The 72,089-nt window shown below is 40.4% G+C and overlaps 4 protein-coding genes across 4 annotated transcripts in view; 3 read left to right on the top strand and 1 right to left on the bottom strand.

The window, feature by feature from the left end:
• Positions 1-7,090, bottom strand: part of LOC103304566 (adhesion G protein-coupled receptor E2-like) — an 89,440-nt gene extending 82,350 nt beyond the window's left edge. Inside the window, exon 1 of the mRNA XM_054718331.1 lies at positions 6,910-7,090. Coding sequence (XP_054574306.1) covers positions 6,910-7,090 — 181 coding nt within the window. The remainder of the gene's footprint in view (positions 1-6,909) is intronic.
• Positions 7,091-22,333: 15,243 nt separating this feature from the next.
• Positions 22,334-23,263, top strand: LOC129149285 (olfactory receptor 7A5-like). The gene has a single exon (XM_054716866.1). It carries the CDS (start codon positions 22,340-22,342, stop codon positions 23,261-23,263), a length of 924 nt encoding a protein of 307 aa, XP_054572841.1. The 5' UTR covers positions 22,334-22,339.
• A 22,032-nt stretch (positions 23,264-45,295) lies between these two features.
• On the top strand, positions 45,296-46,219 carry LOC129149284 (olfactory receptor 7A10-like). The gene has a single exon (XM_054716864.1). The coding sequence runs from the start codon at positions 45,296-45,298 to the stop codon at positions 46,217-46,219; it is 924 nt and encodes a 307-aa protein (XP_054572839.1).
• A 12,087-nt stretch (positions 46,220-58,306) lies between these two features.
• On the top strand, positions 58,307-59,230 carry LOC129149283 (olfactory receptor 7A5-like). The gene has a single exon (XM_054716863.1). The coding sequence runs from the start codon at positions 58,307-58,309 to the stop codon at positions 59,228-59,230; it is 924 nt and encodes a 307-aa protein (XP_054572838.1).
• Positions 59,231-72,089: the final 12,859 nt, after the last annotated feature.

Here is a 72,089-nt window from a genome sequence, read left to right as displayed (position 1 = left end):
TCCTGCCAGCCTGTTTGCCCCTAGCTGCCCTCCCCTGCAGGCCTGGTCACCCCCAACTGCTCTCCCCTGCAGGCCTGGGTCTGTCCCAACTGTCCTTCCCTGCAGGCCCAGTTGCACCCAACTTCCCTCCTCTGCTGGCCTGGTCACCCCTAACTGCCCTCCCTGCAGGCTTGATCACCCCCAACTGCCCTCCCTTGCAGGCCTGGTCCCTCCCAACTGCCCTCCCCTGCTAGCCATCTTGTGGTGGCCATCTTGTGTCCACATGGGGGAAGCCATCTTGTGTGTTGGCGTGTTGGTCAATTTGCATATTACTCTTATTAGATAGGATAGAGGCCTGGTACATGGGTAGGGGCCAACTGGTTTGCCCTGAAAGGTATCCCGGATCAGGGTTGGGGTTCCCTTGGGGTGTGGGGAGGCTTGGGAGAGGGGCCTGTGGTGTTTTTCAGGCCGGCCATGCCCCCCAGTGACCCAAGTGGAGGCCCTGGTATCTGGGATTTATTTATCTTCTATAATTGAAACTTTGCAGCCTTGAGCAGAGCCAAGCCTCCTCCTTTCTCCATGGCCACAGCCATTTTTGTTGGGATTTATTTATCTTCTATAATTGAAACTTTGTAGCCTTGAGTGGAGGCCTGGGCCGGCCAGGAGGTGTGGAAAGCTTGGCTTCCTCCATTGCCGGGAAATCCAAGCCTCCTACTCGCTCACAGCCATCTTAGTTGGGTTAATTTGTATACTTGCTCCTGATTGGCTGGTGGGCATGGCTTGTGGGTAATAGCGGAGTAATGGTCAATTTGCATATTACTATTTTATTAGATAGGATAATTTGACCTTGAATGCCAGCTAAGGTTTTGGTCTTGCCCCATCCCCAGTAGTCCATCCTGTTCAGCAAGACAAATGTTGACACCAAGACTTCCTAGGAATGAGCCTTCCTAGTACCGTGGGTACTCCGTTATCCAACCAGAAGGTTGGTCATCAATGCATCCTCTGGAATGATTTTGACCAAAAGGGGGATGTGTGGACAAAAGGGACCATATGGTAACCTGACTAGTTCAGGGAAGGCCTGCATGGCAGTTGTGCAAACTCAAAGACCTAAAATAACCACAAAAGATGTTCTAAAAATTAAATATTTAACTACAAACAGGTTATGGTGGGTAGTCTTGTCCTAGGCCAGTATTTTCCCTGACAAAGATCAACTTAGATCTTTACTGAGCCCATTTGTCTATTTGCCTCTAAGATAACATATCTGTGAAATGTCTGGGTAACTTGTAAGTCCTTTTTTTTTTTCAGACCCCTCAGGGCACAACAAATGGCACCAGGACATTTTCTCATTGTTATTGTTATCAAGTTAATTGTCAACTGTTAATTATGTTAAACTATCCTGTATCCATCTATGTAAAAGATGCATATGTGCATCATTTCACTTTTTACCCTATCCTAGAGGTTTCTCCACTTTATCACACCTCCTTAATCTATCACTGATGAATTTCATGTAACCCACTTATGTATTTTCCTTTTGATGGTAAATTTACAAAAACAAGGTATGAACTCCTCATTCTCCAGAGCATTATCTCAATTCATTGAGGTTCTGCTTCCTGGTATATGTAGACAGTTTGGCTCAAATAAACTCACAAAATTCTTTACAGGTCTGAATGCTTTTTACATTAGTACCATCCTATTGTTATCAGTGGAAGTGGAGTTCTTGGGGTGCTTCAAGGAAAAGATTTGCTGAAGCCGCAGGGGAAGATGGGGTTTCATGGAAAGCTTTATTGATGATGTAAGCTTAAGCGGGTTCCCCCTTCAAGGTCCCATCTCTGTCCATCTCGTCATGGAAGAAGTCCAATCTTGTCTTCAGCAGGGCCAGAATTAAGGTCATTGCCCAGAACATCTGTTCCCTATTAAAATCCAGTCCAGTCCAGCTGTGCGGCTGCTTAAGGTCACATGGCTATGGAGGCGAGCACTGGAACGCAGGGGTGAGTGCGGGTCACAGACCAAAAGGGAGCACAAGAAGAGAGAGAGGACTCTGGGGATTTGAACCTTCTAACATTTTGTGTGTTTCCATCCCCTGGCCCAGGGGTGAGAACCTTTTACTTATCAAGGACCATTTGGATATTTATAACATCATTCACAGGCCATACAAAATTATCAACTTAAAAATTAGCCTGCTATATTTGGTCAAACATTTAATGTCCTCACTCCTAATGCCTTGGCAGGGCCAGACCAAATGATTTTGAGGGCCAGATGTCCCCACCCCTGCTAGCCAATCCATTGTTCCCCAGGATAGACTGACAGGCGACCACCTTCCCTGCTTCACCTGACTTCACTGTGCAGGTGCCTCTCTCCCCCTTTGTTCTATCCCTTCCCCAGTGGAGTGACCTGCAGGGAATGGACAGTGGTTCCCTGAGGAGCGGGGAACTGTAGCTTTCTGGTCAACTGCCCAGATGATCACCCCCAGCAGTGGCTGTTAGGATGACTGTCCTCTCTGCAATGACCTCTGCTGTGTGAAAGACAAGGGGACCTCAATGTCCTGTGCCACGAGCCCATGCCCAGATCCCTTCCAAGCCCCAGTTCGTGTCTCCAGATGGAAGGGGGCATAACAGGAAGCCCCTGGAGGGAGGCACAGCTATTGTGAGGCCAGACAGCTGTCCCCAAGCAGGAAGCCCCAGAGAATGAGGAAAGAGGTTGGGGGGCTGCTAGCCAGCCCTGACCCCAGACCCAGGGTCAGGTAGGACAATGAATCCTTTGTCTCCTCCTGCGGGCTGGACACCTGGGTTCTCCCCAGGCCAAGCTTTCAGAGTTCACTTGACCAGATACTTCTGGTCAGACCCTGCCCAGTTCCAGCTGCATCCTCCTGAGCCCTGACTCCCACCCAGCACAGCCCAGCCCAAGGATTCGAGAGGCAACATTGAGTGGGCCATACTTATAGTTCCCTGGCACTGCTGAGGGACCTCCTAAATATAGGGTGTCCCCAAAAGTGTATATACACACTTTGAATAATTATAAAGACAGTGTTCATTAAAATACATTTCATTTTCAAAATTGAGCAGTCAGCTGTTAAATTGTGTACACATTATTTTGGGACACCCTGTATAGGAAGCCCAGCTATTTGGGACCTTGGCCTGAGGCAGAGTGTGGGTGGGGGCACCACATGTGTGCCTCCTGGCCTGGGTCCCCAAGATTTGCCCAGGCTTCCGAGTTTCTGGGATTGAGACTTGAGGAATCTCAGGGTGGAGGGTGAGGAATGTGTCTGCTTGAATGTGGACATAAATGGAGATCTGGTGGTGGAGCCCAAAGTGATGAGAAGAGAAGCAAGAGGCTGTGATGCCTTAGAGGGGGACACGTTTCTGTATCCTTCACCCCAAACTCCTACTGTGGTAGGAAAATGGGGGTTGAGCTGTCACCCCTGAATGTTCTCTGCTTCTAGGAAATGAAGGTCTCAGGAACCTTCAGGGACACCACCAACCACAAACGCCAGGTCCTAGCAACCCACTTCTCCTTCCCCATCAACGCTGAGCTCACTGGAGGCTGGGCTGGGTGTGGGGTGGGGTTATAGGCAGCTACAGGACATCTGGGCAGTAGGTGCCTTGCCTTCCCCCCCACCTCCAGGTGGAGCATTGAGAACTCCTAAGGGGGCAGCTGGACCTCAGAGTGTCCCCAGCTTCATCCCCTCCCAGTGATCAATAAGAAAGTAAGAGCCAACTGAAGGGTGAGATATTTAAAAGGGCCAACACCAATGATCTTTTAATATCTTTTTAAAAATAAATTTTTATAGATTTCAGAGAGGAAGGGAGAGGGAGAGAGAAAAATCATCAATTGGCTGCCTTCTGCATGCCCCACACTGGGGACCAAGCTAGCTACCTGGGCATGTGCCCAGACCAGGAATCAAACCATGACCTCCTGGTTCATAGTTGATGCTCAGTCTCTGAGTTACACTGCCTGGGCATACTAATGGTCTTTAAGGCAGCCCAGGAACACGATGACCATTATGACTTTAATGGAACCTTAATGCTCCCTCCAGCACTGGAGAGAGTGGATTGGAATATTACACAACTGTGAAAAAGAACCATAGAGATATGCAATGAGATGGCTGGGTCTTAACAACATACTCCTTTCTTGATTCTAATCACTGAGTGACATACAAACATCTTAATTTGCTTGATGAATTTTGTAGGAGAATCTTATTTTTTTCAGCTTTACTGAGGTACAATTGACAAATAAATTAAAATATATTCAAAAGGTATGACCTAATAATTTGGTAGAATCTTGAACAAAAAGGAAGTCCCCATAGCCCCATACAAAAGACACCTTTGTCATAAAGCTCAGACACAGAGAAAATGAACACAGTTTTGGCATACAGATGTGCAAGAAAACAAACAACCAAAAAATAAATGAGAGAATAAGGAACAGAATTTGAGGTGGTGGAGAGAGAGAGCAAGGTCATGTCCCAGTTCTTGGTGGGGGGCTAATGGGGAGGGGTCCTTATAAGATTAAAAATAAATAAATAAAGTAAACTAAAGTTGGTCATGGGAATTTTTTTAAAAATATATTTTATTGATTTTTTACAGAGAGGAAGGGAGAGAGATAGAGAGTTAGAAACATCGATGAGAAACATCAATCAGCTGCCTCCTGCACACCCCCTACTGGGGATATGCCCGCAACCAAGGTACGTGCCCCTGACCGGAATCGAACCCAGGACCCCTCAGTCCGCAGGCCGACGCTCTATCCACTGAGACAAACCGGTTTCGGAGGTCATGGGAATTTTTTTTAAAAAAATATTTTTTCTTTTTAAAAATATTTTTATTGATTTCAGAGAGGAAGGGAGAGGGAGAGATAGAAACATTAACGATGCGAGAGAAACATTGATCGGCTACCTCTTGCATGCCTCACACTGTGGATCGAGCCTGCAACCTGGGCATGTGCCCTTGATTGAAATTGGACCCAGGACCCTTCAGTCCATAGGATGACACTCTTTCCACTGAGCCAAACCATCTAGGACTGGTAATGGGAAAATGCTTCTATGAACCTGAGACCCTGTAAGACTTTTTCTTGGAACTTTTATAAAATGTTTTAAGTCTCTAAAGAGAAGTCATTAGAGGAAGAACAGAAAAGAGAGATGGAAAGAGGTGCCCAGGCTGGGGGTTGCCCAAGTGGGGAAGAGGATTGGCTGGGAGGGGGGGCGCGGGGGGAAGGAGGTGCACAGTGGAGGACCTGACAGTGGCCAACAGGAAGCTGTGCAGTACAGAGCTGATAACACTCAGTGCTGTTTCTTTATCAAAGCTCTCAGCCTCTTCCCCATTCTGCAAGGGCTCCTGGGAGTGGCGGGCTGGGGGCTCACAGTGCCCAGTGACAAAGAGCTCCTGCCTCCCAGGATCTCTGCAAGGGGGTCCCAGAATGTGGGCCAGGGTGGGGAAGGAAGGGGGTTAGCCTGAGTGCCCAGGTCAACCTCTCTCCATGCCTCAATTTCTCCAGCTGGACGCCCCCCCCCCCACACACACACACACACTCCATCACAGGTTTCTGGGGTCTTGGGCAATAGTGCTGATGGTCATGACCAGTCTCAGACAGAAATGATGTATTCTGAGAGCCAGGAGCTTCAGTAAGAGTAAACCCATTCCCAGAACTCTATCAGATTGGGGTCTCTCTTCACCAGTTGTATATAACATTTTGGCACTTCCTTAAAAAGTTAAACAGAGTTCCCCCTTGACCTATTAACTCAACTCTTAGGTAAGTACCTAAAATAACTGAGAGCAAGGACTCCAACAAATACGTGTACATCCATGTTCATTGCAACGAGATTCCTAATCGCCAAAAGATGGAAACAAACCAGGGTCCATTGACATATGAATGGATGAACAAAATGCAATCCATCCACACAAAGCAATAGTATTCAGTCACAAAAAGGAATGAAGTTCTGATAAGAGGTGGTGGTCACCCAACATGTAAATGTGATGCCACTGGATTGTTCACTTTTAAATGGTAAATTTCACGTCATTGTGACTCTCACCCCAATTTTTAAAAGTCCTGAGTGGGTGATGGCACTGTCCCCCACCCCCACCCTGGGCATCTCTGCTGTCACAGCCTCTCCTTTGTGACTCACAGGTTACCCTTAGTTCATCTTTCCACTGTCTGAGCTGAAGTAGCCGTTACCCTCCTCCTTTTACAGATCTGACAGTCACATATTCACTCAACAAATGCTGCATCCCAGGCCCGGTTCTAGGCACTGGGGGTGCATGTTTGAAGAAGACGGAGCAGAACCTCTACCCCACAGGGCTGACATCCCCACGTGGGAGATCATGAACGTGATACATGAGAATATTGTGGAGAATGTCAGGAATAGGAACACTAAGCAGGTTAATGAAGGGGGAGGGGTGCTTGTGGGGGCGGAGTTGCCAAACTAAATAGGATGGTGGCAAAGGCCTCCTGGAGAAAGTGACATTTGAGGAAAGACCTGAAGGAAGTGAGGAGGCAAGAGCTGTGAAGATATCTGGGGAAGAATGTTCCAGGCAGAGGGAAAAGCCCATGCAAAGACACTTAGGCAGGGCAGTGCCTGGTGTGGAAGATCAATAAGGCCTCTGTAGTTGAAGCTGAGTGTGTATGTATGAGAAATCAAAGATAAGGCTGGAGAGATAATGGGGTGATATTATATGCAACAAACAATAAAGTTAGAGTTGAATTAAAAACTATTTAGCACTCAGATAGACTGGAGTTGTCAGCCCTGTGTGGGTTCTTTATTGTACCCCTCATTTCTGATAGCATCTGTTCAGTAATGGAGCATTGAGACCCTCCATGGCAGCTAGCACAGACCTTTCCACAGACCTTTCCACACCTGACATGAAGTAGGAAGGACCATGAGCCATTTTACAGGTGGGGAAACAGATTAGAGTTGGGTGGGATTATGCAGAATTACATGCATACAGGCAGAGCTGTCTACTACACTGGGGTAGGAATGTAGACTCTGGGTGACTTCCTGCATCCAGACCCCATCATCACTCATCTGGACCAGTGCAATAACCTCCCTGTCCCCCACTTCCACCTTCATGTTCCACAGTAGCTGGAAGGCGCCTGTGAGCACCAAAGTCATGGACCATTCCTCCATGGCTCCCACCTCACTCAGAGCAAAAGCCCAAATTCTCTAACATTGCCCCGAACACTCTGCCCTGTCCTCTCCTTGCCCTCATTATCTTCTGCTGTCCTCACATACTCTGTTCCAGCCACATAGGCCTTCTCACTGTTCCTCAACATTTCAGACATGTTCCCACCTCAGAGCCTTTGCATGGACTGTTCCCACCCTTCCTCTCCCAGACATCCACACATTGCTTGCCTTACCTCTTTCTGGTCTTTGTTAAAATGTCACCTCTTGAGGGTTCCAAGATGGCTGCAGAGTAGCTCTATTAGCTTGCTCTAAGCACTGGTCCAGACTTGTGGCTAAACTAAAGAGCATTCAGCTTGAAACACCAGTTGAAGTGTAGCCTATCTGAAATATTGTTAATGGGGAGCAAGGAGAGGGTACAGGAGAAGACTCAGAGAGGGTAAGCGAAGTTGTGCAGCTCCATTGCTGGGAAGTCAGAAGGAAGGTGTAGCAGCACAGTCCACACCCCCGGGAGCATGGGGTCTCTGTCCCATGCAGGGATCCCCAATTAGAGCAACAGAAAAGGAAAAGGGAGCCCATGTAACATCGGACTGCGGGAAACATGCTGATTTGGTCCACCTGGGAGAATCAGACTAGACTATCGCAGGCAAAAAGCAATTGCTTTGTTACAACACTAGCTTGGGATGTTTGCCCCTATCTGTGTCTATAGGAGGGGCCACGTGAGAGAACTCAGGGCTGATGGAGAGGTCTGACTAGTATACCCAGCAGTGAATCTGAGCTAACTTTTATTCTCTAGAAGAACTTTTGGCAGTGAGCAGGATGGGGATTGGACTGTGTGATTCAGGAAAAGATCAGTCCTGCCCAACTCAAGCACAGGGAAGGCACTTCTTCCCCCATCTGCAAGATAGCTAATACTGCCCTGCCCTGCTGGGACCTGAGGCAAGGAGCAATAGCCCTGGACTTGAAATATGTGCTCATGTGGCTGATCAGGTGGCACAGGGAACTCAGACATTTGGCCTGTTCAGAGCTTACGCGGAAGCCACTCCCAGTGGGGATAGTCTGAAATATTGGAGTTACAAGCAGGGCTGAATTTTTAATTTTTTTAGCCCCTCATAATAGGGTGATGGTGAGGGGTTGCCAGAAAGCCAGGCATAGCTGAGGAATTGGAAGGAGAGAAAGTGCCCACCATCCTCTATTTAAATCTGTTTAAACCTTCCTGGCTAAGACCCAGATACCCCGGCAGAACTCAGTTCCATGGGGGAAGGGAGAGAAGCTCAGAATAGAAACATTCAAATTGCAAGACCTGGGGCAAACCTAGCTTCTGGGCTACAGGACCCAACCCTCTGGACTACTTGGGTTTTTGCCCTACTATGGTCTAGTCAGGTCAGCCAAGACTAGGCAAGGCAATAACTCACATGGGCTTGCAGTAGAAAACTTCCCAGGAGTCCTAGGTCCAACACACCAATGGGCCAGATCCAACAACATCACATCAAAATCCAGTGAGCTCAACAAATAGCAGATACAAAGCACTTGCATAACAGTTGGCATGATGTGGTTGGGTTTAAGCCTCATAGTCAGCAAGACTGAGGGCTGAGCCCACCCACAAATAGGACAACAGCAATCAAGACCCAAATGCGATCAAGACCCACACAACCAACACAAGAAGCATTCCTAGAGTAACCTGCTCAGAAGATAAAGGAGACTAAAAAACTGGGTTCCACAAGGAGGACACCCCACCAAGACTGGAAGGCATAGCACTTTTATGCAATACACAAAAACAAACACAAAGAAACAGGAAAATTGGAAAACAAAGAAACAGGCTCCAAATGGAAGAGCAGGAAGAATCCCCAGAAAAAGAGCTAAATGAAATAGAGGCAAGCAAATTATCAGAAACATAGTAGAAAATAATGGTTTTTAGAGTGCTCAACAGAATGGAGGAGGACATAGAAACCATGAAAAACAACCAGTTGGAAATGAAGAATGACATAGCTGAAATAAAGAATGACATAGCTGAAATAAAGAATACACTGGAAGGAATTAACAGTAGGTTAGAAAAAGCAGAGAATTGAACCAGAGAATTAGAAAACAAGGTATAAAATATAAGTCAATCAGCACATCAAAAAGAAAAATACTTTTTAAAAATAAATCTTTATTGTTCAGATTATTACAGGCGTTGCTCTTTACCCCCTCCCCTAGAGCTCCCCTCCACCTGATTCCCCACCCCACGCCATGCCCTTACTCCCCACCACTGTCTTCATCCATAGGTGTAAGATTTTTGTCCAATCTCTTCCTGCACCCCTCATACCCCCTTCCCCCTGAGAATTCTCAGTCCACTCCCTTTCTATGTCCCTGATTCTATTATATTCATCAGTCCATTCTGTTCATCAGAATTTTTATTCACTTGATTTTTAGATTCACTTGTTGGTAGGTATGCATTTGTTGTCATTTTGTTGTTCATAATTTTTATCTTTACCTTCTTCTTCTTCTTCCTCTTCTTAAAGAATACCCTTCAGCATTTCACATAATCCTGGTTTGGTGGTGATGAACTCCTTTAGCTTTTTCTTGTCTGTGAAGCTCTTTATCTGACCTTCAATTCTGAATGATAGCTTTGCTGGGTAGAGTAATCTTGGTTGTAGGTTCTTGCTGTTCATCACTTTGAATATTTCTTGCCAATCCCTTCTGGCATGCATAGTTTCTGTTGAGAAATCAGCTGACAGTCATATCGGTACTCCCTTGTAGGTAACTAACTGTTTTTCTCTTGCTGCTTTCAAGATTCTCTCTTTGTCTTTTGCTCTTGGCATTTTAATTATGATGTGTCTTGGTGTGGTCCTCTTTGGATTCCTCTTATTTGGGGTTCTGTGTGCTTCCTGGACTTGTAAGTCTATTTCTTTCACCAGGTAGGGAAAGTTTTCTGTCATTTTTTCTAATAGGTTTTCAATATTTTGCTGTCTCTCTTCTTCTGACACCCCAATAATTCGGATGTTGGTATGCTTAAAGTTGTCCCAGTGGCTCATTACACTATCTTCATATTTTTGGATTCTTTTTTCTTTTTGTTTTTCTCATTGGGTGTTTTTTGTTTCCTCATATTTCAGATCTTTGGTTTGATTCTTGGGATCCTTTGATCTACAGTTGAATTTCTGTATATTCTTTATTTCAGACAGTGTATGCTTAATTTATCACTGGTCCTTTTCCATTTTTTTTTTGGCATTCTCATTAAGGTCCTTGAAAGTCTCACTAAGCTCCTCGGAGGTCTCATCAAATTTCTCGGCGGTTTTTAGAAGATTCTTGAATAACCTTATAAATGTGGTTTTGAACTCTATGTCCAGTATTTTGCTTTCCTCCATTTCTTTCATTCGTGACATGTTTCTTTGTCTCCACATTTTGCTGCTTCCCTGTTTTGATGGAGTGGTTTTCTGTGGTAGGTGACCTATAGGGCACAGTGGTTCAGCCTCCCCTATCACCTGAGGTGGACACTCTTGGTGCACTCCTTTGTGGGCTGAGTGCAAAGTCTTGTTGTAGTTAAGCCTTGATTGCTGTTGGTACACTGGGAGGAATTGACCTCCAGGCCAATTGGCTGTGAGGATCTGCTGTGTCTATAATGGAAGAACTGCTGTGCTGGAGACACGCTTATGGGGCAGGACTTGTTTCAGTGGGGCTTTGGTGCTCACTGAGGCTACCTCTTGAATGTGTCACTTATGGATGTGAGAAGTTGAAATCTGGTGTCGTCTCACACTGACCACTAGGTACACTGGCTTCTGGATCTTCAATAGGGTGCAGGTCAGCTACTGTCTGAAGCCACCCAGCGAAAAGTACAGTTTTTTCCTCTTTGCTTGGAGTTTGGAGGTTTTGGAGCTGTCTGACCAGAGCTTCAGTTTGTTAGGTTAAGCTGCTATAGGGCAGGCCATTTATATGCAAAAGCTGCTGCGTGGAGCTTGGGTGGGTTTGTAGATTGTGCAGGGTGGAGTCTTAGGGAGTCCCTAGGCTAGGGTGTGGCAAATAGTGATGGCTGCCAATCAACTATCTCTGCAACTCTGTGTTTCCAATCCCCGTTCCCCACACCCCAGCGCAATAAACAATTATTTTTGCACACACCTCTGCAAGAAAGCCAACCTCACTTTCTGACCCGATGGCAGACAGTCCAGCTTCTCCCCATAGGAGTTTGGGTCCCCAGGGTCTCCCCAGAAACTGAAGTTCAGAGTAATCGAGAGCTTGTCTCCCTTCGGGATGAAAAAAACAGTGCACTCAGTCACCAGCTGCCAGCCCGATTTGCATGCCTCCGTACCTCAGCTTTAAACACTTGTGCATGTCTCAATGCTCTTTTATCTTTCCTTCTAGTTGTAGAACTTTCACTCAGCCAGCTTTCTCGTGGTTCTGGGTGATAGACGTTTTGTCTTTTAGTTGTAGTTTTGAAATTGTTGTGTGAGGAAGCAGTTTAGGTGTTTACCTGTGCTTCCATCTTGGTTTCCCCCTCAAGAAAAATACTTTAAAAGCATGAGAACAGGTGAAGAGATCTTTGGGACAATATGAAACATAACAACATCTGCATCATAGGGTTGGTAGAAGCAGAAGAAAATGAGCAAGGGATCAAGAACCTGCTTGAAGAAATAATGACAGAAAACTTATATAACCCTGTGAAGATAAAAGTCACAAAGTTGAGGAAACACAGAGTTCCAATGAAGATGAACCCAAAGTGAATTGCACCAAGACACATCATAATTAAATGGCAAACATTAAAGACAAAGAAAGATTCTTAAGTGCAGCAAGAGAGAGACAGTTACCTACAAGGGAGTTCCCATAAGACTGTTAGCTTATTTATCAACAGAAACACTCTAGGCCAGAAGGGAATGGCATGAAGTATTCAAAGGAATGAAAAAGAAGAAATGCTAAACAAGACTCCTCTATCCAGTAAGACTATCATTTAAAATTGAAGGTGAAATAAAGAGCTTCCCAAACCAAAACCACCACCATCACCAAACCAACAAAGAAACAAACAAACAAGGAAAAAAACACACTAAAGGAGTTTATTAACACAAACCAGCATTATAAGAAATCTTAAAGAGACTGCTGTAAGAAGATGAAGTGAGAGAACATAGGTGTAAAGAATAAAAGTGGCAATAAATAAGTACCTAGAAATAGTAACCTTAAATGTAAATAGGTTAAATAATTCAATCAAAAAACATAGGGTAGCTGAATGGTTAAGAAAATATAAAGCATATATATGCTGTCTACAAGAGACCCAATACAGAACAAAAGACTCACAGGATGAAAGTGAAGAGATGGAAAAATATATTCCATGCAAAATAAAAGCAAGGGAAACAATACTTATATCTGAGAAGCTATACTTCAAAACAAAGGCCATAATAAGAGACAAAGAATGATACTACATAATAATAAAGAGATCAATCCAAGAAGCGGATGTAACCCTGGTAAACATATATGCAACCAATATTGGAGCACCTAAATATATAATAACACTTGCAGGACTTAGGGAGAGATAGACAGCAATGCAATCATAGTAGTGGACTTTAACACCCCACTGACTACACTGGATAGATCTTCCAGACAAAAAATTAAAAAGGAAACAGTGACCTTAATGACACACTAGATCAGATGGATTTAATTGATATTAAAGAACATTTCATCCAAAAGCTGCAGAATATACATTATTCTCAAGTGCACATGAAACATTCTTCTCCCTTAAAATTTCTAATTTTGTTTGTGTTTTCTAACTTCTTTTCTTGATTATATTTATTAGATATAAGTATGGTTTGGATTTATAAATTCTGTTTTTCTGCTTTCAAATCTATTAATTCCTGTCTTTGTTATAAACGTAATCTGCTTTCCTGAAGTTTTTTTTTGTTGTTGTTCTTTTAATGAATTCAATTTAATTTCATGCTTTACTTTTTTAACTAAAATTTTTAACAATATATATTTTTCTAAATTAAATTCTCTATTGTTTAAAGTATTACATAAGTACTAGAGGCCTGGTGCATGAAATTCGTGCATGGGGGGGGTCCCCCTCAGCCCAGCCTGCACCCTCTCCAATCTGGGACCCCTCGGGGGATGTTCAACTGCTGTCCCAGGGATTGGGCCTAAACTGGCAGTTGTACATCCCTCTCACAATCCAGGACTGCTGGCTCCTAACTGCTCACCTACCTGCTGGCCTGGTTGCCCCTTACTGCCCCCCCCACCAGCCTGGTTGCCCCCAACTGCCCTCCTCTGCTGGCCTGCTCACCCCCAACTGCCCCCCCGCCCCTGCCAGCCTGATCGCCCCTTACTGGCCCCCCCACTGCCCTAGTCACTACCAACTTCCCCCCTCTGCCAGCCTGGTCACCCCTCACTGCCCCCCACTGCTGGCCCGGTTGCCCCTCACTGCCCCCCCCCCCACCCCTGCCAGCTTGGTCGCCCCACGCAGCCTGCTGTTCAGTCATTTGGTCATCTCTCACTGCCCCCCCTGCCGGCCTGGTCACACCATGCAGCCCACTGTTCAGTCATTTGGTCGTCCCTTACTAACCCCCCTGCCGGTCTTGTCACTCCATGCAGCCTGCTGTTCGATTGTTACTGTGAGGGGGTCCTGACCAATTTTCATATTACCCTTTTATTAGTATAGATTATTAGTATAGATTCTTTCCTCCCCATCGACCTCTCCCCAGTTGCCCCCCATCCCAGCACATGCCCTCATCCCCCTATTGTCTGTGTCCAGTGGTTATGCTCATATACATGCGAAGAAGTCCTTTGGAGGGTCTCTTAACCCCTCACCCCTTGCTTTCCCTCATAGGTTTGACAGTCTGTTTATTGCTTCTATGACTCTGGTTCTATTTTTGTTCATCAGTTTATGTTGCTCACTATGGGCCCAGTGCACAAATTCTTGCATCTTTAAAGGAACTGTGGGCCGTGAGGCTGTGTTGAGCACAGGGGTGGGTCTTGGCCCATCTTCCACACCCGCTCCTGGCCCCAGGTCCCCTGTATGCCAGCAGCCCCACTCCTGCCACTGCCGCTCCCACACACTGATGGTGCTAGCCCTGCTTGCACCCGCTGACGGAGTGGAGCGATTGGGGCTGGTGCCAGCAGTGAGTGCGAGTGGGGCCAGCACCATCAGCCGGGATGAGTGGTGGCTGCCAGACCTGATTGACCCTCAGGAGCAGGGGAGGTGGAGAAGCCCTCAGGGGCAAGTGGGGCTGGTAGCAGGTGTGAGTGCCGGGCAGGACTGTGGCACAAGGGAGCAAAGAATTTTCAGTAACCACCAGAGGCTCAACTGATGACAGCGACCAGTGCCCCACCTTGTTCTGGTGCCCCTGCTCACCTACACTTCCCACTGAGGCAGATGCCCGCCATGTTCCATGCTCTGCTGCCTGCTGCCGACGCCTGCCATATTCCCTGCACCCACTAATGATCAGTGCATGTCATAGCAACCAGTTGTTTGGTTGTTCTGCTGTTTGGTCTATTTGCATATTAGCCTTTTATATAGAGAGATTATATTCCACTAATGAGTGAGATCATGTGATATTTATCTTCTCTGACTGACTTATTTTGTTAAGGATATGTTTCAACTGAGTACAACATTGATCACACCCTGAGTTTTGACATAGAGCTGTCATTGTTATCATTTTTTTTTCTAAATATATTTGTAATGATTTCAGAGGAAGGGAGAGGGACAGAGAGACAGAAACGTCAATGATGAGAGAAAATCATTGGTGGGCTGCCTCCAGCATGCCCCTTCCTGGGGATCAAGTTGGAGGCCGAGGTATGTGCCCTGACCAGGAATCAAACCAATCGAACCATGACCTCCAGGTTCATGGGTTAACACACACCGGCTGGGCTCATTGTAATCTTTAAAATAGTAGTTTGAATAGTTCTCTTTTGACCAAGTTGTAATTGAGGAGATTGCTTTAAAAATTCCCCCAAAATTTTTCTTTAGTTGAATTTTATGGCCTTGTAGTTAGATAATATATTTTAACTTTTTTCTTCTGATGTTTTGAAATGTGTGACTAAGAAGTTAACTGACTTTTGTCAATGTTCCATGAGACCTTAAAGAGGAGATGTATTATTTGTTATAGGCTACAAAGTTCAGTATTTATCAGTTAATTAAAAACAGTTTATAATTCAGGAAAAAAAGAATTACTGTGGATAATAATCAACAGAAGATAACTACTGTCCTCACTTATATTTCTCTTAATTATTGTATCAGTAGGCTATTGCTGTGTGACAAGCCATCCTACAAGCAAATTACTTAATACTAGAGGCCCTGTGCATGAAATTCATGCACAGGGGTGGGGGGTCCCCTCAGCCTGGCCTGCACCCTCTCAGAATCCAGGACCACTGGCTCCTAACTGCTTGCCTGCCTGCCTGCCTGCTCACCCCTAACCACTCTGCCTGCCTGGCTGATCATCCCTAACCACTCTCCTGTCTGCCTGACCACCACTAACCACTCTGCATGCCTGCCTGATTGTCCCTAATCACTCTGCCTGCCTGCCTGCCTGCCTGATCACCCCTAACTGTTCTCCTGTCTGCCTGATCATCCCTAACCACCTCTACCTGTCTGCCTGATCACTCCTAACCACTTGCCTGCCTGTCTGATCACCCCTAACCACTCTGCCTGCCTGATCGCCCCTAACCACCTTTGCCTGCCGGCCTGATTGCCTCTAACCTCCTCTGCCTGCCAGCCGTATTGCCCTTAACTGCTCTCCCCTGCTGGCCTGATTGCCCCTGCCTCGGCCCCCATCACCGTGGCTTTGTCCGGAAGGACATTTGGAAGGATGTCCGGAAGACGTCCAGTCTAATTAGCATATTACCCTTTTATCAGTGTAGATATTTTATCTTGAAAGTAAACTTAAGAGAAACTTAAAGAAGATAGAGGAGACAAACTGCAATTCACTTGCATTTGTTTGCATGTGGCTTTCCAATTTTCCCAGCATCATTTATTGAAGAGACTATCTTTACTTCAAAGTGCATTTGGCTAATGTGTCAAGAAGCCCTTTATAAAACACTCAAAATTTATAACAAAGGAACTTAGTTCTTCCCCTGTAGAAAAGAAAAATACCAATTTTCTGTAGATATCAGGGCCTGTATCCCTAACACAAGACAATATTTGGAGATTCTAGTTTTCTATTCTATACTACATCCTCAGCCTTAAATTTGGAAAAATTTTAAATCAGGGTTGGTATAAGATGCTGGTATGTTAGTCCTCTGAAACCCAACAAATGTTATACGGAAGAACTAGTAAAAACTGGACTCACTTGAATCCTAAGCTGGTCTTTTGGGAACACAGAATCTCCAGGACAATATTTCCTCTGTCCAGACCCACAGGGAAATCAGGTGATTAGAAGTTGCAGTAACAAGACAGAAATGCACCTAATGAGCAGACATTGGGAGCTATAAATATATCCTCATCTCCAGTCTCTCAGCGTGTGTGACTTTAGGCTGCATGGGACCTGTTGTTGCTTTTGGAATCCTAAGTTTGTCTAGGAGACCTGTGCTTTCCTCCTTCCTGCTGTCTTGTCTGGGCAGAGAGCTTCAGTCTCCATCATCACCCATCCATGAGGTTGGACTTTCCCATGAAGACCTTCCCCTCAGAGTTCCCAATCAGGTGAGTCCAGAGGTGCAGTAGGTACTACAGGAAAGGGTCAGAGAGAGTCAAAGCCAAGCACATGTACCTGAGGTCTCTTGACAGGCACCAGCCTATGGTTGCTTGTTTGCCTGATTAACTAATTAATGATTGATTTTTGATGCTAAAAGGAGAAGTGAACAGTGAACTAATTGCTGGTAATTAACTGATGGAAGACCAATTAGAGGTGATAATCTGAGGCATAAAGTGATTCAAGTAAAAGTAGAATGTACAGTGAGTTTTGCAACTAAAGGGAGTAGGAAAATAGAGCAGTAGGTATGGAAGGATATCCAGTTAAGTGAGGGCAGTAATTTATTTTTATTATGGCATCTATTCAACTATGTTTCCATTGATGAGAAAGAACCAGGACCAATATATTTCTTGAAGAAATTACCTTACAACAGTAGTCCATGCGACACACATTTCACAGGATCTTCTTTCACTCTGGTAATCAATTCACATGAAAAAGAATATATTTTATAATTAACAAGAGGTATGTTAAATAGTTTAACTTTTCAATTACTTCATCACCTGTGATCTGAATATATTTGTGGGTTAGTAATTCATTTGTTTTCTCTCTTGTAAGTCGTATGTAAAGTCCTGATGTTAGTGTAGTGGGGTCAGAGTGTCTTTATTCCTGTTTTGGATTGCATTCTTCTAAATAAGGAATTGGGGGTTTCTTTCACCCACTTTGTTGTTCCTGATTGAGTACATTCATGTGTGTATATGTGGGCAATTGTGTTTATTAATAGTGTGGGCTCAAATCTGTCATCAGTCATATTGTATTCTCTCCATTGCTTATAAATTTTTACTGTTATTTTTTTTATTGTCTAAAGTTTTACATGTGTCTTCTTTTTCCCCGATTGACCTGACAATTTTACTTTTCTTAATGAAAATATTTAGCTCTTACTTTTATACTTTTTACTTTTGCATCCTTTATTTCAACAAAAAGGAAAGTGAATGTTTTTCTGTGTATGTAGTGCTAATAAAAAACCCTACACACATTGCCAACTTGTTCCACATCTCCATTTTCTCCTTTTTGTTCTTTTGGCCTTTTGTTGTTAGCTCTATTTACAAACATGCATCATCTTCTACCATCCTCTGGAAGGCATTCTCTTTTGTATTTACTAAAGATTAACTTCACCTTTATTAGCATATTTGAATCCAATATCTTTAAATAAGAAGAAACTATAACTTAGATACTGCTTTCCTCCAAATTTAAATCCATTCTAGCCTGGCCAGCATTGACAGCGGTTGAACCAGGAGGTCATGGTGTGATTCCTGGTTAGGGCCTGGGTTACAGGCTTGATCCCCATTGTTGGGTGTGCAGGGGGGCAGGCAGTCAATGACTATCTCTCATCATTGATGTTTCTATCTCTCTCTCTCTCTTCTTTCATCTCTGAAATCAATAAAATATATTTTTTATATTTTTCCCAAAAATATATTTTTTAAAAAGCCATTATATAGTATTCTTTTATTTCAAATTTATTGGAAATTTAATTTGGAATTAGTGGCCATGTAGATGTTATTATGTTATTATTATTAACTTCCTTTATCTAGATTAATTTGATTCTCACTTAATTTTGTTTCATACAGCTCTTTTGTAACTACTATACTTAACCTAATTTCATTCCTTTGATAATTTGTATTTCACAAATTCTTAGTTTTAAAAAAACTTCTCTTCTGAGTTCTGCATACATATACACTCATATGCACTTGTACAAATGCATAAGTATCATCCTGTGCCCATCAGAAATCCTCTTTATGTGTTGTACACTCTTTTTTCCTATGTGCACACTCTTCCTTTTTACTCAACAATACGTTATAACCTTTCCTCCAGTCAACTAATGTGATGCCAATTCATTATTACTACATGCACATAATATTTTATTTAATGGCTGTTATTCACACTTGAAAACCTTCCATAAACAGTACTTTCTCTCTTTTTATTTTTTTCTTTTATTTATTTTTATTTTTTTAATTACTCTATTAATTAAGTTATCACATATTTGTCCTCAACCCCCTCCCCATTCCCATCCCAAACCCCTCCACACCGATGCCCCCATCCCCCCGTTGTCCGTGATCACTGCTTAGGCTCATACCCAGCTTCCCTGTTGTATGACACCAAATCAAACCATTAAACAGTACTTTCTCAATGCATTGCTACTATAACAATTATACAAAAATATTCTGAGGTTGTTACATTAAAATTCTGGTTCTCCACCAGTGGCAGCATTGTGCCCCTAAGGGACAGTCAGCAATGTTCAGAGACATTTGTCTGTCACATGGAAAGTGTAGGTAGAGTCCAAGGATGCATAGGAGAGACCACACCACAGACAATGATCTAGCCCAGAATATCAATAGTGCAGAGACTAAGAAACCACGACTTAAAGAATGTATGTACTTGCAATATTTATAGCTGTCTTCAAATTGGTTTCCTAATGTTGTAACACTTTACAGTTCTACCAGAAAAAAAAAATAGAGTTCCCCTTTGTTACCCGTTTACTGGTACAAGTTCCAATCCCAGTCAATGTGACACTTTTTTAAGTTTTCCCCAGGCTGAGAGATGTGAAATGTTTTTAATTTTTTTCTGAACTTTTTCTGAGTTTGATTAAAGATTTGTATATTTGATGGTCTTGTTAATTTGAATATTATTTTATATGCCTATTATTTTTTCATGATCAGTCTTTTAAATGATTTCTAAACATTATTATGGTAGGGGAGGTAGAGGAGATAAACTTGGAGATAAACAATGATGAGAAGAGACTTGATTAGGGATGATGAACACATATACATATGATATATTATAGAAATGTACACCTGAATACTATGCAATTTTGTTAACCAGTGATACCCCAATAAATTCTATGGAATTTAAAATAAAAAATTAAAATAAATATAAAATATTATTTCTCAGTTGACTTTGGGGGATATTTTGGCCATACTTTTTATTTAGTTAAATATGTCTGTCTCATTGCTTCTAAGTCTGCTGACTTAATTACAATGGTTTCACCTTCCCACATGTATTAATATGCAGTTTTCTATCATTTCAACTGAACTGGTTACACTTAACATTGAGTAGGCAATCCCTCTGATTTTTTATGATGTGTCTGAGGTAGGAGAATAATGTCATTTTCTTCTAGGTTGATATTTTTCCAGTTTTTATTCAACAATTCAATGTTTCCAAATACTGAAATGCAACCTTAACATGTGTTCAATGTACTTATAAATTGGACCTAATTCCTGATTCACTCAACAAATAACAATGGAGCATCTGCTGTTTGTCACAATTTCTAGAAACATTATAGATTATCTTCTATACCTATGCCACTGCCAATTTGACTGCTAATTTGTGTTTGAAACCCTAAATTATTGCTATTCATTACATCTTGTTTTGGTTAGTTTTTGATGTTCCACTCAATTTTCTTTAATACAGTTACTTGAAATCCACTCTGTTTAACCAGGATTCATTCTCTCTGTCTTGCCTTTGATTTTATAACTTCACTTTTACTTAAAGGTTTGCCTATATAAGTGCACATATATTCACAAAGATTTATGAAAATACAAAGGTGAACAAAACAGGTGAAGCACTGCTTGTCTGGATCTGGCACTGTGATGGTGAAGACAGAGTACAATGAAATAAATGTTTGCATGACAATGTGATCAGGCTTAAATCATGAGGAAAGTTACTCAGTGTAGAATGATGGATCGTCATGTCATGTACAGGACTAACTGTTCATGCCCTGGGAGGCCTTTGCATGTTGGATAAAGACCACAACCAGAATTAGACTATGCCCATTGATTTGTAAAAAGATGAGTTCAAAACCCAAAGTCCAAGAAAAACAGAAATGCCTCATAAGAAAAGTGAGAAAGGGCTTCTCTCATCTATCATCAACCATATAAAAATGTACTGGTCAAATACATACAGAAGAGGCATAGGAAAAACCAGTCTTCTACTGCTTGTCATTAAAAATATCCAACCTGTGATGCTTTTATATATTTCCTTTTGGGAGTTATTGGTTAATTTTTTGGTCAGTTTTCACTTGGAGTAGTTACATCATATATATATATATATATATTATATATATATAAAAGCATATATATATATATATATATATATATATATATATATCTATATATATATTATATTTTATTTATAAGTTTTTATTTAGTTGTTTATTGTTTAAAGTATTACATAGGTCTCCTGTTTCCCCCATTGACCTCTCCCTGGTCATTCCCACCCCCCAGCACATGCCCTCACTCCCTACTCTCTGTGTCCATAGTATCTGCCTTTGTATTTTAGTCAAATTAATATTTCTCCTTATTAATTTTGCTTGGCTTTAAAGGGTGTGCAATTAGGGTTGAAAATGTTCCAGAATCCAAAGAAAATTTTTCTTACTCATTGCCTCCCAGGGACTACCTGAGCTAATTTAATCTTTCTCATTCTTAATATCCCTGTCATTGCTTTCTCTACCTCTATGTTCATTTAAACTATTGCTTATATTTCTTCAACTATAGGTCAGAAAATGTGCATAGCAACATGAATCCCAAAGCTTATTTGTCCAAGAAGGCTTACTACAACAATATCTAAATACTATTTCTAAATTCTTTTTGGAAATGCTACTTGATCTGGACACCTTGACTTGTATCTGCTCATAGCCTACATAGTGTGGAAGGAAGAAGGACATGGAAATAACACCGATGAAGAGTCCATGTGTTCTGCATTGTGTGTGTGTGTGTGTGTGTGTGTGTGTGTGTGTGTGTGTGTGTATACCTTATAAACTGAGAGCAGGCCTCAGAGCAGGGGTGCCTGGACTGATATATTCCAAGGTGACTCTATTACCTGGAGGAGATACTAAGGAGGAGAACCTTTTCAATTCACAAGATGCAGATTAATAAAGTGCAACATTTACATAGTGTGCACAAGGCACCTTCCATGACTTGAAGTAACAGGAGGAAAATGCAGGCCACCTTGTTTCTTAATATCCTCTGACATCATCTCTGATCCTGCTCTGCCATGCTCATTCCCCTTGACACTTGGGCTCATTTTGAGTCCTGATTTTCTAAACAATCTTCTTCCTCAGGGCCTTTGCACTGGCTGCACCTTCTGCCCGGCAAACACTTCCATCTCAGTCGCCCACTTAGTCTTCCATGAGTTATCTGTTAAGTGTCCTCTGTTTGCCTGTCATGGCTAAACACTATAAAAGAGAGCACCATGTAACCACTTTCTCCATTGAATGTGATTTACTTTTTGTTTTTGCAGCTGCACCATTGGATCTGTTTTATTATTTTTTAATTGATAATGTTCTTTCTCCATTATTTGTGTATAGAGACTGTTTTTTCAGCATCCCATACTCTGAACAGTGCCCAGAACATGGTCTATGGTCAATATATATTCCATAAATGCATGCAAGATATCCGCAGTAAAACAGAAATATACATTATGTTTGAAGACTAGGTTGATGGAAATGGAAATTCTAATAACAAATGACAATGGAGATACCATTATGAAGACCAAATCACACAGCAAAAATGGAAATAATTTTCCTGATTCTAAAACATAAATGTGTCATTGATTCTCAGGTACAAATGCTTGCTAATGTGACATTTAGTTATTCATTTTTCTATTTTCTGCTAGTCACCTCTGACACATGGAACCAGGCAATGATACCCAAATTTCAGCATTCCTTCTTCTGGGACTTTCACAGGCACTGGAACTACAGCCCCTCATATTTGGGCTTTTCCTCTCCATGTACCTGATCACTGTGTTTGGAAACCTGCTTATCATCCTGGCCGTCACCTCAGACTCTCACCTCCACACGCCCATGTACTTCTTCCTCTCCAACCTGTCCTTGGTAGACATCTGTTTCACCTCCACCACCATCCCAAAGATGCTGTGGAACATCCAGACACAGAGCAGAGTCATCACCTATGAAGGCTGCATCACACAGATGTATTTTTTCATACTCTTTGCAGTGTTGGACAACTTTATCCTGTCCATGATGGCCTATGACCGGTTTGTGGCCATCTGCCACCCACTGTACTACACAGTCATCATGAACCCCCGGCTCTGTGGACTGCTGGCTCTGGTGTCCTGGATCATGAGTGCCATGGTTTCCTTGCTACATAGCTTAATGGTATTGAGGCTGTCCTTCTGCTCAGACTTGGAAATCCCCCACTTTTTCTGTGAACTCAATCAGGTGCTCCAACTTGCCTGTTCTGACAACTTTCTTAACAATATTCTAATGTATTCTTCAGCTGTGCTGCTATGTGTTGGTCCCCTTGCTGGGATCCTTTACTCTTACTCTAAGATCATTTCCTCCATACGTGGAATCCCTTCAGTTCAGGGGAAGTATAAAGCATTTTCTACCTGTGCATCTCACCTCTCAGTTGTCTCCTTATTTTATGGTACAGTCCTAGGTGTTTACCTCAGCTCTGCTGCTTCCCAGAGCTCACACTCAAGTGCAACAGCCTCGGTGATGTACACCGTAGTCACACCCATGCTGAACCCCTTCATCTACAGTCTGAGGAACAAGGACATAAAAGGGGCCCTGCAAAGATTCCTTGGCAGGTAAGCTCTTCAAGGGCCAGCTGTACTAGGCTGAAGAATTGCCCAGGAATGCAGAGTGCAAATCCTCAGAGCCAGCAATTCTGACACAAATAAAGTCAATCTTTGGACTAGATGTAATTTTAAATTCTCAGTTATCTCATAGGTTAACATGAATTACTTTAGTGATGTTTATTATCTTATGTCATATTTAATTCCAAGTAATTTTTCTATTGTTTTACTGAAAGAATTTTCATGAATTATACTACCTTTATGGACAAAATTATACTTGGATACCATGGTCATTTGTATAATTTTATTGTAGAGGAAAATCTGAGACCACAGTTTTCACTTATTTGTTCATCATTATTTTCTATAGCACTACCTATACTGCTCTTCTTGATAATGTAGACTTTAACATGCTAGTATGATTTATAGCTGATCTCCTGGTTTTATCTTTTCATTCTATTATTCATCTGCATGTCCACATGCCTACCATAGCCCCTGGCAGAAATTGACTATCAGACACATGTTTCCAAGAAGAGTCTACAATGAAATACACTCTTATATGGTTAGAGTCAGAGATGACCTTAAATGTTATGAAGCAATAATAGCCGTACAATATTTTACTATACAAAACTATTTTCATGGCATTTGTGTACTTAATAAAGTGTGGAATATACTGTCCATGTGTAAGGCGCTTTATTCATTGGAGTGAAAGATTAAGTAGAATATTTTATGATGTTTTTATGAACTATCTCATTGTTTTTGCTATAAAACTTTCTTTTTATATAATTTTTTGAAAGTGAGCAGGGGAGTGAGAGAAGAAGAGAGAAACATCCATATGAGAGAGAAATATTGATCAGTTGTATCCCATACACATTAAAATTGTGGATCCAATACAAAATCTGGAAATGTGCCCTGACTGGAATAGAACCAGCAACCTTTCTGTGCATGGGACGATGCTCAACCAACTGAGCCATACAGGCCAGGGCTCCTTGAAAGCTTTAAATGTGCTCCCTACTAATGTGACTCTTTCTAGTGTTCTAAATTTACTATCTTCCCTTTTCTAAATTTTTTCAAATCCACCAGAGGGAACATAAGTGAACAATCTCACTATCACACAATAAGCATCTTTACACTCAGGAATATCTTCAATCTTTAAAAAAAAAAAAAAAAAAAAAAAAAAAATATATATATATATATATATATATATATATATATATATATACTTATTTCAGAGAGAAAGGGAGAGGAAGAGAGAGACAGAAACATCAATAATGAGAGAGAATCATTAATTGGCTGCCTTCTGCACTCCCCTAATGGGGACTGAGCCTGAAACATGGGCATTCCTTTACTGGAATCGAACCTGGGACCCTTCAGTCCCCAGGTCGATGCTCTATATAATGAGCCAAACAGACGAGGGCAATATTTTCAATCTTTACGATCAAAGGATGAATCCTGCCCAGTTATGTGCAGATTTTCTTGCCCAAACGTGCATGTCCTTCCATCCTGTCTTGACTGCCTGGAAGGGAACCTCAATGGAGTAACTTTCATAGAGTTATCTAAAATGCATTGGAATTACAGTATGATTGTGAGTGCTGTCCTCAAATATCAGCACAAATGCCAAAAGTAAGAAGTAGCAGATTATTATAATTTACCTCAGTTCTTTTTGCTTTGATTATACTATCAATTCACTATTGCTATATAACAAGCCATCCTAAAAGCAAATGGTTTATTATTCCTTTATTTTCCAATGGGTTTGTGTAGTGCGGTGGTGTTCTGATCTCTGCTGGTCTCCTCATGAGTCTGCTGTCAGCTGTGGGTCAGCTGGGGTGTCTCTGCTGACCTTTCTAATGTATTAGGGGCTCAGCTATGGTGACTGACCTAGGGAGGCTTGGCTGGAATAAATGAGCTCTGTCTGCATGTCCTCTCCTTCGCTGGAAGGCCCCCCTGGGTGTGTTCACATGGCTGAGTGAGAGCAGTGGAAATGCACCAAGGCCTGGTGAAGCGCACTGTCCCTTCCATCATACTTTATTGGCCAAAACAAGTAAAAAAATCCTAAGTCCAGCCCAGATTCAAAGGTGGAGAAAAATACTACTCCTCTGGAACTCACAGTCACATTGCCAAAGACGTGAAAGCAGATAAAGAATTGGGGCCATCTCTGCATAGAGTCTACCATTTGTGTAACTTTTAATTCAGCAAAGTTTTATTTCTACATCAGCCCTCAACAGCTGAGTGATCTTAGAGGACAAAGTGTGAGTAAATACATATTTAATAAGCAGATGTGGAAATCCTTCACTAGAGGTCAAGCCCCTCCAAATAAATATTCCCACTCTGCCACTTGTCGCCCACTTACCATTTCTTGGCTGAAAAGAACTAGACCTCAGAGGGAAGGTAGGGGAGGGTGGGGGTAAGCGGGATAGATCAACCAAAGGACTTGTATGCATGCATATAAGCCTAACCAATGGACACAGACATTAGGGGGGTGAGGGCATGAGTGGGAAGGTGGGGGGTAATGGGGAGATAAGGACACATATGTAATACCTTAATCAATAAAGAAAAAAAAAAGAATTAGAACTTTTCCTTTCCAGGTATCTCGAGTCCAGGGACTTAACTCATTGATTAACAGAGCTAGAGAGCTGTTCTTTTTTTGATAGCCATCTTTTTTGGCACCCTTCTGTAGATTGCTTTTCTTCTTATTGAACTGCTCTTAACATATTCATAACGATTTCCAATCTGATACTTGTATTTGTGGGATGTCAAGGTCCTGACAGAAGGAGATGACATTTGAATTGCACATACAACAGAGAAATAGGTATTTGAAAGAGGAGAGAGAGAGTTGCTGACCTTATGCTTAGTGAGAGATGCCAGTCAGAAAAAGACAACTACTGCATGGTTTTACTTATATGACCTATCTAAAGTAGTCAAGTTCAGCCAGGCACATGTGTCTCAGTGGTTGAGGATCGATCTATGAACCAGGAGATCATGGTTCAATTTCTGATCAAGGCACATACCCGGACTGTGGGCTCATTCCTCAGTGGGATGTGCTCAGGAGGCAGCCAATCTATAATTCTCTCTCATCATTGATGTTTTTCTCTCTCTTTTCCTCTCCCTTCTTCTCTGAAATCAATAAAAATATATTTATAAATAAAAAAATGTTGTCAAATTCATAGAAACAGAAAATAGAATGGTTGTTGCCAGGTGTGGGAGGAGAGGGATTCAGGAGTTAGTGTTTAGAAGGAGGAGAGTTTCAATTTTGGAATATGAAAAAAGGTTTTGGGGATATTTGCACAACAATGTGAATGTACTTAACACTACGGAGCTGCACACTGAAAATGGTTACAATGGAAAATTTTATTATGTGTTCTTACCACTTAATTTTTTTAATAAAAGGAAGGAAGTTCTCACACATGCTACAACATGAATGACCCTTAAATACATTATGCTGAGTGAAATTAACCAGTCATAAAAGGACAAATACTATATGACTCCACTTTTATGAGGTCCTAAGAGGAGTCGAACTCATAGACAGAAAGTAGAATTGTGGATGCCATGGAATGAGGGAGGAGGATGAGGACCACATTCCAGGCCTGGACTGGGAGGATGCCACTCTTCTACTGGATGCCATGGCAATGCTGCTGGGCTTCTTGACACAGCTCTACCTATCCACGGAGCGGGGGCAGAGACACATTCCTCCCTGCTTCTTCTACATTTTTCCACATAAGGATTTTGGGATGCTCATATCATATGAGTTCAGGACAAAGGAATCAAAAGCACATGGTCTGAGTCTCCAGGAAGCAGAATTCAGGAAACAAGACAGAAAGGAAGACACTAGAGCCAGAGGGGGCGTACTGGGATGTGGACTTAAAAGGCCTCAGGACGAGGCACCTGGCTTTGAGCAGGCTCTGCCCCTCATGATACCCACATCACCAGAGCTCTCACATCAGGACCATGCCTTGGCTGGGGATGAGGCCACTGTGAACCCATGTGCACCTTGGACCCCTCCCTCTCTGGGCCTCAGTGTCCTTCCTAATGGCTCAGATGCTCAGGTCAAAATACTGGAGTCATCCATGTCTCTGTCTCTGTCCCCCATATCAGCCAACTCTGAGCACTCTACTTTCAAAATCCATCCAGAATCCACCCCCTTTTCCCCTCTCCCGTGTCCCTCACTCTGGACCAGCCCCATTATCTCCCACTTGGACAAGTACAGTCACTTCTACCCTGATCCTTCAGCTCCTAGTCCACACCTCCTACAGGCTGTTCTCCCAACAGTACCCAGAGAGCAACTGCTGCTCAAGAGACTGTTGTTTGGCTCTAGCCGGGTTGGCTTAGTGAATAGAGCATGGCCTGTGGATTGAAGGGTCCCAGGTTTGATTCTGGTCAAGGGCACATGCCCAGATTGTGGGCTTGATCCCAAGTAGGGGCCATGCAGGAGGCAGCCAATCAATGATTCTCTCTCAGCATTGATGTTTCTATCTCTCTCTCCCTCTCCCTTCCTCCCTGAAATCTATATAGGAAAGTCATTCTTTAAAAAAAGGAGAGATGATTGTTTGTTTGATTACTTGATGTATTTATTTCAGTGGCTACCTAAGAGTTCACAATGTGACTGCTACCACCCTTTTAATGGTCTTTCACATTCTTTATAATTAAATTACTATCACATCAATACTATAAAATGTTTAAATTATTTTCAAAATGTGGTTCTGATCAGCGGTGATTTTTGTCCCCTATGAGACATTGAGCTATTTCCAGAGAGATCTGTGACTGTCACTCTGGAGAGGGGTAGGTGGAGGCAGGGATGCTCTAAACAACCTTCAATTCACAGGACAGTTCTCACCACAGAGAACAACCTTTCCCAGAATGCCAACAGTGCTGAGGCTGAGAAACTTTGAGTTAAATAATTTCATTATTTGTAACACTTATAGCTGACTTCAGGTTGTTTTCCAAAATTGTATCACCTTCTACAAGTGAAATTTGGGTACCGCTTTGTAGTATCAGTTTAAAGTTCCAACTCCAATCAATGTGACTGTTCTGTCAGTTTTTTCCTAGTCTGATGGGTGTGAAAGACATTTTTTGTTATTTTCGCAAACTATTACTCAGTTTCAGCAAACTTCATTTATTTGACCACCATTTAGATTTAACTATTGTTATTATATACCCACATAATATTTCCCATTTTTGTACAACATTTCAAATAGTTTCTATAGATCATTGTTTCTCAATTGACTTCTGTAGGATTTTTTTCACCATACAATTTTAAATTTTTACTTGAATATATCTATTTTCTTACTACTGAGTTTCCTGCTTTATTTAAGACTAATTGCCAGGTGCATGAAATTTGTGCACACTAAAAGGGGATTAATTAGAGGAAATATTTTAATATTGCTATTTGCCCTTTCTCTATAATAGAAGTGTCAGAGATGAAAGAAAATTAGTAAAATGTATATGAATATCTTCTTCCTGTCAGTCTGGGGCACACTATGGCACCCAGAGTCAGGTCATGCCCACCCACGTGTGCCTCAAAAACATGCAAGATCCAGACACTGCTGGCCCCCTTGCATTGGGCTAGACCTAGAACTGGCCGGTCCCACACTTGTCAAGCCTTGCTGGGTGGGGGGTCGCAGCCTAAGGTCCCCTGGCCCATCACCAGGGTGGGGGGCATGGCCTGAGGTCCCCAAGCCTCGTGCCTAGGCAGGGGCATGGCCTGACATCCCCTGTTAAGCCTCACAGTGGTGGGGGGCAGGAGGGGCGCAGCTTCAGGTCCCTGCTGATTGCTTATTAAGGCTCCTACGGGAACTTGTCCTCTGCTGTGTGTGCAGCCATCTTGTGTTATGTAAACCTCTGCCTCTGCTGTGGGCACCGCCATATTTGTGGCAGAGTGACAGTCAATTTGCATATTCCCTCATTATTATATAGGATGGTTTTCCTACCTTTAAAGTTTATATGCAGTGTTGATGTTCATCAAAAATGTATTGGTTATTCTGACACTGAGTTCGTATTCTCTGGTATTGTAAAATGTCTGAATGGGAGGAACAATTTCATATTCTTTCAAATCAATAGGCATTTATGCCAGCTTTTATATAACAATTCAATCTTTTTCAACTGTATAGAAGTACAACCTTGCCATATGGTAAATGTCCATATACATTGAGACCTAATTCCAGATTCATTAAAAGAACAATAACCGGGCATCTCCTATGTGCCAGAACATTCTAGAAACCTTATATATTATACTATAGGCCTGGTGTATGAAAATTCATGCACTGGAGGGGGGTCCCTCAGCCCAGCCTGCCTCTTTCTTACAGTCCGGGAGCCCTCAGGGGTGGGAGGCAACCGGTGATCAGGGGAAAGTGACACCCCCATCACACCTCTGCTACTGCCACTGCCGGCAGCACAAGCCTCGACCAGCCCTGGTTACTTGAGCCTCAGGCAGCCTTGGGTGGCTGGGCAGCCACGATGTGAGGCTTGCCTGCACCTTGGGCCGGCCCTGGGCAGCTGGGGGTTAAGGGGACTGGGTGATCCAGAGGCAGGTGCATGGAGAGGCTGGGCCTGCCCCCAGCTTGCTGCGCAGCTGCCAACCTGGCGGGGCTGAGAGGACTGGGTGTTGCCATGTTTTGGCTGTGGGTGCAGCCATCTTTGAGGGCGTGGCAGTCAATTAACATATTCCTTCCCTATTGGTTGTGGGTGCCACCATCTATGAGGGTGTGGCAGTCAATTAGCATATTCCCTCTTAATTACATAGGATTCCTTTTTTTTATTGTTTGAAGTATTACAAATAGTAGTACATATGTCTCCTTTTTTTCCTCCATTGACCTCCCCCCTGCCTCTCCTACCCCCCAGTACATGCCCTCACCTGCCGCCCCCCACCCCAGTGTCTTGTATCCATTGGTTATGCTTATATGCATGCGTACAAGTCCTTCGGTTGATCTCTTACAGCGCCCCCGCCCCCCGCAACCTCCCCTGCCTTCCCACTGTAGTTTGACAGTCTGTTCAATGATTCTTTGCCTCTGTACCTATTTTTCCCCCCATTTCTTTTTTTTTAAATTACTTTATTGATTAAGGTATCACATATTTGTCATCAACCCCCCCATTCCCATCCCAAACCCCCCCACATGCATGCCCCAATCCCCCTGTTGTCCATGATCACTGGTTAGGCTCATATGCAAGCACACAAGTCCTTTGGTTGATCTATCTCCCTTGTCCCCACTCTCCCCTACCTTCCCTCTGAGATCTGACAGTCTGATCAATGCTGTTGTTCTTCAGTCTATGTTGTTCATCTTTTCCCCTAGATGAGTGAGCTCATGTGATACTAGGAATACATTTACAGGAACCGAAAATGCAACAAGCAATAATGGTTATGCTGAGAGGCAAATGAATCAGTCTATAGTGAGTTTCTTTCTGGGCCAACAGTTCTTTTGAGTCCCGATTTCTATGCCCAACAGTCGTTTATGTGTACATAACAGCAATGATATTTCAGTTCTGGATGGTGGACAAATGGTGGTAATGCAGGCCCGACCCTCTCTGGTTTGGTCCTGGGCAATCTGCAGTGATGCACATCTGCTGACTGCTAGTATGGCAAGGCATGGTCAGCGTCTTCCATCTCTGGACTGTTTCTCTTCTGACTTCATAGCTGGAGCACTACTGTCAATTCCTCTCTGTTGCAGGAATCCACATGGTCTCAGAGTTGTTTTCTGAAAATATACAAACATATTCTCAACCAAAAGTTAATAAAGGAATATTTTCTATAAATTTGACTTGCTATCCTTTTTCATTTTTTTGCCTAAACGATTTTCCTTTGGCTTGTTTTGACACCATATATGTTTTACCTGGATGTCTTTCTGTTAGCATTACAAATGAAAGTTAATTTTATAAAGTAAAAATTTTCTAGATGTAATTTATTTACAGGATATTTTCCTTACATGATATTCTTCTACTATCCCCCCTTTTTTGGTTTAAATATTGGGAGGCTTTTGGAAATTTTATGCTGTAATCTTGATAGCTTTTAAATTTTACTTTTTTGCACTAAAATGTGACTGCTTTAGGTTCATTTTATGTTACACAATTTTACCATGAGATGAACTACCAATAAAAATTTTAGTTAACACTTTAGGAACCGCTTTTTTGTCCAGTACAATTGATTTTTCTAGAGTATTTGCTTATTTTGATTGGCCAATTTAAATTAGTCTGAAAACTTGACTACTATTTTACTGTCAAATTTAATACTCTAACAACCATCTTGTTTTACCCTGTAATTATTAGTGGATAGGATTATTTGCCTTCTTGAGTAGGCCCTGAGCATTCCTGGTGCTAGGCTGGATTTAGATACCATAGACCCCAGTTCCCCAGATCATGGGTGCAAGACATCTCCATCAAGTCTTGTTGCAGTGAGAGGGCATCTGCTGTTGGCCAAGTCTTTGCTACCTGGGTCCTGATTTGAGCTGGGCATGTGAAGCTGATCAGCCATGGGTGCAGGAGATCTCCTTCAGCAGGGGTGAGGGTTCAGGCCCCTGCAAACTTGGGGGGGGGGAAGGTCTGTGCCCCACCTCTGTTGACCCCAAAGTTCTCTCCTGATGGCCCCTATGCAACTGTGCCTGTCTTAGGTTGTTCCTTCCCTGAGGAATCTTACCCGTCTCTGGCTAACCAGCCATCCTTCGGGGCCAAGCAGGGTGATGTGAGGTTTGGTTCTGTCTGTCTCCTTGGTCGCCTATGCCCCCATGGTCTCCACGCCCAGCACCTGCCTTGGGATCCCCTCGCCTGCTGGCAGGGTCCCAGCACTGATCACATATCTTGTGGAACCCAGGTTTCTTCTCCAAGGAGGCCCAGCTCACCCCACTGGGCGAGAGACAGATCCATGGTTCCAGCTATCACGAGGTTTCAATGTTGGCATGAATAGAAGCTCAGGCAACAGCTGTGGACAACTGGATTGTGAGAAGCAGGTCCCTCTTGGCCAAAAGGGCAAGAGGGGCCAATTTAGAATGCTCAGGTGCCTTCCCAGGGGGCCCTCTACACAGTGGAAGGGATTAAACCCTTTCATGTCCTTTCTAAATTGCTGCCAGACATTCAAAGAATTAGTTTGTAAGTTTGTTTGGGGTAATTGTATAATATGCTGTTGTAATTCTAAAATATCTAGAGGTGTGTTACATTTGTCTCCAAGCACCAAATAGATGATTTTTTTTTTTTATCCCCACGGGTGCGAGGAACTATTATAAGTAATGGAGGTGATCCAAATCTGGGAAAAATTTTAATGACAGGGTAGAATAATATCATGTAAGGATATTCTTTATTCTATTCCATGGCAATTCCCTTTCAAACTGGCTATTTCTTTTTGTATAGACAAGGTCTTAGTTACATTTTCTGCACCTCTACCGCGGGCAAGTAGTGATAGTAGTGACACCCATTCTTTGGTGTCCACACAAGCCAGAAACCTCTCTTTAATTTTACAAACAAAGGGTCATTGTTTTGATTTTGTGTCATACAAAAGGGAAGCTAGGTGGAGACCCTGGTGTATTTATACTTTCTTGCCCCACCCATGGACCTCCTGGATGACCAAGGTGTTTGGTATTATTGGTAACTACATTAGTCAGGGGATCAGCCCACATAAGGGGTCTTACCCATGAAGGGTCAGGAGCATAAGTCCAAAATACTTACCCTCTTGTCCGAGGTAAAATTACCGTATATCTGATGATTGCTAGCATGGCTGGAAAGGCGTTCTTGTGCATTCTTGGGTTTCTGGTTATCTCACAATTTCTTCCCTGAGGTTTGACGTTCTGATTGATGTTTCTCTGTTTCTGGATCTATTTTTTCCCCCCATCAGTTTATGTTGTTCCTTATATTCCACAAATGAGTGAGATCATGTGATATTTATCTTTCTCTGCCTGGCTTATTTCACTAAGCATAATGTTCTCCATCTCCATCCATATTGTTGCAAATGGTAAGAGCTCCTTCTTTTTTACCGCAGTGTAGTATTCCATTGTGTAGATGTACCACAGTTTTTTAATCTACTCATCTGCTGATGGGCACTTAGGCTGTTTCCAAATCTTAGCTATGGTTAATTGTGCTGCTATGAACATAAGGGTGCATATATCCTTTCTGATTGATGTTTCCAGTTTCTTAGGATATATTCCTAGAAGTGGGATCACTGGGTCAAATGGGAGTTCTATTTTTAGTTTTTTAAGGAAACTCCATACTGTTCTCCACAGTGGCTGCACCAGTCTGCATTCCCACCAGCAGTGCATGAGGGTTCCTTTTTCTCCACATCCTCGCCAGCACTTGTCATTTGTTGACTTGTTGATAATTGCCATTCTGACAGGTGTGAGATGGTACCGCATTGTTGTTTTGATTTGCATCTCTCTGATGATTAGTGATTTAGAGCAGGTTTTCATATGTCTCTTGGCCTTCCTTCTGTCTTCTTTCGAAAAGTGTCTATTTAGATCAGTTGCCCATTTTTTTTATTGGGTTGTTTATCTTCTTTTTGTTAAGCTGCATGAGTTCCCTGTAAATGTTGGAGATTAAACTCTTATCGTTGACATCATTGGCAAATATGTTCTCCCATGCAGTGGGCTTTCTTGTTGTTTTATTGATGGTTTCCGTTGCTGTACAAAAGCTTTTTATTTTGATGTAATCCCATTTGTTTATTTTCTCTTTAGCTTCCATTGCCCTAGGAGCAGTATCAGTGAAGAAGTTCTTTTGGCATATGTCAGAGATTTTTCTGCCTGTAGACTCCTCTAGTATTTTTATGGTTTCCAGTCTTATGTTTAAGTCCTTGATCCATTTTGAGTTTATTTTTGTATATGGTGTAAGTTGGTGGTCTAGTTTCATTTTTTTGCATGTATCTGTCCAATTTTCCCAACACCATTTATTGAAGAGACTGTCTTGACTCCATTGTATGTTCATGCCTCCTTTGTCAAATATTAATTGAGCATAATGATTTGGATCGATTTCTGGGTTCTCTATTCTATTCCATTGATCTATATGTCTGTTCTTGTGCCAATACCAGGCAGTTTTGAGAATAGTGGCTTTGTAATATAGCCCCCCATTTCTTTCCTTTAAAAAAATCTTGCCTCTGCAGACTAGAAATAAACATATAATAATGAAAAGTGTTTGAGTCCCAATTTCAATGTCCAACAGGTCTGAGTCCCCGTTTCAATGTCAAACAGATCCTTATGTGTACATGTCAGCCATCTTGGTTTCTCTCCCTTTTTAAATTTTTTTAAAGATGGGGAACGTCCTATTTTGGGGAAGCCCAGTTATTTGTGGTGAGGCTGAACATGTGACAGCAGCTGCCAAGAATCCTTATTTTTGGGGATTTATCCTGCTCTCCCTGGCAGGGTGTTGGCCTGCCTGAAACTCTTATCTAGTGAGATTTCTTTCTATTTGTCTGTGATCCAATTTTGGCTAACTTTTATGGACTTTAATTTTCTCTTCCCTGATTTATTATTTGGCTATGCTGGATTAAAAATTACAATTCCAAGTTTAATTTAAAAGTGTAAAAATTGTGAAGGTTGCAACCCAGGGAAATTAAAACAAAGGCCAGCTAATTCCAAGCCTAACAAACCATTAACTTTGCCACCTGAGGCAAAGTGGGAGGGGAAAAAATAAGTAAATAAGAAGGCCATTTTACTCTGAGCTAATCCCAGAGGTTTCCAAATATCAGAAAGGGAGGTGATACTTGCCAAACTTGGCTGGGCAGAGAAATTTGCAAAACCCCACCCAGCATCACATCTATTAAACATCTGGTTTGCAGCAATGGGAAATATTTTAAAGGAAGGAAAATGGGTGCCACATCAACTGAAAGAAAGACAAATGGAAAACTGAAAAGTCATCAGTAAAATGTTGCTTGAACAGCATGAAAGAAAGTCTTTTTGCATCGAATTGTGACTGACAATGAATAGTGGATTTATTTTGAGAATCCCAAATGCACAAAATCATGAATCATGGGTTGATTCAAGTCAACCATCAACATAGACTACAAGGCCAAATTGCTTCAGAAAGAAGACAATGCTCTCTGTTTGGTGGAATCAGGAAGGTGTGGTGTATTATGAGCTTCTAAAACCAGGTGAAACCATTAATGCTGATCACTACCAACAACAAATAATCAATTTGAACCACACTTTGATTGTAAAAAGACTGGAATGTGCTAGAAGACACAGCAAAATATTTTTGCTTCATGAGAACGCACCATCACACAATTCTAACCAGTTAAAGACACGTTAAAAGATCTTGGCTGGGAAGTATTAACCCACCAGCCATATTCACCAGACCTTACTCCTTCAGATTACCAGTTGTTCCGATCAATGGCACACAGACTTTCTGAGCAGCACTTCAAAACATACGAAGATGTGTAAAATTGGGTCTGTGAATGGTTTGCCTCAAAATAGAAAGGTTCTAGTGGGACGGTATCCAAAAATTACCTGAAAGATGGGGAATTGTGTAGCTAGTGATGGACATTACTTTGAATAAATCACTTTTGATATTGCTCTTGATATTATCATGTTTTCTATGATTACAAAATCTGCATTATTAAGCAGCACACCTAGTATATTTTAATTTTTTCTTCTCATGTTTTGAAATGTGGGGCTAAGAAGTTAACTGACTTTTGTCAATGTTCCATGGGTGCTTAAAAAGGAGATGTATTATTTGTTTCTAGGCTACAAACTTCAATATTTATCAGTTAATTAAAATCAGTTTATAGTTCAGAAAAAATAAGAACTAGTGCGGACAATAATCAACAGAAGATAACTACTGTCCTCACTTATATTTACCTGATGATTGTATCAGTAAGATATTGCTGCATGGCGAGCAATCCTACAAGCAAATTATTTAATACTAGAGGCCCAGTGCATGAAATTCGTGCAGGGGGTGTGTGACTCTCAGCCCAGCCTGCACCCTCTCCGATCTGGGACCCCTCGAGGGATGTACCACTGCTTGTTTAAGCTTGATCCCGGTAGGATCGGGCCTAATCGGGCAGTCGGACATCCCTCTCACAATCCAGGACTGCTGGCTCCCAACTGCTCGCCTGCATGCCTTCCTGATTGCACCTAACTGCTTCTGCCTGCCAACCTGATCACCCCCTAACCACTACCTTGCCAGCCTGATTGATGCCTAACTGCTCCCCTGCCAGCCTGTTTGTCCCTAACTGCCCTCCCCTGCAAGCCTGGTCGCCCCTAACTTCCTTCCTCTGCCAGCCTGGTCACCCCTAACTGTCCTCCCCTGCCAGCTTGATTGCCCCCATCTGCCCTCCCTTGCAGGCCTGTTCCCTCCCAACTGCCCTCCCCTACTGGCCATCTTGTGGCAGCCATCTTGTGTCCACATAGGGGCAGCCATCTTTGACTACATGGGGACAGCCATCTTGTGTGTTGGAGTGATGGTCAATTTGTATATTACTCTTTTATTAGATAGGATAGAGGCCTGGTGCACAGGTGGGGGCCAGCTGCTTTGCCCTGAAGGGTGTCCTGGATCAGGGTGGTGGTTCTCTTGGCGCATAGGGCACCCTGGGTGAGGGGTCTGTGGTGGTTTGCAGACCAGCCATGCCCCCTGGTGACCCAAGCAGAGGCCCTGGTATCTGGGATTTATTTATCTTCTATAATTGAAACTTTGTAGCCTTGAGCGGAGGCCAAGGCAGGCCAGGGGTGCTGAAGCTTAGCTTCCTCCATCGCCAGGGACATCTCAAGCCTCCTGCTCTCTCCAGCTCCGTGGCTGCCACCTTTTTTGTATGGATTTATTTATCTTTTATAATAGAAACTTTGTATCCTTGAGTGGAGGCCTGGGCCGACCAGGGTGTGCAGAAAGCTTGGCTTCCTCCATTGCTGGGGAAACCCAAGCCTCCTGTTCGCTCTGTGGCCACAGCCATCTTGGTGGGGTTTGTTTGCATACTCGCTCCTGGTTGGCTGGTGGGCGTGGCTTGTGGGTATAGCAGAGTGATAGTTAATTTGCATATTACTCTTTTATTAGAGAGGACTAGAGGTCTGATGCATGGATTCAGGCACTGGTGGGGTCCCTCAGCCTGGTCTGCAGGGATTGGGCTGAAACCAACTCTCCAACATTCCCCAAAGAGTCCTGGATTGTGAGAGGGTACAGGCCAGGCCGAGAGACCCCACCAGTGAATGATTGAGGCTGAGGAGAGAGCATGGGAAGGCTACAGGGTGTGTCAGGTTCATCTCACCCAGTCTCGATTGGCCAAACCCCAGCAGCAAGCTTACCCACTGGTCGGTGGTCAGTGTGCATCATAGAGACTGGTCTAAGGTTGAAAGGTCAGGCATTTTGCATACTAGGCTTTTATTATATAGCATAATGCCATTATTAACAAGTGTGATTGTATGGTGGGGAGCTTTTCTGAATTCTGCCAGTCTCTTTATGAGTCTATAGTCAGTTGTGAGTCTCTTCATGTGTTCCTAAGTCTCATTCATGATGTTAGTGGCCATGGTGATCTTCTCCCTTGAAGCAGTATATCATCAGTTTACCCTGTTTCTATATCTACCTTTATCTTATATTTTAAAGAAAAGAAAGTGTACCAAGTGTGAATTGCTTTATTTTACTTCTACTGTTCCTATATCTATGAAACTTAGCTTTTTTCCCAGGTAGAAGTGATTCCTCCAGCTACCTGAGCTCTATATCCTGGCTTTTTTAATTCTAGGTTTTATTGAAGTATAATTACATAATGTAAATGTAGCATGATTAAAATTCATAATTTGATGACTAAAGGCATACAAAAATTGCAGGTCATACCTCATGTTTCCATTTGATGTTTTATTTTATTTTTGTTAATCCTAAATGAGGATATTTTTCCTTTGAATTTTAGAGACAGTGGAAGATAGGGAGAGAGACAGAGAAACATCCATGTGAGAAAGACACATCGATTGGTTGCTTCTAGTTTGCACACTGACCAGGGCTGGAGATTGAGCCTGTAACCGAGGTACATGCTCTTGACTGGAATTGAGCCCAGGACCCTTCAGTCCTTCGGCCAATGCTCTATCCACTGAGCAAAACCAGCTAGGGCTCATGTTTCCATTTGTATATATCAGGAAAGTACACAATAAACTTTAGTGGCTTCTTATGAAGCATAGTAATGATTCCTCCTTTAGGAAAATTGCTGTTTGAAACTGCTGTTTTATAGTCCTCTGCTATTTCTTGCTAGTCCCTTGTTTCATAAGTCAACTGTTATTTTTAGATGGTCTCTTATTCTTTAAAAATAACATTCATAATGGGGATAATAAACACAACTTTAGATGAATGTTGCAAGCAACACATGAGGTATATGGCCATATTTATTTGAGCCCAAATAAAATTTTCCAAGGTAATGTGTATATATATATGTGTGCTTATTCATATAAATTTTTATTTCAAACAAATCCACCCATTTACTAGTATAAGTACACAAACACAGATTCATTTATAATCACATATTTTATGTTGAAAGAAAATTTAAGAGATGTTTGAAGAGGATAGAAGTGAAAATAATGAATTTTTAAATTAACATAAACTTAAAAGATGTAGAAATTTAGACATGAAGAATTTAGTAAATGGTAGACATGAACTTAAATGATGAATTACTTTTCCTATGTGAATGCCTCAAAGGCATCAAAATTGGGAGCACATTTACATTTATGCAATAAGAAATTCGTTACCCTCTAAAGTGGCTGAATATCTCCAAACTCATTACAATTTTTTATTTTTTTTTTTACTTAAGGTGGGATTACAACTCAAAATGCCTTTACCCAGGGAAGGGTAAATGAATGAATTGAGATACTTGATCTCAGTTTCCTGAAGAAAATTTCATTGGATAAATGTGTACTCACTTTTTAATGCTAATGTAAAATTACCATCTGAGAGATTTAAAACAAACACATTCATGCTTTTACAATTCCTGAGGTCATCACAGAAACTGGGTACCTGGGGGGCTAATATCAAGATATTTGCAGGACTAGAATTCTCCTGAAGGCTACAGGGAAGAGTCTACTTACTTTCCTATTCTAAGCTTAGCTTAGAGTGTAAAATAATCTAAATATGTTTCTCATAACTAACAAATATTCCACAGTGAGGGACTAAATGACAGCTCTTAACTTGTGATATAAGTTGAAATGCCAAATTCTTTTGGCTAATGTGTTATGAAGCCCAGTGTGTAACACTCAAAATTTATAACAAAGGAACTTAGTTTCCCCATTGTTGAAAAGAAAAATAGCAATTTTCTGTAAATATCAGGGCCTGTATTCCTACTACAAAACAATATTTGGAGATTCAAGTTTTCTAATGCATACTACATAGTCAGCCTTAAATTTGGAAAAATTCTAAATCAGGGTTGGGTTAAGGTGCTGGGATGTTAGTCCTCTGAAACCCAACAAATGTTATAAGGAAGAACCAGTAAAAACTGGACTCACTTTAATTCTAAGCTGATCTTTTGGGAACACAGAATCTCCATGAAAACATTCCCTTCTGTCCAGACCCACAGGGAAATCAGGTGCTTAGAAGTTGGAGTAACAAGGCTGAAATGCACCTAATGAGCAGACATTGGGAGCTGTAATATCTCCTCATCTCTAGTCTCTCAGAGTGAGTGACCTTGGGCTGGATGGGACCTGGTTGTTGCTTTTGCAATCCTAGGAGACCTGTGCTTGCCACCTTCCTGCTGTCTTGTCTGGACAGAGAGCTTCAGTCTGCATCATCACCCATCCATGAGGTTGGACTTGCCCATGAAGACCTTCTCCTCAGAGTTCCCAATCAGGTGAGTCCAGAGGTGCAGTAGGTACTACAGGAAAGGGTCAGAGAGAGTCAAAGCCAAGCACATGTACCTGAGGTCTCTTGACAGGCACCAGCCTATGGTTGCTTTTTTGCCAGATTAACTAATGATTGACTGATTTATGATGCCAAAAGGAGAAGTGAACAGTGAACTAATTGCTGATAATTAACTGATGGAAGACCAATTAGAGGTGATAACCTGAGGCATAAAGTGATTCAAGTAAAAGTAGAATGTGTACAGTGAGTTTTGCAACTAAAGGGACTAGGAAAATAGAACAGTTGGTATGGAGGGAAGTCCAGTCAAGTGAGGCAGTTCTTTATTTTTATCATGGTACCTATTTCACTACATTTCCATTGATGAGAAAGATCCAGGTCCAATATATTTCTTGCAAAAATTATCTTACAACAGTAGTTCATGAGACATATATTTCACAGGAGCTTCTTTCACTCTGGTATTCAACTCACATGAAAAAGAATATATTTGATAAGTATCAAGAGGTATGCTAAATAGGTTAACTTTTGAATTACTTCATCACCTGTGATCTGAATGTATTTGTGGGTTATTTATTAATTTGTTTTTTCTCCTGTAAGTCGTCTGTAAAGTCCTGATGTTAGTGTAGTGGGGTCAGAGTGTCTTTATTCCTGTTTTGGATTGCATTCTAAATAAGAAATTTGAGGTTTCTTTCACCCACTTTGTTGTTCGTTATTAACTATCTTCATGTGTGTATATGTGGGCAATTGTGAGTGTTTATTAATAGTGTGGGCTCAAATCTGTCATCAGTCATATTGTATTCTCTCCATTGCTTTATAAATTTGTACTGTTCTATTTTTTTATTGTCTAAAGCTTTACATGTGTCTCCTTTTTCCCCAATTGACCCCACAATTTTACTTTCCTTAATGAAAAAATTCAGCTCTTAATTTTATAGTTTTCACTTGTGCATCCTTTCTTTCAGCAGAAAGGAAAATGAATGTTCTTCTGTGTATGTAGTGCTAATAAACAGCCCTACACACATTGCCAACTTGTTTCACATCTCCATCTTCGCCTTTTTGTTCTTTTGGCCTTTTGTTGTTAGCTCTATTTACAAAACAGGCATCATCTTCTACCATCCTCTGGAAGGCATTCTCTTTTGTATTTACTAAAGATTAACTTTACCTTTATTAACATATATGAATCCAATATCTTTGAAGAAGAAGAAACTATAACTTAGATACTGCTTTCCTCCAAATTTAAATCCATTCTAGCCCGGCCAGTATTGACAGTGGTTGAACCAGGAGGTCATGGTTTGATTCCTGGTTAGGGCCTGGGTTACAGGCTTGGTCCCCATTGATGGGTGTGCAGGGAGGCAGGCAGTCAATGACTATCTCTCATAATTGATGTTTCTATCTCTCCCTCTTCTTTCATCTCTGAAATCAATACAAGTATATTTTTAAAAAAGCCATTCTATAGTATTCTTTTATTTCAAAGTTATTGGAAATTTACTTTGGAATTAGTGGCCATGTAGATGGTATTAAATTATTATTATTAACACTCTTTATATAGATTAATTTGATTCTCACTTAATTTTGTTTCATACAGTTCTTTTGTAACTACTATACTTAACCCAATTTCATTCCATTGATAATCTGTATTCCACAAATTCTTAGTTAAGAAAAAAACTTCTCTTCTGCGTTATGCATACATATACACTCATATGCACTTGTACAAATGCATAAGTATCATCCTGTGCCCATCAGAAATCCTCTTTATGTGTTGTACACTCTCTTTTCTATGTGCCCACTCTTCCTTATTACTCAACAATACATTATAATCTTTCCTCCAATCAACTAATGTGATGCCAATTCATTATTACTATGTGCACCAAATATTTTATGAAATGGCTGTTATGCACACTTGAAAGCCTTCCATAAGGAGTACTTTATACATTGCTACTATAACAATTATACAAAAATATTCTGAGGTTGTTACATTAAAATTCTGGTTCTCCACCGGTGGCAGTATTGTTCCCCTAAGGGACAGTCAGCAACGTACTGAGACATTTCTGTCTGTCACAAGGAAAGTGTAGGTAGAGTCCAGGGATGCACAGGAGAGACCACACCAGAATGTCAATAGTGCAGAGACTGAAAAACCGCGACTTAAAGAATATATATACTTGTAATATTTATAGCTGTCTTCAGATTGTTTTCCCAATTTTGTAACACTTCACAGTTCTGCCAGAAAAGAAAACAGAGCTCCCCTTTGCTACCTGTTTACTGCTACAAGTTCCAATCCCAGTCAATGTGACACCTTTTTATGTTTTCCCCAGGCTGAGAGATGTGAATTTTTTAAATTTATTTTCTGAACTTTTTCTGTATTTGATCAAAGACTCATATATTTGATGGTCTTGTTAATTTGAATATTACTTTCTATGCCTATTATTCTTTCATTATCAGCCTTTTAAATGATTTCTAAACATTATTATGGTGGCGAATGTAGAGGAGGTAAACTGGGAGATAAACAATGATGGGGGGAGACTTGACTAGGGATGATGAACACATATGATATATTACAGAAATGTACACCTGAATACTATGTAATTTTGGTAACCAGTGACACCCAATAAATTCTATGGAATTTAAAATAAAAAATTAAAATAAATATAAATTATTATTTCTCAATTGACTTTGAGGAATATTATGGCCATAAAAATGTTTTACTTTTTATTTAGTTAAATATGTCTGTCTCATTGCTTCTAAGTCTGCTGACTTAATTACAATGGTTTCGCCTACCAACATGTATTAATATGCAGTTTTCTATCATTTCATCTGAACTGGTTACACTTAACAGTGAGTAGGCAATCCCTCTGATTTTTTATGATGTGATTGAGGGAGGAGAACAACTTCATTTTCTTCTAGGTTGATATTTTTCCAGTTTTTATTCAACAATTCAATGTTTTCAAATACTGAAATGCAACCTTAACATGTGTTCAATGTACTTATAAATTGGACTTAATTTCTAATTCACTCAACAAATAACCATGGAGCATGTGCTGTTTCTCACAATTCTAGAAACATTATAGATTATCTTCTATGTCTGTGCCACTGCCGATTTGACTACTAATTCATGTTGGTAACCCTAAATTATTGCTATTTATTACATCTTTTTTTGGTTAGGTTTTGATGCTCCACTCAGTTTTCTTTAATACAGTTGCTTGCAATTCACTCTGGTTAACCAGGATTCATTCTCTCTGACATGCCTTTCATTTTATAACTTCACTTTTACTTAAAGGTTTACCTATATAAGTGCACATATATTCACAAACATTTGTGAGAATACAAAGGTGAACAAAACAGGTGAAGCACTGCTTGTCTGGATCTGGCACTGTGATGGTGAAGACAGAGTACAATGAAATGAATGTTTGCATGACAATGTGATCAGGCTTAAATCATATGAACAAAGTTACTCAGTGTAGCAGGATGGATCGTCATGGCATGTGCAGGACTTATTGATCATGTCCTGGGAGGCCTTTGCATGTTGGATGAAGACCACAACCAGAATTAGACTATGCCCATTGATTTGTAAAAAGATGACTTCAAAACCCAAAGTCCAAGAAAAGCAGAAAGCTGCACAAGAAAAGTGAGTATGGGCTTCTCTCATCTATCATCAACCATATAAAAACTTATTGGTCAAATAAATATAGAAGAGGCATAGGAAAAACCAGTCTTCTACTGTTTGGCATCAAAAATATCCAACCAGTGTTGCTTTTATATATTTCCTTTTGGAAGTTATTGATTAATATTTTTGGTCAGTTTTCACTTGGGATAGTTAATCTTATATCTATAAATATATTGTATTTTTATTTTTTTATTTAGTTGTTTATTGTTTAAAGTATTACATAGGTCTTCTGTTTTCCCCATTGACCTCTCCCTGGTCATACCCCCTCCCCCACCCCAACAAATGCCCTTATCCCCCTACTCTCTGTGTCCATGGGTTCTGCCTTTGTAGTTTAGTCAAATTAAATTTTCTCCTTTATTAGTTTTGCTTGGCTTTAAAGGGTGTGTAATTAGGGTTGGTAATGTTCCAGAATCCAAAGAAGATTTTTCTTACTCATTGTCTCTTAGGGACCACCTCAGCTAATTAAATCTCTATTCGTCCTAATATCCATTTTATTGCTCTTTCTCCGTCTATGTTCATTTAAACTATTGTTTATATTTCTTCAACTATAGGTCAGAAAATGTGCATAGGAATATGAATCCCAAAGCTTATTTGTCCATTGAAGGCTTACTAGAAGAATATCTAAATACTATTTCTAAATTCTATTTGGAAAGGCTACTTGATCTGGACACCTGGAGTAGTATCTGCTCATAGCTTACATAGTGTGGGAGGGAGAAGGACATGGAAATCACACAGATGAAGAGTCTATGGTGTTCTGCATTGTGTGTGTGTGTGTGTGTGTGTGTGTGTGTGTATGCCTTCTAAACTGAGAGCAGTCTTCAGAGCAAGGGTACCTGGACTGATGTATTCCAAGGTCATTCTGTTATCAGGAGGAGATACTAAGGATGAGATTCTTTTCTAGTCACAAGATGCTTTTGCAACCAGATTAATAAAGTGGGAGATTTACATAGTGCGCACAAGGAACTCTCCATGACTTAAAGTTCCAAGAGCAAAACATAGGCCACCTTGTTTCTTAATATCCTCTGACTCCACCTCTGATCCTCCTCTGCCATGCTCATTCCCCTTGACACTCTGGCTCATTTTGAGCCTTGATTTTCTAAACCATCTCCTTCCTCAGGGCCTTTGCACAGGCTGCACCTTCTGCCTGGCAAACACTTCCCACTCAGTCTCCCACTTAGTCTTCCATGAGGTATCTGTTAAGTGTCCTCTGTTTGCCTGTCCTGGCTAAACACTATAAAAGAGAGCACCCTGTATCCACTTTCTCCACTTAATGTTATTTACTTTTTGTTTTATCAGCTGCACTATTGGATATGTTTTATTATTATTTTAATTTGATAATATTTTTTCTACATCATTAGTTTATAGAGACTATTTTTCAGCATCCCATACTCTGAACAGTGCCCAGAACATGGTCTATAGTCAATATGTATTCCACAAATGCATGAAAGATATCCGCAGTAAAACAGCAATATACATTATGTTTGAAGAACAGGTTGGTGTCAAAGGAAATTCTAATGACAAATGAGACACCATAATGAGGACCCAATCACAGCAAAAATAGAAATTATTTTCCTGATTCTAAAACATAAATGTGTCTTTGATTCTCAGGTACAAATGCTTGCAAATGTGACATTTAGTTATTCATTTCTTCTATTTTCTGATAGACACCTCTGACACATGGAACCAGGCAATGGTACACAAATTTCAGAATTCCACCTTCTGGGACTTTCACAGGCACTAGAACTACAGCCCCTCATATTTGGGCTTTTTCTCTCCATGTACCTGATCACTGTGTTTGGAAACCTGCTCATCATCCTGGCTGTCAGCTCAGACTCCCACCTCCACACGCCCATGTACTTCTTCCTCTCCAATCTGTCCTTGGTAGACATCTGTTTCACCTCCACCACCGTCCCAAAGATGCTGGTGAACATCCAGACACAGAGCAAATCCATCACCTATGAAGGCTGCATCACCCAGATGTATTTTTTCATACTCTTCGGAGGTTGGGACATTGTCCTTCTAACTGTAATGGCCTATGACAGGTATGTGGCCATCTGCCACCCACTGCACTACATAGTCATCATGAACCCCCGGCTCTGTGGACTGCTGGTTCTGGTGTCCTGGATCATAAGTGTCCTGAATTCCTTGTTAGAAACCTTAATGGTGTTGGGTCTGCGCTTTTGCTCAGACTTGGAAATACTCCACTTTTTCTGTGAAATCAATCAGGTGGTCCAACTTGCCTGTTCTGACACCTTTCTTAACAACATTATTATGTATTTTTCAGCTGGGCTGCTATGTGGTGGTTCCCTTACTGGGATCCTTTACTCTTACTCCAAGATCATTTTCTCCATATGTGGGATCCCTTCGGCTCAGGGGAAGTATAAAGCATTTTCTACCTGTGCGTCTCACCTCTCAGTTGTCTCCTTGTTTTATGGTACAGTCCTAGGTGTTTACCTCAGCTCTGCTGCTTCCCAGAGCTCACACTCAAGTGCAATAGCCTCAGTGATGTACACCGTGGTCACACCCATCCTGAACCCCTTCATCTACAGTCTCAGGAACAAGGACATAAAAGGGGCCCTGCAAAGATTCCTTGGCAGGTAAGCTCTTCAAGAACCAACTGTACTAGGCTGAAGAATTGCCGAAGAATTCAGGGTGCAAATTCTCAGAGCCAGAAGTTCTGACACAAATAAAACCAATCTTTGGACTAGATGTAATAGAAAATTCTTGGTTATTTCATAGATTAACATGAATTACTTTAGTATTATTTATTATTTTATGCCATATTTCATACTAAGTAATTTTTCTATTGTTTTACTGAAAGAATTGCCAGGAATTACACTACCTTTATGGACAAAATTATACTTGGATACTAAGGTCATTTGCATACTTTTATTGTAAAGGAAAATCTGAGTTGACAGTTTTCACTTATTTGTTCATCATTATTTTCTGTAGCACCACCTTTACTGCTCTCTTGATAATGTAGATTTTAAGATGCTAGAATGCTTTAGAGCTGGTTTTCTTTTCATTCTATTATTCAGCTGTGTGTCCACATGCCTACCATAGCCCCTGGAAAAAATTGACTATCAGACACATGTTTCCAAGAAGAGTCTACAAGGAAATATGCATTTTAATAGATAGATTGATCTAGTATGGTGAGAGTTAGATATGACCTCAAATGTGATAAAGCAATAATAGCCATACAATTTTTTACTATGCAAAAATGTTTTTCATGACACTTGTACTTAATAAAGTGTGGAAAATGCTGCCATGTGTAAGGCTCCTTATTCATTGGGATGAAAGATTATGTGGTGTATTTTATGATTTTTTTCTGTACTATTTCATTGTTTTTGCTTTAAAACCTTTTTTTATATTCTTTTTAAAAAGTGAGATTGAGAGAGAGAGAGAAGGAGAAAGAGAGAGAGAGAGAGAGAGAGAGAGAGAGAGAGAGAGAGAGAGAGAGAAACATCCATATGAGAGAGAAATATTGATTAGCTGTCTTCCATACACATTCGAACTTCGGTTCCAATCCACAACCTGGAAATGTGCCCTGACTGGGAATAGAACCAGCAACCTTTCTGTGCATGGGATGATGCTCAACCAACTGAGCCATACAGGACAGGGCTCCTTGAAAGCATTAAGTGTGCTCCCTACTAATGTGACTCTTTCTTGTGTTCTAAATTCACAATCTATAGGGAACGGCTATAAGATTAAGCCTCCGACTGACAGGTTGGCAAAGCCACAAACAAGTCCCAGCTTAGAGGACACATCCCTCTTAGCATAATTAAGCTTGACCTTATGACAACCCCTAGATCCTACCTGGGTAGCTAATGGGCTGTGGGAGGTGCAACAAGTGCTGCCAAAACAAGTGAAACTCACAAGAACATTGTAACTATGGTGACCACTACCTTGTTTACCTCTGGCTATAAAATAAAGTCTCAGCTTGCCCTCTGGATCTTTCTCTGTGGTCTTAGCCAGGCACTGCAGATCTACCTAGACCCAGCTTATTCTCTTTGTATGTCTTTTCTTCAATTCTTTGCCACCCCCCTCAGACTAATAGAACCCTTGATTGTGCTGGCCCTGCACAACCATCTCCCCTTTTCTATTTTTTTCAAATCCACCAAAGAGAAGGGGAGTGAGCAATCTCACTATCACAAAATAAGTATCTTTATACTCAGGAATATCTTCAATCTTTTTTAAAAATATATACTTTTACTAATTTCAGAGAGGAAGGGAGAGGGAGAGAGAGATAGAAACATCTATAATAATAAAAGCGTAATATGCTAATTAGACCAGATGTCCTTCCCAACATCCTTCCAGATGACCTTCCAGATGAAGCCAGAGCTGCGATGGAAGCCTGGGTCCTGGGTGCCAAAGGGAAGCCAGTGCCGGCAGCTGAGGGAAGGAAGGCCTACTCTAGCACAAATTTTGTGCATCAAGCCTCTAGTCAATAATGAGAGAGAATCATTAATTGGCTGCCTGCTGCATGCCCCCTACTGGGGATTGAGCTAGAAACATGGGCATATCTTGACTGGAATCAAACCTGGGACACTTTAGTCCTCAGGCCGATTCTCTATGTACTGAAGCAAACTGGTGAGGGCAATATCTTCAATCTTTATGATCAAAGGATTAATCCTGCCCTGTTATGTGCAGATTTTCTTGCAAAAACCAGCATGTTTTTACAGCCTGTCTTGACGGCCAGGAAAGGAACCTCAATGGAGTCAATTTTATACATTCATCTAAAATGTATTGGGATTACAGTATGATTGTGAGTGCTGTCGTCAAATATCAGCACAAATGCCAAAAGAAGTAGCAGATTATTATAATATCCCTCACTTCTTTTTGCTTTGATTATACTATCAATTCACTATTGCTATATAACAAGCCATCCTAAAAGCAAATGGTTTAATATTATTCCTTTATTTTACAATGGGTTTGTGCATTGGGAAGTGTTCTGATCTCTGCTGGTCTCCTCATGAGTCTGCAGTCAGCTATGGGTCAGCGGGGGTGTCTCTGTTGACCTTTCTAATGTATTAGGGGCTCAGCTATGGTGACTGATCTAGGCAGGGCTTGGCTGGAATGAATGAACTCTGTCCCCATGTCCTTACCTTCTCTGGAAGGCCCCACATGGGTTTGTTCACATGGCTGAGCCAGGGTCTGAGTGAGAGCAGTGGAAATGCACCAAGGCCTGGTAAAGCACCCTGTCATTTCCACCATATTTTATTGGCCAAAACAAGTAAACAATCCTAAGTCCAGCCCAGATTCAAAGGTGGAGAAAAAGACTACTCCTCTGGAACTCACAGTTACATTGACAAAGACATGAAAGCAGATAAAGAATTGGGGCCATCTCTGCATAGAGTCTACCATTTGTGTAACTTTTAATTCAGCAAAGTTTTATTTCTACATCAGCTCCCAACAGCTGAGTGATCTTAGAGAACAAAGTGAGAGTAAATACTTATTTAATGAGCAGATGTGGAAATCCTACACTAGAGGGTCAAGCCCCTCCAAATATAAATATCCCCACTCCACCACTTGAATCCCACTTACCATTTCTAGGCTGAAAAGATATGAACTTTTTCCTTCCAGATATCTTGATTCCAGGGACTTAACTCATTGATTAACAGAGTTAGAGAGCTGTTCTTTTCTTGATAACCATCTCTTTTGGCACCCTCCTATAGATTAGTTTTCTTTTCCTTAAACTTCTCTTAACATATTCATAATGATTTCCAATCTGATACTTGTATTTGTGGGGTGTCAAGGTCCTGACAGAAGGAGATGACATTTGAATTGCACATACAACAGAGAAATAGGCATTTGAAAGAGGAGAGAAAGTTGCTGACCTTATGCTCAGTGAGAGATGCCAGTCACAAAAAGACAACTACTGCATGGTTTCACTTATATGACCTATCTAAAGTAGTCAAATTCAGCCAGGCCTTTGTGGCTCATTCGTTGAGGATCAACCTATGAACCAGGAGATCATGGTTCAATTTCTGGTCAAGGCACATACCCAGACTGTGGGCTCGATCCCCAGTGGGTGGTGTTCAGGAGGCAGCCAATCTATAACTCTCTCTCATCATTGATGTTTCTCTCTCTCTCTTCCTCTCCCTTCTTCTCTGAAATCAATAAAAATATATTTATAAATAAAAAAATGTTTTCAAATTCATAGAAACAGAAAATAGAATAGTTGTTGCCAGGTGTGGGAGGAGAGGGATTCAGGAGTTAGTGTTTAGTAGGAGGAGAGTTTATATTTTGGAATATGAAAAAAGGTTTTGGGGATATTTGCACAACAATGTGAATGTACTTAACACTATGGAGCTGCACACTGAAAATGGTTACAATGGAAATTTTATATGTGTTTTTACCACTTATATTTTTTAATAGAAGGAAGGAAGTTCTCACACATGCTACAACATGAATGAGCATTAAATACATTATGCTGAGTGAAATTAACCAGACATAAAAGGACAAATACCATATGACTCCACTTTTATGAGGTCCTTAGAGGAGTTGAACTCATAGAGACAAAAGTAGAATTGTGGAAGCCATGGAATGAGGGAGGAGGATGCATCGATGGGACTATCTGGCCTCAGAAGGAGGATAGGGGAGGTTGGGAGGAGGGGGGAGAGATCAACCAAAGGACTTGTGTGCATGCATATGAGCCTATCGGACGGTTGAGTTCAACAGGGTGTTAACGAAAAAAACCATTGAAACCTGTAAAGAATTTTAGTGAGTTTATTTGAGCCAAAATGTCGACATATGCTGGGAAGCAGAACCTCAATGAATTGAGATAATGCTCCGAAGAAATGGTAGGTTACATCTGTATTTATACATTGCCATCAAAGGCGGGACATAGGTCGGCTACATGAAACTCATTGGTGATGGATTAAGGAGGTGGGATAAAGTCAACTGGTGGGAAACCCCTGGGATTGGATAAAAAGCAAAATGATGGACACATACTTAGGTGGGTACAGGAACAATTAACATGATAATGAAGGAATTTGAAGTATCTGTCCTGGCGCCCACCACATTTGGTTGTGCCCCAGGGGCTCCAGCAAAAGAAGGAAGTTACAAGTTACCCAGACATCTCACAGATATGTTATCTTAGAGGCAAAAAGGCAAATGGGCTCAGGAAAGATCTAAGTTGATCTTTGTCAGGGAAGATATCGGACTAGGACATGACTACCCACTATAACCTGTTTGTAGTTAAATATTTAATTTTCAAACCATCCTTTGTGGTTATTTCAGGTCTCTGAGTTTGCAAGACTGCCACGCAGGCCTCCCCTGAGCTTGTCAGGTTAGATGTGGCTCCTTTCCTTCACAAGGGGGTGGGGGCATCCGTGGGGAGGGGTGTGGGATGGGAATGGGGGGAAGAGGACAAATATGTGACACTTTAATCAATAAAGAAATTTAAAAAATAAAAATAAATAAATAAAAAATAAAAACACCGAAAAAAAAAAATAAAGTAAGGGGCTGATACGCTGATACTGATAATACTCTCATGCCAGGTGTCTGTATAGATATATGTACTCAAAGTTACAGGTGTTTCTTAGATATATGTACTTAAGGCTACAAATTGTGTGTAAAAATAACTTACACAAGGACCTGAAAAGATATAAAAAGAGGATGCTTCCTCCTTTGCGTGTTCAGAATTTGACGGAGGTTTTCTGCTCTGAACCTGAGTGCAATAAAGATGACTCCTAATTAATTGGCTCATTAAGGCATCTTGTCTAGCTCGCTGATTGACAATACAACACTTACTGTAATTATTAAACATTTAATATACCTGAGATTAATTTTCCAATGAAATATGGCCATGTATCTCATGTATTGCTTGCAACATTCGCCATGTGGATAGTAAACACAACTTCAGATGAATGTTGCCAGCAATACATGAGGTATATGCCCATATTTCATTGAGCTCAAATAAAATTTTCCAAGGTAACGTGTGTATGTATATGTGTGCTTATTCATATACATTTTTATTTCAAACAAACCCACCCACTTACTAGTATATGTACACAAACACAGATTCTTTTATAATTACATATTTTATGTTGAAAGAAAACTTAAGAGATGTTTGAAGAGGATACAAATGAAAATAATGAATTTTTGAATTAACATAAATTTAAAAGATGTAGAAATTTAGACATGAAGATTTAAAGTAAATGATAGACATGAACTTAAATGATGAATTACTTTTTGTATGTGAATGCCTTAAAGGCATCAAAATTGGGAGCACATTTACATTATTCAATAAGAAATTCTCTGCCCTCTAAAGTGGCTGAATATCTCCAAACTCATTAAAATTTATTTTTTATTTATTTATTGTTACCTAAGGTGGGATTACAACTCAAAATGTCTTTACCCAGGGAAGGGTAAATGAATGAATTGAGACAGTTGATCTCAGTTTCCTGAAGATAATGTCATTGAATAAATGTGTATTCACTTTTTAATGTTAAGGTAAAATTACCATCTGAGAGATTTAAAACAAACACATTCATGCTCTTACAATTCCTGAGGTCATCACAGGAAATGGGTCCCTGGGGGGCTAATATCAGGATGTTTGCAGGACTAGGATTCTCCTGAAGGCTACAGGAAAGAGTCTATTTGCTTTCCTATTCAAAGCTTAGCTTAAAGTGTAAAATATCTAAATATGTTTCGTATAACTAACAAATATTCCACAGTGAGGGACTAAATGACAGCTCTTAGCTTGTGATATAAGTTGAAATGCCAAATTCTTTTGGCTAATGTGTCATGAAGCCCAGTGTGTAACACCCAAAATTTATAACAAAGGAACTTAGTTCTCCTCCTTGTTGAAAAGAAAAATAGCAATTTTCTGTAGATATCAGGGCCTGTATCCCTACCACAAGTCAATATTTGGAGATTCAAGTTTTCTAATGCATACTACATGCTCAGCCTTAAATTTGGAAAAATTTTAAATTAGGGGTGGGATAAGGTGCTGGGATGTTAGTCCTCTGAAACCCAAAAAAATGTTATAAGGAAGAACCAGTAAAAACTGGACTCACTTTAATTCTAAGCTGGTCTTTTGGGAACACAGAATCTCCAGGAAAACATTCCCTTCTGTCCAGACCCACAGGGAAATCATGTGATTAGAAGTTGCAGTAACAAGACAGAAATGCATCTAATGAGCAGACATTGGGAGCTGTAAATATCTCATCTCCAGTTTCTCAGAGTGAATGACCTTGGGCTGGATGGGACCTGGTTGTCGCTTTTGGAATCCTAGGAGACCTGTGCTTGCCTCCTTCCTGCTGTCTTGTCTGGGCAGAGAGCTTCAGTCTCCATCATCAACCATCCAGGAGGTTGGACTTTCCCATGAAGACCTTCTCCTCAGAGTTTCCAATTAGGTGAGTCCAGAGGTGCAGTAGGTACTACAGGAAAGGGTCAGAGAGAGTCAAAGCCAAGCACATGTACCTGAGGTCTCTTGACAGGCACCAGCCTATGGTTGCTTTTTTGCCAGATTAACTAATGATTGACTGATTTATGATGCCAAAAGGAGAAGTGAACAGTGAACTAATTGCTGATAATTAACTGTTGGAAGACCAATTAGAGGTGATAATCTGAGGCATAAAGTGATTCAAGTAAAAGTAGAATGTGTACAGTGAGTTTTGCAACTAAAGGGACTAGGAAAATAGAGCAGTTGGTATGGAGGGATGTCCATTCAAGTGAGGCCAGTTCTTTATCATGGCACCTATTTGACTACGTTTCCATTGATAGAAAGATCCAGGTCCAATATATTTCTTGCAAAAATTACCTTAAAACAGTAGTTGATGAGACAGACCTTTCACTGGAGCTTCTTTCACTCTGGTATTTAATTTACATGAAAAATAATATATTTGATAAGTATCAAGAGGTATGCCAAATAGTTTAACTTTTCAATTACTTCATCACCTGTAATCTCAATATATTTGTGGGTTAGTTATTCATTTGTTTTCTCTCTTGTAAGTCGTATGTAAAGTCCTGATGTTAGTGTAGTGGGGTCAGAGTGTCTTTATTCCTGTTTTTGATTGCATTCTAAATAAGAAATGTGAGGTTTCTTTCACCCACTTTGTTGTTTATTATTGAGTACCTTCATGTGTGTATATGTGGGCAATTGTGAGTGTTTATTAATATTGTGGGCTCAAATCTGTCATCAGTCATATTGTATTCTCTCCATTGCTTTATAAATTTGTACTGTTCTATTTTTTTATTGTCTAAAGCTTTACATGTGTCTCCTTTTTCCCCAATTGACCCCACAATTTTACTTTCCTTAATGAAAAAATTCAGCTCTTAATTTTATAGTTTTCACTTGTGCATCCTTTCTTTCAGCAGAAAGGAAAGTGAATGTTCTTCTGTGTATGTAGTGCTAATAAACAGCCCTACACACATTGCCAACTTGTTTCACATCTCCATCTTCGCCTTTTTGTTCTTTTGGCCTTTTGTTGTTAGCTCTATTTACAAAACAGGCATCATCTTCTACCATCTCTTTTGTATTTACTAAAGATTAACTTTACCTTTATTAGCATATTTGAATCCAATATCTTTGAAGAAGAAGAAACTATAACTTAGATACTGCTTTCCTCCAAATTTAAATCCATTCTAGCCCGGCCAGTATTGACAGTGGTTGAACCAGGAGATCATGGTTTGATTCCTGGTTAGGGTCGGGGTTACAGGCTTGGTCCGCATTGTTGGTTGTGCAGGGGGCCAGGCAGTCAATGACTATCTCTCATCATTGATGTTTCTATCTCTCCCTCTTCTTTCATCTCTGAAATCAATACAAGTATATTTTTTAAAAAACCATTCTATAGTATTCTTTTATTTCAAAGTTATTGGAAATTTACTTTGGAATTAGTGGCCATGTAGATGGTATTAAATTATTATTATTAACACTCTTTATATAGATTAATTTGATTCTCACTTAATTTTGTTTCATACAGCTCTTTTGTAACTACTATACTTAACCCAATTTCATTCCATTGATAATCTGTATTCCACAAATTCTTAGTTAAGAAAAAAACTTCTCTTCTGCGTTATGCATACATATACACTCATATGCACTTGTACAAATGCATAAGTATCATCCTGTGCCCATCAGAAATCCTCTTTATGTGTTGTACACTCTCTTTTCTATGTGCCCACTCTTCCTTATTACTCAACAATACATTGTAATCTTTCCTCCAATCAACTAATGTGATGCCAATTCATTATTACTATGTGCACCAAATATTTTATGAAATGGCTGTTATGCACACTTGAAAGCCTTCCATAAGGAGTACTTTATACATTGCTACTATAACAATTATACAAAAATATTCTGAGGTTGTTACATTAAAATTCTGGTTCTCCACCGGTGGCAGTATTGTTCCCCTAAGGGACAGTCAGCAACGTACTGAGACATTTCTGTCTGTCACAAGGAAAGTGTAGGTAGAGTCCAGGGATGCACAGGAGAGACCACACCACCGACAATGATCTGGCCCAGAATATCAATAGTGCAGAGACTGAAAAACCGCGACTTAAAGAATATATATACTTGTAATATTTATAGCTGTCTTTAGATTGTTTTCCCAATTTTGTAACACTTTACAGTTCTGCCAGAAAATAAAATAGAGTACCCCTTTGCTACCTGCTTACTGGTACAAGTTCCAATCCCAGTCAATGTGACACCTTTTTATGTTTTCCCCAGGCTGAGAGATGTGAATTTTTTTTATTTATTTTCTGAACTTTTTCTGTATTTGATCAAAGACTCATATATTTGATGGTCTTGTTAATTTGAATATTATTTTATATGCCTATTATTCTTTCATTATCAGCCTTTTAAATGATTTCTAAACATTATTATGGTGGCGAATGTAGAGGAGGTATACAGGGAGATAAACAATGATGGGGGGAGACTTGACTAGGGATGATGAACACATATGATATATTACAGAAATGTACACCTGAATACTATGTAATTTTGGTAACCAGTGACACCCAATAAATTCTATGGAATTTAAAATAAAAAATTAAAATAAATATAAATTATTATTTCTCAATTGACTTTGAGGAATATTATGGCCATAAAAATGTTTTACTTTTTATTTAGTTAAATATGTCTGTCTCATTGCTTCTAAGTCTGCTGACTTAATTACAATGGTTTCGCCTACCAACATGTATTAATATGCAGTTTTCTATCATTTCATCTGAACTGGTTACACTTAACAGTGAGTAGGCAATCCCTCTGATTTTTTATGATGTGACTGAGGGAGGAGAACAACTTCATTTTCTTCTAGGTTGATATTTTTCCAGTTTTTATTCAACAATTCAATATTTTCAAATACTGAAATGCAACCTTAACATGTGTTCAATGTACTTATAAATTGGACTTAATTTCTAATTCACTCAACAAATAACCATGGAGCATGTGCTGTTTCTCACAATTCTAGAAACATTATAGATTATCTTCTATGTCTGTGCCACTGCCGATTTGACTACTAATTCATGTTGGTAACCCTAAATTATTGCTATTTATTACATCTTTTTTTGGTTAGTTTTTGATGTTCCACTCAGTTTTCTTTAATACAGTTGCTTGCAATTCACTCTGGTTAACCAGGATTCATTCTCTCTTTCATGCCTTTCATTTTATAACTTCACTTTTACTTAAAGGTTTACCTATATAAGTGCACATATATTCACAAACATTTGTGAGAATACAAAGGTGAACAAAACAGGTGAAGCACTGCTTGTCTGGATCTGGCACTGTGATGGTGAAGACAGAGTACAATGAAATGAATGTTTGCATGACAATGTGATCAGGCTTAAATCATATGAACAAAGTTACTCAGTGTAGCAGGATGGATCGTCATGCATGTGCAGGACTTATTGATCATGTCCTGGGAGGCCTTTGCATGTTGGATGAAGACCACAACCAGAATTAGACTATGCCCATTAATTTGTAAAAAGATGACTTCAAAACCCAAAGTCCAAGAAAAGCAGAAAGCTGCACAAGAAAAGTGAGTATGGGCTTCTCTCATCTATCATCAACCATATAAAAACTTATTGGTCAAATAAATATAGAAGAGGCATAGGAAAAACCAGTCTTTTACTGTTTGGCATTAAAAAAATCCAACCAGTGTTGCTTTTATATATTTCCTTTTGGAAGTTATTGATTAATATTTTTGGTCAGTTTTCACTTGGGATAGTTAATCTTATATCTATAAATATATTGTATTTTTATTTTTTTATTTAGTTGTTTATTGTTTAAAGTATTACATAGGTCTTCTGTTTTCCCCATTGACCTCTCCCTGGTCCATACCCCCTCCCCCACCCCAACAAATGCCCTTATCCCCCTACTCTCTGTGTCCATGGGTTCTGCCTTTGTAGTTTAGTCAAATTAAATTTTCTCCTTTATTAGTTTTTCTTGGCTTTAAAGGGTGTGTAATTAGGGTTGGTAATGTTCCTGAATCCAAAGAAGATTTTTCTTACTCATTGTCTCTTAGGGACCACCTCAGCTAATTAAATCTCTATTCGTCCTAATATCCATTTTATTGCTCTTTCTCCGTCTATGTTCATTTAAACTATTGTTTATATTTCTTCAACTATAGGTCAGAAAATGTGCATAGGAATATGAATCCCAAAGCTTATTTGTCCATTGAAGGCTTACTAGAAGAATATCTAAATACTATTTCTAAATTCTATTTGGAAAGGCTACTTGATCTGGACACCTGGAGTAGTATCTGCTCATAGCTTACATAGTGTGGGAGAGAGAAGGACATGGAAATCACACAGATGAAGAGTCTATGGTGTTCTGCATTGTGTGTGTGTGTGTGTGTGTGTGTGTGTGTGTGTGTGTGTGTGTGTGTATGCCTTCTAAACTGAGAGCAGTCTTCAGAGCAAGGGTACCTGGACTGATGTATTCCAAGGTCATTCTGTTATCAGGAGGAGATACTAAGGATGAGATTCTTTTCTAGTCACAAGATGCTTTTGCAACCAGATTAATAAAGTGGGAGATTTACATAGTGCGCACAAGGAACTCTCCATGACTTAAAGTTCCAAGAGCAAAACATAGGCCACCTTGTTTCTTAATATCCTCTGACTCCACCTCTGATCCTGCTCTGCCATGCTCATTCCCCTTGACACTTGGGCTCATTTTGAGCCCTGATTTTCTAAACCATCTCTTTCCTCAGGGCCTTTGCACAGGCTGCACCTTCTGCCTGGCAAATACTTCCCACTCAGTCTCCCACTTAGTCTTCCATGAGGTATCTGTTAAGTGTCCTCTGTTTGCCTGTCATGGCTAAACACTATAAAAGAGAGCACCATGTATCCAGTTTCTCCACTTAATGTTATTTACTTTTTGTTTTATCAGCTGCACTATTGGATATGCTTTATTATTATTTTAATTTGATAATATTTTTTCTACATCATTAGTTTATAGAGACTATTTTTCAGCATCCCATACTCTGAACAGTGCCCAGAACATGGTCTATAGTCAACATGTATTCCACAAATGCATGAAATATATCCGCAGTAAAACAGTGTCAAAGGAAATTCTAATGACAAATGAGATACCATAATGAGGACCCAATTATAGCAAAAATAGATATTATTTTCCTGATTCTAAAACATAAATGTGTCATTGATTCTCAGGTACAAATGCTTGCAAATGTGACAGTTAGTTATTCATTTCTTCTATTTTCTGATAGACACCTCTGACACATGGAACCAGGCAATGGTACACAAATTTCAGAATTCCACCTTCTGGGACTTTCACAGGCACTGGAACTACAGCCCCTCATATTTGGGCTTTTTCTCTCCATGTACCTGATCACTGTGTTTGGAAACCTGCTCATCATCCTGGCTGTCAGCTCAGACTCCCACCTCCACACGCCCATGTACTTCTTCCTCTCCAATCTGTCCTTGGTAGACATCTGTTTCACCTCCACCACCGTCCCAAAGATGCTGTGGAACATCCAGACACAGAGCAAAGCCATCACCTATGAAGGCTGCATCACCCAGATGTATTTTTTCATACTCTTCGGAAGTTGGGACAACTTCCTTCTAACTGTAATGGCCTATGACAGGTATGTGGCCATCTGCCACCCCCTGCACTACACAGTCATCATGAACCCCCGGCTCTGTGGACTGCTGGTTCTTGTGTCCTGGATCATGAGCGTCCTGAATTCCTTGTTAGATACCTTAATGGTGTTGGGTCTGCGCTTTTGCTCAGACTTGGAAATATTCCACTTTTTCTGTGAAATCAATCAGGTGGTCCAACTTGCCTGTTCTGACACCTTTCTTAACAACATTATTATGTATTTTTCAGCTGGGCTGCTATGTGGTGGTTCCCTTGCTGGGATCCTTTACTCTTACTCCAAGATCATTTTCTCCATATGTGGGATCCCTTCAGCTCAGGGGAAGTATAAAGCATTTTCTACCTGTGCATCTCACCTCTCAGTTGTCTCCTTATTTTATGGAACAGTCCTAGGTGTTTACCTCAGCTCTGCTGCTTCCCAGAGCTCACACTCAAGTGCAATAGCTTCAGTGATGTACACCGTGGTCACACCCATGCTGAATCCCTTCATCTACAGTCTCAGGAACAAGGACATAAAAGGGGCCCTGCAAAGATTCCTTGGCAGGTAAGCTCTTCAAGAACCAGCTGTACTAGGCTGAAGAATTGCCGAAGAATTCAGGGTGCAAATTCTCAGAGCCAGAAGTTCTGACACAAATAAAACCAATCTTTGGACTAGATGTAATTGAAAATTCTTGGTTATCTCATAGATTAACATGAATTACTTTAGTATTATTTATTATTTTATGCCATATTTCATACTAAGTAATTTTCCTATTGTTTTACTGAAAGAATTGCCAGGAATTACACTACCTTTATGGACAAAATTATACTTGGATACTAAGGTCATTTGCATACTTTTATTGTAAAGGAAAATCTGAGTTGACAGTTTTCACTTATTTGTTCATCATTATTTTCTATAGCACCACCTTTACTGCTCTCTTGATAATGTAGATTTCAAGATGCTAGCATGCTTTAGAGCTGGTTTCCTTGTTTTCTTTTCATTCTATTATTCAGCTGTGTGTCCACATGCCTACCATAGCCCCTGGAAAAAAACTGACTATCAGACACATGTTTCCAAGAAGAGTCTACAAGGAAATATGCATTTTAATAGATAGATTGGTCTAGTATGGTTGGAGTTAGAGATGACCTTAAATGTGATAAAGCAATAATAGCCATACAATTTTTTACTATGCAACAATGTTTTTCATGGCACTTGTACTTAATAAAGTGTGAAATATGCTGCCATGTGTAAGGCTCCTTATTCATTGGGATGAAAGATTATGTGGTGTATTTTATGATTTTTTTCTGTACTATTTCATTGTTTTTGCTTTAAAACTTTCTTTTTATATGCTTTTTAAAAAGTGAGATTGAGAGAGAGAGAAGGAGGAGAGAGAGAGAGAAGAGAGAGAGAGAGAGAGAGAGAGAGAGAGAGAGAGAGAGAGAGAGAAACATCCATATGAGAGAGAAATATTGATTGGCTGTCTTCCATACACATTCGAACTTCGGTTCCAATCCACAACCTGGAAATGTGCCCTGACTGGGAATAGAACCAGCAACCTTTCTGTGCATGGGATGATGCTCAACCAACTGAGCCATACAGGACAGGGCTCCTTGAAAGCATTAAGTGTGCTCCCTACTAATGTGACTTTTTCTTGTGTTCTAAATTCACAATCTATAGGGAACGGCTATAGGATTAAGCCTCTGACTGACAGGTTGGCAAAACAACAAACAAGTCCCAGCTTAGAGGACACATCCCTCTTAGCATAATTAAGCTTGACCTTATGACAACCCCTAGATCCTACCTGGGTAGCTAATGGGCTGTGGGAGGTGCAGCAAGTGCTGCCAAAACAAGTGAAACTCACAAGAACATTGTAACTATGGTGACCACTACCTTGTTTACCTCTGGCTATAAAATAAAGTCTCAGCTTGCCCTCTGGATCTTTCTCTGTGGTCTTAGCCAGGCACTGCAGATCTACCTAGACCCAGCTTATTCTCTTTGTATGTCTTTTCTTCAATTCTTTGCCACCCCCCTCAGACTAATAGAACCCTTGATTGTGCTGGCCCTGCACAACCATCTCCCCTTTTCTATTTTTTTCAAATCCACCAAAGAGAAGGGGAGTGAGCAATCTCACTATCACAAAATAAGTATCTTTATACTCAGGAATATCTTCAATCTTTTTTAAAAATATATACTTTTACTAATTTCAGAGAGGAAGGGAGAGGGAGAGAGAGATAGAAACATCTATAATAATAAAAGCGTAATGTGCTAATTAGACCAGATGTCCTTCCCAACATCCTTCCAGATGACCTTCCAGATGAAGCCAGAGCTGCGATGGAAGCCTGGGTCCTGGGTGCCAAAGGGAAGCCAGTGCCGGCAGCTGAGGGAAGGAAGGCCTACTCTAGCACAAATTTTGTGCATCAAGCCTCTAGTCAATAATGAGAGAGAATCATTAATTGGCTGCCTGCTGCATGCCCCCTACTGGGGATTGAGCTAGAAACATGGGCATATCTTGACTGGAATCAAACCTGGGACACTTTAGTACCCAGGCCGATTCTCTATGTACTGAAGCAAACTGGTGAGGGCAATATCTTCAATCTTTATGATCAAAGGATTAATCCTGCCCTGTTATGTGCAGATTTTCTTGCAAAAACCAGCATGTTTTTCCATCCTGTCTTGACGGCCAGGAAGGGAACCTCAATGGAGTCAATTTTATACATTCATCTAAAATGTATTGGGATTACAGTATGATTGTGAGTGCTGTCGTCAAATATCAGCACAAATGCCAAAAGAAGTAGCAGATTATTATAATATCCCTCAATTCTTTTTGCTTTGATTATACTATCAATTCACTATTGCTATATAACAAGCCATCCTAAAAGCAAATGGTTTAATATTATTCCTTTATTTTACAATGGGTTTGTGCATTGGGAAGTGTTCTGATCTCTGCTGGTCTCCTCATGAGTCTGCAGTCAGCTATGGGTCAGCGGGGGTGTCTCTGTTGACCTTTCTAATATATTAGGGGCTCAGCTATGGTGACTGATCTAGGCAGGGCTTGGCTGGAATGAATGAACTCTGTCCCCATGTCCTTACCTTCTCTGGAAGGCCCCACATGGGTTTGTTCACATGGCTGAGCCAGGGTCTGAGTGAGAGCAGTGGAAATTCACCAAGGCCTGGTAAAGCACACTGTCACTTCCACCATATTTTATTGGCCAAAACAAGTAAACAATCCTAAGTCCAGCCCAGATTCAAAGGTGGAGAAAAAGACTACTCCTCTGGAACTCACAGTTACATTGACAAAGACATGAAAGCAGAATAAGAATTGGGGCCATCTCTGCATAGAGTCTACCATTTGTGTAACTTTTAATTCAGCAAAGTTTTATTTCTACATCAGCTCCCAACAGCTGAGTGATCTTAGAGAACAAAGTGAGAGTAAATACTTATTTAATGATCGGATGTGGAAATCCTACACTAGAGGGTCAAGCCCCTCCAAATATAAATATCCCCACTCCACCACTTGAATCCCACTTACCATTTCTAGGCTGAAAAGATATGAACTTTTTCCTTCCAGATATCTTAAGTCCCTGGAATATCTTCCAGATATTCCAGGGACTTAACTCATTGATTAACAGAGTTAGAGAGCTGTTCTTTTCTTGATAACCATCTCTTTTGGCACCCTCCTGTATATTACTTTTCTTTTCATTACACTTCTCTTAACATATTCATAATGATTTCCAATCTGATACTTGTATTTGTGGGGTGTCAAGGTCCTGACAGAAGGAGATGACATTTGAATTGCACATACAACAGAGAAATAGGCATTTGAAAGAGGAGAGAAAGTTGCTGACCTTATGCTCAGTGAGAGATGCCAGTCACAAAAAGACAACTACTGCATGGTTTCACTTATATGACCTATCTAAAGTAGTCAAATTCAGCCAGGCCTTTGTGGCTCATTCGTTGAGGATCAACCTATGAACCAGGAGATCATGGTTCAATTTCTGGTCAAGGCACATACCCAGACTGTGGGCTCGATCCCCAGTGGGTGGTGTTCAGGAGGCAGCCAATCTATGACTCTCTCTAATCATTGATGTTTCTCTTTCTCTCTTCCTCTCCCTTCTTCTCTGAAATCAATAAAAATATATTTATAAATTAAAAAATGTTGTCAAATTCATAGAAACAGAAAATAGAATAGTTGTTGCCAGGTGTGGGAGGAGAGGGATTCAGGAGTTAGTGTTTAGAAGATGGAGAGTTTCAATTTTGGAATATGAAAAAAGGTCTTGGGGATATTTGCTCAACAATGTGAATGTACTTAACACTACGGAGCTGCACACTGAAAATGGTTACAATGGAAATTTTATATGTGTTTTTACCACTTATATTTTTTAATAGAAGGAAGGAAGTTCTCACACATGCTACAACATGAATGAGCATTAAATACATTATGCTGAGTGAAATTAACCAGACATAAAAGGACAAATACCATATGACTCCACTTTTATGAGGTCCGTAGAGGAGTTGAACTCATAGAGACAAAAGTAGAATTGTGGAAGCCATGGAATGAGGGAGGAGGATGGGGACCACATTCCAGGTTGTGAAGATTAGAAAGTTCTGGACAAATGATGCTGATGATGATGATGGTTGCATGTGAATGTATTTAATGGCACTAAGCACATTCTCCCAGACAGTAGCCAGGTAGGCAGGAAAATCCCTGATGCTTCAAAGCCCTGAGATTTGGGGTTTGCTTGTTACTAGAGCAAAACTAAGCCCATCTGGACTCAGATGTGGCAGCTGACACTTGAGTTCTTTCTTGTGTTTGCTGATGCCCTCATCCGTGAAACCCTGAATTGGGACTATGAGGAGAAGTAAGGCACTTGCCACAGAAGCAAAATCTAAGGGGGCACCAAAGCACTCAATAGTTGAAATGACTATTATTTGAGTGCAGTATTTTAACAAAATGAAAATTAATGCAAAATATTCATGATGATCAAAATAGCAAGATGTTAAATTAAGACGGGGTCTGTCTCAGTCAGCAAGGTACTGAGTCATTGTGGAACAGAGGCCCAGGGAACAATCAATCTTTGCTCCTTATTCATCTCACCATAGTCCCTGCTCTGGTGAACACCCAAGATGCTCTGCCTGGGGGCATTCTATGGCTCCTGTGGCCCCAGGTCAGAATTGATAGGGAGTTAGCATCCCTGGGAATGACCCTCCATCACTTTTGGTGGATCAGTACCCCAGCTCCCTCACTCATCAAGGGTGTGTACTACGCACTCTCTGAGATCCCTGAAGCAACTGAGTCCCAGGTGCCTACCATAGAAATGTGCTCATTCAAACTCTCAGTATTTGCTTTCTACACCTCCCTATCTCATGACTCATCTTCTCTTCTCCTGTTTTCTAAGATCCCTTTCTAATAAAATGCCTGCACTCAATCCTTATCTCAAGCTCTGCAGTCAGGCAAAGCCAGACCAAGTCAGATGTCTATTACAGTTTTATTTCAAACTGGCAAACACTATACCTCTAGTTTCACCTCCTAATCTCTGGCCAAATCTGTTCTGTTAGTGACTTATTGCTGTGCAACAAGTTGCCCCAAATGTAAGGGCTTACAGTAACAGCAAATACTTATGATCTTAGAGTTTTTGTGGGTCAGGAATGAAGTATGGCTCCTCTGGGTTCTTTGTTTCAGGGTCTCTAATGGGCCACAGTTCAGCTGAGGGCTTGATGAGGAAAGGATCCATTCCCAATTCTACTCAGGTGTTGTTTCAGGACTCAGTTCCTCACTGGCTGTTCATCAGGCAGCTCTCAGCTCCTCACCACATGGGTCTCTCCACAGGGTAGCTCACATTGTGACAGCAATTTTCAACAGAACAAGAGAAAGAGGGAGAGGTAGAGGAAGAAGCAGGAGAAAAGAGGAAACAAGAGGGGAGAGGTAAAAAGACAGAGGGGGAGAAAGAGAGAGCCATGGGAGCAAGATGGAAAATTCAATCTTCTGTAACCAAATCTTAAAAGTGACATCTCACCACATTTATCTTACTCTACTGTTAGAAGTGAGTCATGAGGCTTTGTCATCACTCAAGAAGAGGCATAATACATCCATTACACATGGATACCAGGAGATAGACATCATGGGGGCTGTCCTGAGGTCTGTCCACTGATTTCTCAATTCTTATTGTATGGTTCTACGAGCAGCTCAGTTGTTTAGGCCCCACATGTGGTGTCACCCTGACCATAAGCATTCTAACTTTGCTCCAAACGGCCCTTCTGATATCACCTTCTTCCTTCATCCTGTCTTGGCCTTCCTTTTCTTCTTAGAAGCTCAGTCCCATCTCAGAACCTTTGCACCTGCTGTTCCCTCTGCCTGCAACTCTCTCACCTCAGACATCTGAATGGCTCCTCTTTCAGAGACTTTCACAAGCTGCTGTCCAGGTGTTGGTTGGGGCTACAGTCTCATCTGAAGTTTGGATCAGGGAAACACTCACTTCCTTCCAGCTTTAGCTTTAACATGAACTTTTTAAAGATGCATTCCTGGTCCACTATTTAGTCCTGTGCAGTAAAGAGTTAACTTAGAGGACTTGAGGCGCTTCAATCCTACACCTTCCAACGGAAGGCCTGTCTCCATGATACCCTTGCCTTGCTCCTGGGAGGTCATCTTAAGACCCTGTTGTGTCCTTTCTGACAAGGTTGTCTGTACACTTCAGACCTTAGACCATGCCAGATAGTCATGCTCACAATGTGATTCATGGTGGAGACCTTGGACCACTGTGCACTATTAGTTTGTCCTCTGAAGAGGCAGAGGTCAGCCACGTGAGTGGTCAGCCAAGTCCATGTGACCAACTCCTTGTACAAATCCTGGACACCAAGGCTCACATGAGTATCCCTGGTTGGAAATACTCAGTGCATGTTGTCCCACATTGTTGCTGGGAGAATTGAGAACTGGGACTGCACTGGAAGGAGACACCAGGAAACTCATGCCTGGTATCTCCTGAGTCCCACCCATGTGCCTTGTCCTTTGTTGATTGTAATCTGTATTCTTTCCTTGTAATAAATTGTGTCCAGGAGTATGACAACTTTTCTAGGTTATGAGTCTGAGTGAATAATTCACTCACATCCCAAGTCCCCATTCCTCCAATCACCCTCTCATGAGATCTTCATTGTGCTTCTCACTGATTTTTAGGTTCTTGCTCATTAGCTATTTCCTGTCTCTCTCCTCTGGACAGAATGAAAACTGTATCCTTGTCTATGGCTCTCATGAGAGGAGAAGACCAGAATGGTCAGAAGTAAAGTCCTAACCCTGCCACTGTCTGGCAGTGTGGTCCAGGGTGAGCAACATCACCTGTCTATGCTGCAGTCTTTCTATCCGTAAAACAAGAACATGAGAGCCTTTTCATAGATCATCAGGAGATTGATGGGTGCTATATTAAGGCCCAGAAAGGTCTCTATAAGTTTGAGCTTCTAAGTGGTGGACACTCTATCTCCCCTGTAACTAGAGTAGGAGTCAGTGCTCAGTTAGGGACAAACAAGTTAAGAAGACCTCTCTGAGGCCTTTGACATGGAGAGGCAGGAGAGAGAAACATCCATGTGAGAAAGACATATCGATTGATTGCTTCCCGCTTGCACCCTGACCAGGGCTGGGGATCAAGCCTACAACCGAGGTACATTCCCTTGACTGGAATTGAACCCAGGACCCTTCAGTCCTTGGGCCGATGCTCTATCCACTGAGCCAAACCACCTGGGGCTCATGTTTCCATTTGTATGTATCAGGAAAATACACAATAAACTTTTGTGGCTTCTTATGAAGCATAATAATGATCCCTCCTCTGGGAAAACTGCTTTTTGAAACTGCTGTTTTGAAGTTCTCTGCTATTTCTTGCTAGTCCCTTGTTTCATGGGTCAGCTCTGTTATTTTTAGATGGTCTCTTATTCTGTGAAAATAACTTTGTTTTTTAACTTAAATAATAGAAAAGATAAACTTAACTGTCTGACCTTGCAAGCTTGCCATCTAAAGTAAGGGGCTGATACGCTGATACTGATAATACTCTCATGCCAGGTGTCTGTATAGATATATGTACTCAAAGTTACAGGTGTTTCTTAGATATATGTACTTAAGGCTACAAATTGTGTGTAAAAATAACTTACACAAGGACCTGAAAAGATATAAAAAGAGGATGCTTCCTCCTTTGCGTGTTCAGAATTTGATGGAGGTTTTCTGCTCTGAACCTGAGTGCAATAAAGATGACTCCTAATTAATTGGCTCATTAAGGCATCTTGTCTAGCTCGCTGATTGACAATACAACACTTACTGTAATTATTAAACATTTAATATACCTGAGATTAATTTTCCAATGAAATATGGCCATGTATCTCATGTATTGCTTGCAACATTCGCCATGTGGATAGTAAACACAACTTCAGATGAATGTTGCCAGCAATACATGAGGTATATGCCCATATTTCATTGAGCTCAAATAAAATTTTCCAAGGTAACGTGTGTATGTATATGTGTGCTTATTCATATACATTTTTATTTCAAACAAACCCACCCACTTACTAGTATATGTACACAAACACAGATTCATTTATAATTACATATTTTATGTTGAAAGAAAACTTAAGAGATGTTTGAAGAGGATACAAATGAAAATAATGAATTTTTGAATTAACATAAATTTAAAAGATGTAGAAATTTAGACATGAAGATTTAAAGTAAATGGTAGACATGAACTTAAATGATGAATTACTTTTTGTATGTGAATGCCTTAAAGGCATCAAAATTGGGAGCACATTTACATTATTCAATAAGAAATTCTCTGCCCTCTAAAGTGGCTGATTATCCCCAAACTCATTACAATTTATTTTTTAATTTATTTATTGTTACCTAAGGTGGGATTACAACTCAAAATGTCTTTACCCAGGGAAGGGTAAATGAATGAATTGAGACAGTTGATCTCAGTTTCCTGAAGAAAATGTCATTGAGTAAATGTGTATTCACTTTTTAATGTTAAGGTAAAATTACCATCTGAGAGATTTAAAACAAACACATTCATTCTCTTACAATTCCTGAGGTCATCACAGGAAATGGGTCCCTGGGGGGCTAATATCAGGATGTTTGCAGGACTAGGATTCTCCTGAAGGCTACAGGAAAGAGTTTATTTGCTTTCCTATTCAAAGCTTAGCTTAAAGTGTAAAATATCTAAATATGTTTCGTATAACTAACAAATATTCCACAGTGAGGGACTAAATGACAGCTCTTAGCTTGTGATATAAGTTGAAATGCCAAATTCTTTTGGCTAATATGTCATGAAGCCCAGTGTGTAACACCCAAAATTTATAACAAAGGAACTTAGTTCTCCTCCTTGTTGAAAAGAAAAATAGCAATTTTCTGTAGATATCAGGGTCTGTATCCCTACCACAAGTCAATATTTGGAGATTCAAGTTTTCTAATGCATACTACATGCTCAGCCTTAAATTTGGAAAAATTTTAAAATAGGGGTGGGATAAGGTGCTGGGATGTTAGTCCTCTGAAACCCAAAAGATGTTATAAGGAAGAACCAGTGAAAACTGGACTCACTTTAATTCTAAGCTGGTCTTTTGGGAACACAGAATCTCCATGAAAACATTCCCTTCTGTCCAGACCCACAGGGAAATCATGTGATTAGAAGTTGCAGTAACAAGACAGAAATGCACCTAATGAGCAGACATTGGGAGCTGTAAATATCTCCTCATCTCCAGTCTCTCAGAGTGAGTGATCTTGGGCTAGATGGGACCTGGTTGTCGCTTTTGGAATCCTAGGAGACCTGTGCTTGCCTCCTTCCTGCTGTCTTGTCTGGGCAGAGAGCTTCAGTCTCCATCATCACCCATCCAGGAGGTTGGACTTTCCCATGAAGACCTTCTCCTACGAGTTCCCAAACAGGTGAGTCCAGAGGTGCAGTAGGTACTACAGGAAAGGGTCAGAGAGAGTCAAAGCCAAGCACATGTACCTGAGGTCTCTTGACAGGCACCAGCCTATGGTTGCTTTTTTGCCAGATTAACTAATGATTGACTGATTTATGATGCCAAAAGGAGAAGTGAATAGTGAACTAATTGCTGATAATTAACTGTTGGAAGACCAATTAGAGGTGATAATCTGAGGCATAAAGTGATTCAAGTAAAAGTAGAATGTGTACAGTGAGTTTTGCAACTAAAGGGACTAGGAAAATAGAGCAGTTGGTATGGAGGGATGTCCATTCAAGTGAGGCAAGTTCTTTATTTTTATCATGGAACCTATTTGACTACATTTCCATTGATGAGAAAGATCCAGGTCAAATATATTTCTTGCAAAAATTACCTTAAAACAGTAGTTGATGATAAATGGTATGTATATGTGTGCTTATTCATATACATTTTTATTTCAAACAAACCCACCCACTTACTAGTATATGTACACAAACACAGTAGTTGTACACAAACACAGTAGTTGAGACAGACCTTTCACTGGAGCTTCTTTCACTCCGGTATTCAATTTACATGAAAAAGAATATATTTGATAAGTATCAAGAGGTATGCCAAATAGTTTAACTTTTCAATTACTTCATCTCCTGTGATCTCAATATATTTGTGGGTTAGTTATTCATTTGTTTTTTCTCTTGTAAGTCCATTGTAAAGTCCTGATGTTTGTGTAGTGAGCTCAGAGTGTCTTTATTCCTGTTTTTGATTGCATTCTTCTAAATAAGGAATGGGAGGTTTCTTTCACCCACTTTGTTGTTTGTTATTGAGTACCTTCATGTGTGTATATGTGGGCAATTGTGAGTGTTTATTAATAATGTGGGCTCAACTCTGTCATCAATCATATTGTATTCTCTCCATTGATTTTTAAAATTTTACTGTTCTTTTTTATTGTCTAAAGATTTACATATGTCTCCTTTCTCCCCAATTGACCCCACAATTTTACTTTTCTTAATGAAAACATGCAGCTCTTAATTTTATACTTTTCACTTGTGAATTCTTTCTTTCAGCAAAAAGGAAAGTGAATGTTCTTCTGTGTATGTAGTGCTAATAAGCAACCCTATACACATTGCCAACTTGTTCCACATCTCCATCTTTGCCTTTTTGTGTTTTTTTTTGGCCTTTTGTTGTTAGCTCTATTTACAAAACAGGCATCATCTTCTACCATCCTCTGGAAGGCATTCTCTTTTGTATTTACTAAAGATTAACTTTACCTTCATTAGCATATTTGAATCCAATATCTTTAAATAAGAAGAAACTATAACTTAGATACTGCTTTCCTCCAAATTTAAATCCATTTTAGTCTGGCCAGCATGGCTCAGTAGTTGAACCAGGTCATGGTTTGATTCCTGGTTAGGGCCTGGTTGCAGGCTTGGTCCCCATTGGTGGGTGTGCAGGGGGGCAGGCAGCCAATGACTATCTGTCATCATTGATGTTTCTATCTCTCTCTCCCTCTTCTTTCATCTCTGAAATCAATAAAAATGTATTTAAAAAAAAGCCATTGTATAGTATTCTTTTATTTCAAATTTATTGGAAATAGAAGTTGGAATTAGTGGCCATGTTGATGTTATTAAGTTATTATTATTAACTGTCTATATAGATTAATTTGATTCTCACTTAAGTTTGTTTCATACTGTTCTTTTGTAACTACTATACTTAACCCAATTTCATCCCTTTGATAATTTGTAGTCCATAAATTTTTAGTTTTTAAAAGACTTCTCTTCTGCATTATGCATACATATACACTCATATGCATTTGTTTAAATGCATGAGTAGCATCCTGTGCCCATCAGAAATTCTCTTTATGTGTTGTACACTCTGTTTTCTATATGCCCACTTTTCCTTATTACTCAACAATACGTTATAACCTTTCCTCCAATTAACTAATGTGATGCCAATTCATTATTACTACATACACATAATATTTTATTTAATGGATGTTATTCACACTTGAAAGCCTTCCATAAACTGTACTTTCTTAATGTGCTACTATAACAATTATACAAAAATATTCTGAGGTTGTTACATTAAAATTCTGGTTCTCCACGAGTGGCAGTATTGTTCTCCCAAGGGACAGTCAGCAATGTTCAGAGACATTTCTGTCTGTCACAAGGAAAGTGTAGGTAGAGTCCAGGGATGCACAGGAGAGACCACACCCCAGACAATGATCTGGCCCAGAATGTCAATAGTGCAGAGACTGAGAAACCAGTACTTAAAGAATATATGTACTTGTAATATTAATTTATTAAGTTATTATTATTAATTGTCTATATAGTTATAACAATGTTATAACACTTTACAGTTTTTCCAGAAAATAAAATAGAGTACCCCTTTGCTACCTGTCTACTGGTACAAGTTCTAATCCCAGTCAATGGGACACCTTTTAAGTTTTCCACAGGCTGAGAGATTTGAATTTTTTTTTATTGTTTTCTGAAATTTTTCCGAGTTTGATCAAAGATTCACATATTTAATGGTCTTGTTAATTTGAATGTTATTTTATATGCCTATTATTCTTTCATAATCAGCCTTTTAAATGATTTCTAAACATTATTATGGTTGGGAAGGTAGAGGAGGTAAACAAGGAGACAAACAGTGATGGGAGGAGACTTGACTAGGAATAATGAACACATAAACATATAATATCTTATAGAAATGTACACTTGAATACTATGTAATTTTGTTAACCAATTTGTACCCCAATAATTTCTATGGAGTTAAAAATTAAAATAAATATAAATTTTTATTTCTCAATTGACTTTGAGGGATATTTTGGCCATAACAATATTTTACATTTTATTTAGTCAAATTTGTCTGTCTCATTACTTCTAAGTCTGCTGACTTAATTACAATGGTTTCGCCCACCCACACCTATTAATATGCAGTTTTCTATCATTTCATCTGACCTGGTTACACTTAACAGTGAGTAGGTAATCCCTCTAATTTTTTATGATGTGACTGAGGTAGGAAAACAACTTCATTTTCTTCTAGGTTGATATTTTTCCAGTTTTTATTCAACAATTCAATGTTTCCAAATACTGAAATGCAACCTTACCATGTGTTCAATGTACTTATAAACTGGACCTCATTCCTGATTCACTCAACAAATAACAATGGAGCATCTGTTGTTTGTCACAGTTTCTAGAAACATTATAGATTATCTTCTATGCCTATGCCACTGCCAATTTGACTACTAATTCATGTTGGTAACCCTAAATTATTGCTATTTATTACATCTTGTTTTGGTTAGTTTTTGATGTTCCACTCAGTTTTCTTTAATACAGTTGCTCGCAATTCACTCTGGTTAACCAGGATTCATTCTCTCTTTCATGCCTTTCATTTTATAACTTCACATTCACTTCAAGGTTTGCCTATATAAGTGCACATATATTCACAAACATTTGTGAAAATACAAAGGTGAACAAAACAGGTGAAGTCCTGCTTGTTTGGATCTG

Source organism: Eptesicus fuscus, chromosome 6 (genome assembly GCF_027574615.1).
Source record: "Eptesicus fuscus isolate TK198812 chromosome 6, DD_ASM_mEF_20220401, whole genome shotgun sequence".
NCBI lineage: Eukaryota > Metazoa > Chordata > Mammalia > Chiroptera > Vespertilionidae > Eptesicus > Eptesicus fuscus.
This window is presented reverse-complemented; position numbering and strand designations above follow the sequence as displayed.

Bases quoted from the DNA above. Each gene is read 5' to 3' on its own strand.
- LOC129149285 (XM_054716866.1), top strand. From the start codon at position 22,340: ATGGAACCAGGCAATGATACCCAAATTTCAGCATTCCTTCTTCTGGGA.
- LOC129149284 (XM_054716864.1), top strand. From the start codon at position 45,296: ATGGAACCAGGCAATGGTACACAAATTTCAGAATTCCACCTTCTGGGA.
- LOC129149283 (XM_054716863.1), top strand. From the start codon at position 58,307: ATGGAACCAGGCAATGGTACACAAATTTCAGAATTCCACCTTCTGGGA.